This window comes from Neltuma alba, unplaced genomic scaffold (assembly GCF_004799145.2).
Source record: "Neltuma alba isolate B1F8T4 unplaced genomic scaffold, ASM479914v2 tig00012846_pilon, whole genome shotgun sequence".
Lineage (NCBI taxonomy): Eukaryota > Viridiplantae > Streptophyta > Magnoliopsida > Fabales > Fabaceae > Neltuma > Neltuma alba.
In genome coordinates, this window is record NW_021637233.1 from 263,542 (window position 1) to 335,630 (window position 72,089).

General features: G+C 34.0%; 3 protein-coding genes and 1 pseudogene across 4 annotated transcripts in view; 1 reads left to right on the forward strand and 3 right to left on the reverse strand.

Moving 5' to 3' along the window:
* The window catches only part of LOC114731797 (phospholipase A1-II 4-like), a 1,461-nt gene extending 84 nt beyond the window's left edge, over window positions 1-1,377 (reverse strand). The window contains exons 1-2 of the mRNA XM_028919053.1: window positions 745-1,377; window positions 1-537 (exon numbers count right to left, since the gene is read on the reverse strand). The exon at window positions 1-537 is cut by the window's left edge and continues 84 nt beyond it. Coding sequence (XP_028774886.1) covers window positions 1-537; window positions 745-1,377 — 1,170 coding nt within the window. The remainder of the gene's footprint in view (window positions 538-744) is intronic.
* Window positions 1,378-32,130: 30,753 nt separating this feature from the next.
* LOC114731798 (adenylate-forming reductase 03009-like) lies at window positions 32,131-33,722 on the forward strand (annotated as a pseudogene).
* A 4,678-nt stretch (window positions 33,723-38,400) lies between these two features.
* Window positions 38,401-40,051, reverse strand: LOC114731802 (adenylate-forming reductase 03009-like). Its single transcript, XM_028919055.1, has 3 exons — window positions 39,262-40,051; window positions 38,670-39,177; window positions 38,401-38,612 (listed from the first exon to the last, which is right to left on the reverse strand). The coding sequence occupies exons 1-3, from the start codon at window positions 40,049-40,051 to the stop codon at window positions 38,411-38,413; spliced, it is 1,500 nt and encodes a 499-aa protein (XP_028774888.1). The 3' UTR covers window positions 38,401-38,410.
* Window positions 40,052-48,135: 8,084 nt separating this feature from the next.
* LOC114731804 (GDSL esterase/lipase At5g45910) lies at window positions 48,136-52,479 on the reverse strand. 2 transcript variants are annotated; one of them, XM_028919059.1, is made up of 5 exons: window positions 52,143-52,479; window positions 51,640-51,810; window positions 50,829-50,977; window positions 49,909-50,182; window positions 48,136-48,657 (listed from the first exon to the last, which is right to left on the reverse strand). In XM_028919059.1, the coding sequence occupies exons 1-5, from the start codon at window positions 52,399-52,401 to the stop codon at window positions 48,422-48,424; spliced, it is 1,089 nt and encodes a 362-aa protein (XP_028774892.1). In that variant the 5' UTR covers window positions 52,402-52,479; the 3' UTR covers window positions 48,136-48,421. The 2 variants fall into 2 exon arrangements, with proteins under 2 accessions (XP_028774892.1, XP_028774891.1); XM_028919058.1 differs by having other exon boundaries at window positions 51,640-51,861.
* Between the last annotated feature and the right edge of the window lie 19,610 nt (window positions 52,480-72,089).

Sequence of the window (72,089 nt, forward strand, 5' to 3'; positions counted from 1 at the left end):
TTGGTCTATCCTCCATGCCTTGGGAATATGGTACTCATCCTTCAAAACACCCAAGTTCTTGTTCACAAGTGCGATGTCCCTATTAACCTCTAACTTGAATCCTCCTTTCTTCCCTTGTGTTCCAGCAACTCCATGCAAATAAACTTCCAAATTATGCCAAACTTTCACACCCCTTGAATGCTTTAGAAAGTTGGATTTCAGAGTATCAATTTCCAGCTCTTCTCCGACATCTGCATAATGCAAAATAGGTAGCCTAGGTACAATATCTTCTTTATTCCGAATGCGTAGTGTCCGGAGATCCTTTTGAGCAGAGAAAAACTTATGAAACTGTGAATCTCCAACCCGTGGACTGGCAAATACAACTGCTGTAACTGGGCAAGCTTTCTGAGATTCATCTTCTTGGATGTTAAAGCCATTGCTGACTATATCTACTGCATTTAGTGTTGCCAATGCAGCACCTAAACTATGACCTGTCACTGTTATGCTGATTTCTTCACCTTTGAATTTACGCAGGAGTCTTTTGATCTCAGTTAAGACCTGCACAAAATTAAGAGTCCAACAAAATGCAATAAGTTTAGGCTCTAAATAAAATGTAGTATCTGAAATTATAAAACTCAACTATGTACAGTCTAGCCTATGAAATAACAAAAAGAATAGTCTTTTATTGCATGTTTGAATTTATTTTAACTTTTTTTAACATTGCAGAATGTTAATGTAAATTAATAAATTATAATAACTGATTGCCTGGGTTTGCACGCTTGTTCTGTTGAAGAATACTGGGTTTGTTGTTGTGTAAATGGAATAAAAACCTTGATGCACTTTACACTTGGCTTCATGACCGAAAATACGCGGAGCGTCACCAAGGAAGAACTGAAAATCCTTAATCCATTCCATGATTTGGTCAGTTCCTCTCCAAGCAATCACAATGTCCCTCCTCCCTAACATAGCTTTGCCTTCGTCAGTAGCCACAGCAACATACCCAATCCAATTCGATTCTTCAACATCACCATATATAGGAACATCAATCTCTACAGTTGCATATAGGAACTTTGTTACCTCATACTTGAAGGGATTCCCATTCTCCAAACCCACCTTGGAGAAGAAATCTCTTTTCCCATAACGACACCTTCTGGCATATTTGGATGTTTTATCAGAGATAAAAGCATCGTAAGTAGCTTGAGCCATTTCTCCATAGTGTATTATATATCTTCGAAGATCAACATCAAGTGGGTCAAGCAGACCCTTCCAGTGATTTTCACCACTGAGTTCTCTCCAATTAGCAGCAATGTTGCTTCTTGGCCTGATCATCTTCTTCTCCTCTACAAGTTGATCAACCACCTTCTGAGGATGACAGCTTTTACTGCTAACGCAGCCCATCTTCTTCTTTTTCTTCTTCTTCTTCTTCTTATTTTTCTTCTTCTTCTTGTTGCTCTTGGTGTGTCTGAAATGAACTGGTCTGTGAAGTGTAGTTTGATTTATGATGGGAAGGACTGGTTTTGCATTCCTATATACTTGGAATATGGATGACGTTGCACTCCTGTTTGGAAAAGCATTTCCATTTACTGTGTCTGTGTTTGCTAATTGATTTACGAAGATGTTTCCTATTTGTAATTTCTTAATTGATTTACTAAATTATTTCCTAATTGATTCACTAAATTGTTTCCTATATTGTAGTTTCCTAATTGGTTTACTAAATTGTTTCCTAATTTGTCAGTCCCAGTCTGCTTACTGCGTTTCCCCCCCCCCCCCTAATTGGGCGTACTGATTACGGATAAGTTTTAAACAAAACATCATAAAATAAACAAAAATAAATATTAATATATTAATAATGAATTGATAACTTTTATTATCAGCATATAATTATATTTTGTCTTCCACATTTTATTTAGCAACATTGCTGTTTAATAATGAATGAGTTTTTTGTTTTGTCAATAATAATGAACGATTGTAAACTTAGTCAACGAATTCCTTGTTGAAAAATGAAACACATTTTTATTATTCTCCTTAATCGCCCAGGGCTTGAGTCAAGTGAGAATTAGCCGTTAATTTGATTATGACCGTTGGGAAATTGGGCCGGATAAGGATGTATTGGGCCCTATTCTTTGTGCCTTTATTAGGCCTGACTGCGTTAGAAGAAAATTAATACCCAATTCAATATATTGTTTTTAACTCTAAATTAATACTATTTTTTTAAACTTATAAGAAAATTTAAAAATTATATTTTTGTATAATTTTATAAATATTTTATACAGATTATATTAGATATATTAAATCTAATTCAAAATTAATTTTGCAAATGTTACTTTTCTTTTTTAATTCATTTTTAAGTACATGTGTTTGTAAATAGACGTCAACATTAACTGCCAGAAATTAATTAAAATGATAAATCCAAAAATTTAATTTTTATAAAAAATTGTCTTCAAAATGTTAAACATGATAATATTTTAACAGCCAATATATGTATAATTTTCATTTTCAAAGATTTTTCCACGACGCTTGACGATAAAAGATTTGCTTTAATAGTAACTTTGTTTGTGATAGATCGTTAAAACATTTCACTTTTAGAAATTTTGAATACGAGTAACTGACATTTTTATCAATGTTTTAAAAGTACCGAACGTAATAATTAGATAAATATTTAATAAATAACATATATATATGATAATTATATATAATAAACTTCAAATGAATCTAATTTTTAATCTAATAATATTACAATATAAGAAAATTTAAAATATAAAAATAAAGATATGCTAACAAAAATTATGAACTTTTGATCGCTTTGTCTTTATTTGGTTATGATATTACTCTCTTTTATGTTTAAAATAATAATAAAAATTTTAATATATTAATTTATAATTTAACCATAACAGAAGATTAAAAAATAAATAATTATTATTGAAGTTGTAGTAAAAAAGATACGGCTATATTTTCAAGTGATTATGTTCTAGAGAACTTAATTAAAAAAAAGTAAAAATGTGTAAACTAAATGGAAAATTTATGTTAATATTTATTTTGAATTTCGAAGCTCATTTATGTGGCTTTTGAAATTGACTCCCTATCTCTTCATATTTTTTCATATCTCAATGCAACTCTTTCATTTAGCCGTTGCATAATAGCTCTGGTATATTGCATCTTAACACTTGAACAATTGCCATCCCTAACCATTTCAGTCTCCACAACCTTCATCTTCTGATCTCCTTCCCCTTGTCCCCCCTTAATTGTATGTCTAAATCGATACTTGGAACTCATTTATTTTTATAAATATTTCTGAAGTCTTGAATGTTTTTAATTAAACTTTTGGGACTTAAATGTCATTCCTCATGGTTTTATGGGTTCAGGGTTATTTTTCCTCGGAAGTTTTAGTGAAGGAACTGTAGGTATTTGAATTTTCTTTTTCCCAATTCAATGTCTCCCCTGAGGTGTTAAAAATGATGCAATGTGGCCTTACTCTAGTAGCAACCCAAACAGATGTCTGCAACATTGAACCTTATGCCACATATGATTTTGCATAGGCATGACCATGCTTTCTTCGAGTTAAATGCCCACTTTTGTCTTAGAAGTATTTGTTAAAGGAACAACATGTAATCGAAAGTTTTTTTTTTTTTCAAACTCAGATTTATAGGGGAGAAAAAATTGTGATCCCTCACCTTCTTGGCAATGGCTCCTGGCTACTTCCTCCCATTGCTTCCACCACCTTCGCCGGTAAAACCCCTCTCCTTTTCTGACTAGAAAAGTGGTCATGGTTGTGGCTTCCCTAAGAAAACTGCATCCCCTGGTCACTGCCATTGCTCTAGAGAAGCTATTTTATATTCCTTTAAAATTTCGATTACTTCATTCATGCGGATCAGTTTTAGAATCAATAGTAACTCATGCATACACTTTTATTGTCTTTGAAGTGAGAAATATAACAGAAGTTTTAATATTGCAATCAATGAATTTAATAAATGAAATAAATGAATACAAATATTTCTCCACTGAAACATTTAGACTGTTTAAAAGAATCAAATGAATAATTCAATCAATTAATAAATTAGAAAGAATATCTCTGCTAAACATCATCATCCTCAGATTCTGATTCTGATTCTTGCATCTTCCAAGTACCATCTGGCTGTTGAGCTGTTGAGCCAATCCCTTGTTTGGATCAATCCTCCACGCCTTTGGGATATTATACTCATCCTTCAAAGCACCCATGCCTTTGTTCACAAGTGCAATGTCCCCTTTAACCTCTAAATTAAATCCTCCTTTGCTCTTTTGTGTTCCTGCAACTCCATGCAAGTAAACCTCCAAATTATGCCAACTCTTCACATTCCCTGGTTGTTTTAAGAAGTTTGACTTTTGAGTATCAATCATCAACTCTTGTCCTACTTCTGCATAACCCCAGAAGGGATGCCTCGGAATAATATCTTTTTTGTTACGGATTCGTAGTATCCGAAGATCCTTTTGGCCTGAGGAAAATTCCTGGAAGTCTGAGTCCCCAACTCTAGGGCTAGCAAATACAATGGCTGTGACAGGACAAGCTTTGAGAGGTTCATTTTCTGGGATGTTACATCCATTTGTGACTATGTCCATTGCATTTAGTGTTGCAAGTGTTGCGCTTAAGCCGTGTCTAGTTACTGTTATGCTGATTTCCTCGTCCTTATATTTATTAACCAGTCTTGTAACCTCAATTAGGACCTGCACAATGAGAGATCATGAATATTAAATATTTGCTTTCATGAATAAGATCAGATATATATAGTGATGGGTTTCTGTCACAGTTAGATACTGAAACATATGCATTTTACTTGAGTTCTTGCACTGGTTTGGTTGAAATCTAATTGTGATGAGTTAGTTGTTGTGTAAACAGAGTAAAAGCCTCGGTGTACTTTGCATTCGGAATCATCTCCAAAAGTGTATGGAGCATAATTCAAATGGAACTGAACATCTTTGATCCATTCCATGGCCTGTTCGGTTCCTCTCCAAGCCACCACAATGTCTCTCCTCCCTAACACGGCTTTGCCTTCATTGGTGGCCACCGCGACATACCCTATCCAGTTTGATCCTTTGACATCGTCTAATATGTGAAACTCTAGCTCTGTGGTTGCATAGAGGAACTTTGTCACCTTATACTTGAAAGTGAAAGAGAATGGTAAGCAGAGAGAGACGATGCGGGAAAGAGAAGAAAGAGAGAGTGATATATGTATCTGAATGATTCGATATCTTTCATTATGCTCTGCGTACAGTATTTATAATATACACATGACAGCTAAGCACCCTTTAACTTAACAGACTTAGTTACATACAGCTGGCTAACTTCTTTGACTATTCAACTAATACTCTAACATCCCCCCTCAATTTAACGTACATCTCCAACACATAAAAGTTTCTTAAACACAGGAAAAAGTCGACTGGATATAGCCTTAGTCAAACCATCAGCAATCTGACTAGATGAAGGGATATGCAGAACTTTAATTTCTCCCTGAATTGCACGCTCCCGAACAAAATGAAGATCAAGCTCCAAGTGTTTCGTCCGTGCATGAAGAATCGGATTGGTTGTCATCATTACTGCACTCAGATTATCACAAAAGATTTTAGGAACTTGAACAAGCTTAACTCGTAACTCCTTTAACAGTGACTTGATCCATAAAATTTCTGCAACAGTGGATGCCATGCTCCTATATTCAGCTTCAGTACTTGACCTTGACACTGTAGTCTGCTTTTTTGAAGACCAAGAGATAAGATTTTGACCAAAATAGACACAATATCCAGAGGTGCTTTTCCTATCATCTCGATCAGTGGCCCAGTCTGCATCACAAAAGGCAACCAAGGAACGATGAGTGGAAGGACAAATCTTTAACCCATGTGTTATAGTTCCTGCCAGATATCTTAGTATCCTTTTAACTGCCACCCAATGCTCTTGAAATGGTTCTTGCATGTACTGACATACTCAGTTAACAGCAAAGCTTATCTCAGGTCGAGTAATAGTGGCATATTGTAAGGACCCTACAATCATCCTATAGAGAGAAGCATTATCTACAGGTATTGTACCCTATTTAGTCATTATCAGATTTGAAGTCATTGGTGTCTTTTCTCCATGTGCTGAGGAAAAACCAGCTTTCTTCAACACACTTCTGATATACTTTGCTTGTGAAAGGAATAAAGAACCATCTGGGAATCGAGTCACCTCTATACCCAGAAAATAATTCAACTTTCCCAGATCTTTGAGAGCAAACTTGGTATTAAGAGCAGAGATGAGCTCAGAAATTGCAATCTCAGATGTGCCTGTTAAAATAATATCATCCACATACACTAACACATATGTAACTTCATCTTGTCTCATACGAATGAAAAGAGACTGATCACATTTACTATTAATAAAGCCAAACAGATTCAGCACTGAGCCAAGCTTTTCAAACCATGCCCGAGGAGCTTGCTTAAGACCATAAAGAGCTTTGTCTAAGCGACAAACCAAGGATTTGTTCTGATTCTCATAGCCTTGAGGCTGCACCATATAAACTTCCTCTTGAAGATTGCCATTGAGGAAGGCATTATTAACATCAATTTGACGTAAGGGCCACCCTTTTGTTACTACAATAGACAGAATAATTCGAATGGTCACAGGTTTAACAACAGGACTAAAAGTCTCTTTGAAATCAAGACCTTCTCTTTGGTGAAAGCCTTTGGCCACTAGTTTGGCCTTATATTTCCAAGAGCCATCAGGATATGTTTTCTTTTTGAATACCCACTTACAGCCAATTGCTTATCGATTAGGTGGGAGCTGAACTAAATGCCAAGTCTTATTTCGCATCAATGCCTCGTATTCATCATCCATAGCCTTCTTCCACTCAAGAGATTGAAGGGTAGCGGTAACAGACTCAGGTTCATCATTTGAAGTATCAACAATATAAGCCTTAGGCTTGAAAATTCCATTCATGCTTCGTGTGACCATTCTAGCAGAAGGAACAACTGGTGCAACTAGAGCTTCAGAAGATGAAGATGAAGCTGATGAGATAGGACTCTCAGCAATAGAAGGTGCTGTTGAGATAGGACTCTCAGCTGTAACCAGTATATTATCACCTGCAAAATTGACAGAAGCTGCAAAAGAAGACATATTAGTAGCATTGCACTGGTTAGGTGAGGTGGGTGTGATAATAGGTGGGTTAGCTGAAGGAATAGCTGAAGGAAGAGAAATAGAAGAGGGAGGTGTTGTATTGACAGTGGTTTTATGATTGAGGAGCCTGACATATGGGAATTCACTTTCATTAAACAACACATCACGTGAAACATAAGTCCTGCCATGAGGATCCCAACACCTGTATCTTTTGTGAGAAGAACTGTAGCCAATAAAGATACATTCAATAGACCTGTATTCCATTTTATTTTTATTGTAAGGTCTCGTATAGGGAAAACAGGAACAACCAAAGGTCCTTAAGTGTTGATAACTAGGCACCTTCCCATATAACTTTTGAAAAGGAGAAATTCCATCAATTGATTTATTTGGCAATCGATTACCTAGATAAATAGCAGCATGAAACACTTCAACCCACAGTGTAAAAGGCAATGAAGCATTCCACAATAATGTAAGGCCCATCTCAGTAATTGTGCGGTGCTTCCTCTCTGCAACACCATTCTGCTCATGAGTATAAGGACAACTCAACCTATGTTCAATTCCATGCTCCTTGAGATATTTACCAATCTTAAGAAATTTAGCACCAGCATCAGATTGAACAGCTAGGATTTTAGAATTTAACTGCAGCTCAACCATGGCTTTGAAGCTCAAAAACACAAAATAAGCTTCTGATTTTGCATGAAGTGGATAAAACCATGTGTACCGAGTAAAACCATCAGTGAAATGAATGTAATATCAAAAACCATCAAGAGAGGTATGTGGTGATGGCCCCTATATGTCAGTGTGAATAAGTTGTAGAGGATTAGTATATTGTGTGTGTGAATCAGCAAAAGGCAATTTATGAGTTTTTCCAAGACAACAAGAATTGCAAAAATCAAAGACAGATTTCTTATTATTGGAGACATTACAGAGTTGCATTATCTAAGAAACAATAGGTGAAGATGGATGACCTAGCCTGTTGTGCCAAATCCTAAAAGAGGAAACAACAGAAGAATTCACAAAAGCACATGAATTACAATGAACTTGAACAGCAGAATCAGAAATAGAATTGGACTTGACTTTGTCAGGGAGATAGTGATAAGAGCAGCTTGACATAATTTGTTTTGTCTGATGTTGTGGAGTTGTTGAAGGATTTCTTTGAGAGGATAGAGACCGGTTTTGGTGTAGCCTCGAAACAGTTCTTGATTAGTTTGGAGATCCTTGATAAGATAGACATTAGAAAAGAAGGCAATTAGAATGTTATTATCAATACAGAGACGATAGATACTCAAAAGATTCTTCGTCAAAGAAGGAACATGTAAAATATCTTTGAGGTGTAACGTGGATTTGTGTCGTGAACAATTAATAGTGGTGTGACCAGTGCAATGTACCGATAAGTCATATCCATCACCAACAGAAATAGAATTGTATCTGTTTCTACTTGATTTATCAGCAATATTACGATCATCATGAGTAACGTGACTGGTTACTCCTGAGTCTAAATACCAGTCTGGATCCACAATGGAATCTGTAGTTGCAATGTTTGCACTCTGTGATTTCTTATTATTTTGCTCAGAGAGATTCAGACTTTGAAAATCTTCATCAAATCGGTACCAGCAGTCAAAGGCAGTATGACCTCTTTTCTCACAAATCTGACAGAAAATAGAGGAAGAGGAAGTTTTGGAGAAGTTCGTTTGACTAGCACGACCTCCATGAGAGCCACCATTATTCCTGCCACGGCCACGACCATGGCATCCTCCACGAGAACGATCACCACGACCGCGACTACTCTGAGCTTGAGCAATATTGGCACTTGGCACTTCAGCAACTTTATGAGCTTTCTCAATTCGGGCCTCTTGTGACAAAATGAGAGCCTCAATTTGATCAACAGTATAGGGATCAGTACGAGTCGTAACAGTAGTGACAAAGGAATCATACTCTTCAGGTAGTCCTTCCAAGATTTGCTCAATATGATTCGATTCAGAGATCGGATGTCCAACAGCAGCTAAAGCATCAATAACTCCTTTGAGCTTTAAGAGATAAGCATTGGCCGACAAACCTTGTTTCTTGGTAGTCTTGAGTTGTGTTTTGAGTTGCCGAACCTTTGCCTTGGTTTGAGAAGCAAAGTGCGTCTGAAGTTTCTCCCAAATCTGGAGAGAAGTCTCGCATCCAATGACTCTTGTAAGGACGCCTTCAGACATGGAGCACGACATCCAAGACATTAGCAATTGGTCTTGACGCTGCCAGTCAAGAAATTCAGGACTCATCTTGAATCCTTCTCCATTGCTGCCTGTGGTGAGATATTTGTTCGGTGGTTTAGCTTCCTTGTCAATGAATTTTTGAAGATCATGTCCTCGAATAGCAGTGATAATTTGTTGTTTCCAGAGGAGATAGTTATGCTCCTCTAGCTTCACCGAAACAAGATGAGTGAAGGTTACAATATCCTTCCTCTGAACAATAGTGGAATCACTAGATCTAGAAGTGTGCGAGGTCTTCTCCATGGATTCAGAACCATGATGCTCTGATGCCATGAAAGAGAATGGTAAGCAGAGAGAGACGATGCGGGAAAGAGAAGAAAGAGAGAGTGATATATGTATCTGAATGATTCGATATCCTTCATTATGCTCTGCGTACAGTATTTATAATATACACATGACAGCTAAGCACCCTTTAACTTAACAGACTTAGTTACATACAACTGGCTAACTTCTTTGACTATTCAACTAATACTCTAACAGGAAGGATTTCCATTTTCTAAACCCACTTTGGAAAAGAAATCTCTTTTTCCATAACGGCTTCTTCTTGCATACTTGGATTCTATATCAGAGTTAAAAGCATCGTAAGTAGCTTTCTCCATAATGTATTATGTACATACGAAGGTTGATGTCAAATGGGTCTAGCAAACCCTTCCCACTAAGTTCTCTCCAGTTTGTCGCAATGCTTCCAGGTCTGGCCATTTTGCTATTTCTCTTCTTTAAGTTGATCGGCCACCTTTTCAGAATTCATGGTCTTGCTTGCAAAGTTACCCATCTTCTTCTTCTGCTTCTCCTTCTCCTTCTCCTTCTTCTTCTTCCTCCTTTTGTTCGCTGTTCTTTGAAATAAAGTGATTTATGAAATGCGATGAGGTTGATTTATGATGAGCCTGTTTTTGCATGCTTATATACTTGAAAACCCTGACCTCGTCCTTTTCTTGCATGATGAAAGTTTTTCGCCTCATTAAAACTTCGGTTGAAAAGCACTATAGTTGCCTTCTGAAAAAATCATGCATATTATTTCTGTTCAGACTGCCAGCTTTTGAACTTTATTATTTGATTCGTACTATTTTGGTACAAAGGGAATTAGCAGTTGACTATTAGGTACTTTGTTTGCGGCGTGCAGATATCCTGTTTTTTTAACACTTGTCTGGTTGGTTTGGGTTTGGACATCAATTGTTGTGCAAAATTTAATATATGAATATACACAATAAAAGGCATTGAGATCAGACTCACAGTATCTGTATTGTCTGGTTCATCTTAAATTCTACTAGCTCAATCTTTAATATAAGACCTAGAGAAAGGCTCATTTTAGATCTATTTCCATGAATGACTGGCCTCCCCTGGATATTTATTTTCCACCTAAAGCTGTCCCAGGCAGGAAATTTCTCTCCAAAAGCAGCGAAATGGAGCAAGACATAAAAATGGAAAAAGAAAGTCAGTCGCAGGCAGGAAATTTCTCTCCAAAAGCAGCGAAATGAAGCAAGAAATAAAAACGAAAAAAAAAAGTCTGTCCCAAGCGGGAAATTTCTCTCCAAAAGCAGCGAAATGAAGCAAGACATAAAAATGGAAAAAGAAACTCAAACAATAGGAATCTAGCAGACAAGACAAGGAAAGCTACCTGTCAAGGAGTTACATTAAGGGGGTAGTTCCAATATACTCATTTGGTCCTATTTAAAAAGCAGAGAGAAGAAAATTTTTAGTCCTATTTATAGGGTAGAGAGAAAAAATTTTATATGAATGTATATTCATTTATCATTGTGTTAATTTTGTTTTCAAGAGATATAATATATATTAAATAGGGATAAAATTAAAAAATTGTTGAATTTTAAAAAAGAGTTAATGAAGTTTAAGATTTTTTTTATTTGTGTTAAACATATTGAAAGTGACTTATAAATAGAATCAAAAGAGTACAACATGATTAGCAAAAGTATTTTGAAAAAGTCAAAGGCCATTTATTACAAATAACTTAATTAACTAATTTTCTTAATATTTTCAAATTAACTCTAACTCTTATATTATCAATCGGGCGTAATATGTCAGAGCATGCAATGAATATCATTTCTACTTTTTGAGAATTCTGGGTTTCGCATGATTGATCCGAGTATATGTGGAAATTATTAGACAACCTGATCCTGCATGATCCATTGGCGTTTTTCGAATTCGTAATTTTTTTTTGCTTTGACAATTATGCGATTTTTCTAAGAAATAGAATGTAATTGATGTGACAATTATTAGATTGCTAGGTTTTATACTTCGTGATGGTCCGTACGAGGCTACTAAACTAGTTGGACTGCTAGATTTCATTGGAGCAGTGCAGCCACCTTGGTTTCGTTTAATCATTTCCAATATCAGCTAGCATCTTGTTTTGACATGGAATATTTAACCAATAAAATTCAAAGAATATATTCTGCTTGTTCTTTTTTTTTTCCATTGATTATTTATGGGGAGGAAAGCTTAGTTCCTTTATCTAGCACAATATGGAAGATATAGGGGGCATGCTGCCCCTGCATGTTCAAAATAAGCAACTCTTGAAGTGGATAATTATGGAACGTGTCGCACAAAACGTTATATTAATGGAAGATGGTAATGTCAACTTAATTAGTTGACAATTCAAATTATTAATGGAAATATTTGTGCCCATTTTGACCATAGTTTTGATCAACAAATCATTTTGTTAGGCAGTTGCAATTGTAAATCTTCAATCCTACAATTTAATACTATCTTCGATACTTAATATAAAAGCTAGTTTAACTCTTAATTTGGTCCTAAATACAAGACTCTAATCCACTTTGTCTTTTATATTTATCCATTTTTTCTAAAGTAATCTCTGTAATAGTTGTACATATTAAAAATTTTATGAAATGATACATTATTAGTAAAGGTATTCTAGAAAAAAAACTACTTGTTTATTACAAATAATTAACTTATCAACTTTCTTAATCTATCCAAAATAGTCAACTAGCTCTTATATTAGAGACCAAAGATAGTAATTTCAAATTGCCCAGTGGGTCTAGTTGGACATCAAACCCCACCCACCAATTTCCCCAAATAATTTCCCATGGCCAAAAAAATCCGCCACAAAAAAAACCTTTGTCAATGGCCGATGCTAGTGTTGGTGACCTGCTGCCATTGTGGTCTCCGGCGAGGGGTTAAACCTTTTACCCAAAAAAAAACAAAGGGATATTTTTGTCTTTTTTTTTAATTTCAAAATTTCAATTTGGGTTTAGTTTCCTCTCCGTCATTTCCAACTCTTAGGTGCCTAAATTGAAAAATTACAATTTCAGCGTTTTTTTTGTGTTATTTTCCCAATTAATGATAGAATGTCCGGTTAATCTACCTTAACAATTGAATAATGAGTGATTAGCGCCAACGTTTTCTTGGGGAAGAATAACGGTATTTGACCCCACAACTCCGTTTGTCGTATAACGGCAACGTTTTCATGACAGCTGCGTTATGTCACTCCAGTTTCTCTCCAAGCCAAAGCTCCATGTCAGGTTGAACCAGCCACCCCTCCTCTGCCCTTCCCACATTCATTACCACTGGATCAAATCTCAATGGTTCAAATTTAATGTTTTAAAAAAAATTGTTATTTTTTTACCAAAACATATTTAATTTTACTTGAAAAGTACATAAATAAAGCTGAACTGTTTAGAACTATATATTATTAGAAAGTACTACCTTCGATCCTAATTAAAAGAGCTAGTTGACTAATTTGAAGAAATTAAAAAAATAAGTTAAGTTAGTTATTTGTAACAAATAGATATTGTCTTTACTAAAATATTCTTGCTAATCAAATGTGTTGGCTAGAACTACCATTATTAGAAAGATTACCTTAGGAACAAATGTATAAATATTAGTGACAAAGTGGATTAGGGTCTTATAATTAAGACCAAAATAAAAGTCAAATAAAGTCTTATATTAAGGATTGGAGGTAGTATATTTTTTCCTTGTGGATTGTTCCAATCAAATTTTAGCAATTTAGATTTATTTATGTATATTTTATGTAAAATTGTAATATTTTTGATAAAAATCATAATATTTCTTCAAAACATTAAATCTGGACCATTGAGATTTGATCCAATGGTGATGAAAGAACTAGGGGAGGGGAAGGGTAAAGAAGAGAAGTCATGTGCATGTCAAGCTTGCATGAGGATAAAATCGCCCTCAAAAACCTTGGTGACCCTCCTTAAACCCAACCCTCTCTTCGTCCTGTTCTTGTTATACCGGTTAGATTATGTAGTAAGTGACTTCCTTGTGTTTCATGGTTATGAAGGGAGGAAAATTCGAGGGAGGTGATGAGAGGATAAGAGGAGTGGAAGCTTGAATTGAGGGTGCTATTCGAGTGAAACAAAGGGGGAATGAGTTGGTGTTATAGCTTTAGGGTAAATTTTTTTTCCTTCTCCTTGCGCGTTATTCAGGGAGCCATTTGCTGCCATTTTCTTTGTTCATTATAGGTTACAATAAACGCAACAGATTGAAGGATTTTAGTTTTTGGTCATGATCCAGGACTTTATTGTGTTGGGCCAAGAAATTAAAGAGGCCCAAGCCATTAGAAGGCAAGAGCAATGCAGGTTCTACTAGTGAGAGTGACGGCATCGTGGGGCATATGGAACTTCTTGTCTGATGTCTCTCTCTCTCTCTCTCTCTCTCTCTGCTTCATAAGAGGTTTGGAAAGAACTTGTATTCACTATGATTGTTATAATTATAATTATGAATTTCTTATATCTACAAACTTGCTTTGATTGACGCACAAAATTTATTCAGATCCATTTATTGCAATTGATCTGATTGAATTATTTCATATATTGTAATTCAAGCACAATTATATACTTGTTTCCTTTTTTTTCCTAGGCACATTGCTTTTTGATTTTTTATGTTCATATTCTTTTTGTCAAGACTTGATTATCGTGATCCATAAATGAGTATAAAAAAATTTCAGAATGGGATAACTACAAAACGGACAACATATCTCGTCCCATCCTGAGATTTTTTTTTTTTTAACTTCACTTATTAAATTATTAATATTAGTGTTTGTTCTTTGTTCTAGTTTTTTTTTTTTTGGTCAAATGCATGATTTCTTTGCTTATAATTTGGGCTTTTTGCATAATAGGTTTTTTAAAGCATTTTTATCTTTCCAAAGCCTAATGAGAATAAAAATACAACATAAAGGGGGAAAAAACCCAAGGTTTTTGTCCAAATTACAGTTTTTTGGGGAAAAAAGGAGGACCCCGTCTCGTCCTGTCCGTGTCCTAAACAGAATACAGAACGAAAATCCCGTCCTGTCATTGTTCACCGGGATGGGTCCATCCCGTCCCATGAACATCCCTATTACAGATGATATCAAAGTGTAGTTTATCCTGTATAAATTAGTATCAGGGCTTGATTTGTCTTATATCAATGAGTATCAGAACATAGTTTGTTTGCATTAGTTAGTACAATAACATTATTCATTTTATATCAATTGGTTAGGAGCCTTCTGATCTTAATGAAGACTTGCATAAAAATAAAAATCCAAAAATGTAAATAAATTAAGCTCTAAATAAAATATAATATCTGAAATTGTGAAACTCAATTATATGTAATCTAGCCTACGAAATAACTAAAAATGGTCACCTTCCAACGATGACAACTTTTACTAGATGCGGCCCATCTTTGTCTTGGTCCTTTTATTCTTCTTCTTCTTGCTGTTTGATTTATGATGGGAGGATTGGCTTTGCGTGTCTTTATACTTTGGATATCAATATTTATGCATGTTTATTGGTTTTCAACTCACTACTTTTTTTAGAAAGTATATTTGTTTGCTGTGTTTATTACAAGTTTGCCAATTGATTTACTTAATTGTTTCCTATTATGTATCAGTCCCATATACTTAACTTTTTTTATATGTTTTAAATAGAATAAAATTAAAATAAATAAAAAAGTATCAATATATTAAATTAAACTTGGTAAGTTTTATTATCACTACATAATTGTATATTATGTTGTTCACATTTTGTTTAGCAAAATCTCCCCATTAATAACGAATGATTTTAAACTTATTCCACAAATTTCTTAATACTTATTGAAAAATTATAAATATGGTTTTCATTTTCTTGATTATTTTTTGCTTGGGTTTGATTTTTACATTATGCTTGGTACAGGGCTTTTGAAGGGGAGGGGAAGGAAGTTGCTCCCCTCCTTTTATTTGGCTGGTGCAATTTTTTAGGAACTTCCTTCTTTTGTTTGGTTAAGATATTTTTTAAATAGTGGAGGGTCTCTTCTTCTTTTCTTTTTCCTTCTAGCCTCCCCTCTAAAAGTGGAGTTTTTTGAAGAGAAGGTAAGAGATAAAATTTTAAGTTTCAAAATTAGCCTAACTAAAATATTTTAATTTCTCATATACCCTTTTGATTTGTTAACTCCTATCAGTCATAAACATTTCTATGCAAAAGAGTTCTCTTGAACATCTAGCAAGAGGCCATCGGGATGGTTGTCCCCAAAATTGGTGAGCATTGTTAGATCTTTTTTCTCTTCTTCTAATTCCAAGAGGCCGTCGATATTTTCTTTCACCTTTAAGACCCTTTCTTTGATTGAACTCCATCACTCACGACTTATCTTGATATCCTATGTGTGTGTGACTATGCCTTGTAAGTCAAAATTAGTAAACTGCATTATATATATAGTTATATCTTGATAAAATACAAAAGTGAAAAAATTCCCTGTTCAAAAAAAGTAAAAAAATTCATTTAAATTTTATATGATTAAAATAGTCAGTTTTTTATTAGAACGAAATAATGTGTTATTAAAATATCTCTCTTTTTTCTCCTTCGATCAATCCAAACAACAAATCATTAAAATTCCTCCCCTCCGCTCCCCTCCCCTCCGTAGCTACCCTCCCCTTTCCTTCTCTCCTTAGGCTCAATAGAGGGGATGGGAGGGGAGGAATTTTGATGGAGGGAAAGAAGACGAAAAGAAGGGGAGGGATTTTAATATTATCTTGTTTGAATTAATACGAGAGAAGGGGAGAGGAGGAATTTTAATGTGACCTTGTTTGGTTTAGGAAGGGAGGGGAGGCAAAATATTTTTGTATAGACAACTTTGCCCTTATATTATTTAAGTTGATTTTTACAAACTTTATAGAGTAATTAATAAAATATAATTATAAATAATATTTAATATATGAGGTCATATTTTATAATTAGCAAAATTAAATAAATATAATAATAATACATAATTAATAGCTACTATATATCCAATAACTATAATTATATTTATATCCAAAATCTGATCTAATGAAATAAATATGTTTAATTTGAGCATGTTTTTTCCAGCTTTCATTTTTCTCTGTGTCGTTGATACGAGTAGTAGTCAAATAACTTTTTTAAAAACGACATAGATGACTTATTTGTATGTTTTTATTTTGAATGCTTAATTTGGATTTGAAAATTAAAATATATTTGATAACAACCTTTTTTTTAATATTTGATAGCATATAAATGAGGGAAGAGAGGTATGTTGAAATCCATAAATATACCAAATCACATACAATTTGGCAGTGAAGGGTAACATAGGATTATTAGATAATAATATAGGCATATTAGTCAACATAAGTCATAATATTACCTTTTCCCTCCAAATTCTCCCAATTTTGGAGGGAAAGGAGGGAAAATATTAAAATTTTTTTCCTCCCCTCCTAAAATTTTATCTTGCTAAACAAGAAAAAATGATTCAAATCCCTTCTTCTTCCTCCTCTCCCTTTCAAATCCTTCATACCAAATGGACTGTAAAAGAGTGTGAGGCCCTAGAAATTGTTTTGTAATATTCGAATTTTTGTTTCGGGGTTACGAGTAGAAATTAGCCGCTAATTAGTTAATTGGGTGATGACAGTTGGGATAATGTGCTGAATGAGCGGGTGTATTGGGCCTTATTTTTTGTTTTGCCCGTATTAGGCCCAATTAAGTCATGAGAAAGTTAACACTAAATTCTATATTATAATTGTTTTCACCTCTAAATTAGTACTATTTTTAATCTTATAAGATAATTTAAAAGTTATAATTTTGTTTTACTTTTCTAGATATTTTATACAGCTTATATTTAATATATTCAATTTAATTTAAAATTAATTTGTGCAAATATTAATTTTTAATTCATTTTTAATAGGGGAAATTGCAAAAAAAGACCTTCGAATTGTAAAAACGCAGATAGGGACCCTTGACAACTTCACTTTGGGTTTTGACAAGAATAATATGCCCTGAAGTTGTCAAAACCCAAAGTGAAGTTGTCAAGGGTCCCTATCTGCGTTTTTGCAATTCCAAGGTCTTTTTTTGCAATTTTCCCTTTTTAATATATGTGTTTGTAAATAGGTGCCAACAATAAATATCAGAAATTGAATAAAAGGATATATCCAAGAATTTAATTTTTATAAAAAATTATCATAAAAATGTTAAACCATATTTTAACAATCAATATGTGCATAATTTTCATTTCTAAATGTTTTCCCACTTTTTTACTAAAAACTGTGCCTCTGATCGAGGGAAAACATTTATTTTCCTAAATATTTTTTAATATGAGCATAGGATCTTGCTCATTAATTGACTGGCGGTTTCACTTTTAGGGGTGGTAATGTCCTAAAAGATTTCCTTTTTTTTTTAAAAAAAAAAAAGTTTGGGTTTGAATTGGGAGCTTAGGAAAGAACTTATGATTTTCAACCTTCATTTGTATCATTAACATCAAAATTGATGAGTTCAGATTTTATTTGTTTTGATTTAATTTTGTAATGTTAATATTATTATATTTTAATAAACATTTAAAATAAGGTTTGATGAAATAAATTTCTTTTTAATAGATATTTGAAAATATATAAATAAAATAATATAAAAATTTGAATAGTTATTTTAATTATAACTAAAAAAATTTTCCTCATGCCATGCACGGATTAACATATTTGATTACATTTAAAATTATAATAAATTTTATTATCTATTGTAACTCAAGATTTACTTTGTATAAGAGTATGATTCTTTTATTCTTTCAAATAGAATTTGAATTAGAGATGCGAAATTTAGGATGAATAGATAAAAATTTAAAATTAATTACTTATTTCTCTATTTAAGCCTCCAATTGACATACTATTTAATTATGATGCTGCACATTTAATGCAATATATTCAAATTCCAATTAAGATATTATTTGAATTCAAAATTAATTATTAATTTCTTCATTAAACATTCAATTGAAATTTTATTTATTTATAATATTTTTCATTTAATTCAATATATGCAAATTCTAATTAATATCTTATTTAAATCTCATTAATTGAATATATTCAGACCCAATAATGTTATACCCGACCCATTTTTAAATAAATAAGGTATTATAGGTTTTCAAGAATATAATATAATTGATAGTCGATGATAGTTGATTGATTGATAGTTGATGATTGATGATAGTTTATTGATTGATGATTGATTTCACTCTCACTTCATGAGATTGTTTTTCTTGTTCCGTCCTTTGGTATAGCTTTCCAGATTTTTTTTTTGGTACATATATCATGGATGATTATTTCAACAATATATTAGAACAAATTACGTAATATTGATTTGCCTATAATAATATAAAAAATTGAATAGTTATTTTGAATATATAATTTCAAAATAAGTAATCAACAAAATATATAAATAAAATAATATAAAAATTTGAATAGTTATTTTGATTATAATTTCACTCTCACTCCATGAGATTGTTTTTCTTGTTCCGTCCCTTGGTATAACTTTCCAGAGTTTTTTTGTACATATATGGATGATTATTAGAACAAATTACGTAATATTGATATACCTTATAATATTTACCCCAGAATTGGGGATTTTGTGCCCTAGACTTCTACATAGATAAATTTTAATTCTGCTTACCATTGATCTTTATTCTTTAATTAACTTACATTTATATTAAACCCCAAATATTATGACTTAGCGAGTCAATCAATGGGATAATTTGTAAAAAAAAAAAGTTATAAATTTAAAAGAAAAAATAAATCAGAATCTTTATATTTAATATCAAAAAATTTTACCCAAAAAAAAAAAAGGGAACAAACATTTCCATCAACTCGTGTATTTAGAACTGAAAAGGGTATTATTCTCTTCATCGTCCTTCTTGGAAGAGAAACGAAGGGCTTGGTTTCTTGTTTTGAAAATAATTTTTTATTTTTAAAAACAGAAAAACTAAAAAATTTGTTTGGTAGGTTGTTTTTAGTTGATTGTTTTAAAAACCAAAAAACAGTAATATATTTTTAAAAACCAAAAAACCAAAACAATTTTTATATGTTTTCCTGTTTTTGTTTTTGTGTTTTTTATTTTTTGTTCTGAAAAGTTTTGAGAAATCTTTTTCTCTTCTCACCTATTATCCATCACTTATTATTATCAACGACAATTATCATCTAGCAAGTGTGGTTTTCTATGGGTTTTTTTTTTTCAAACATGATTTTTTAAAATTATTATCCAAACAAATTCTTTGATTTTTTATTTTCAAAATTTGTTCTAAAAAACAATTTTAATTGTTTTGAGAATAAGAAAACAAAGAACAAAAACAAACAAGTCCGAAATTTCCTTATCTGTCCAAAACCTTCGAACTGACCTTACATAATATAGAAATAGAATGCAACCGCCTTGTCATAAAAAATGAGTCTTTCTCTGGCGGAGTTTCCAGTATTGAGGGCGGCGGATTGTCGATCAGAGGAGGAAGGGGATTTATTGCAAAGAAGCACAAAGAGAATTAAGGCAAGGGAGTTCGGGGAGGAGGCTATGGGTGATCATCGCAGATCGTTTTCTGACACCCTTAAAGGAGCTCGTTCACAGAATGGGGTGGACCAAGGAATGCTAAACCAGGAGGAGAATGATCTTGATTTTGGAGCGATGAAAGCTCACATTACCATCGTGAAACATCAGCGAGGTAAATTTCTGGTGCCTGAATTTGTTCTCTCAACGGAGGCCCTGCAAAAAATTAGGAAGCCTTTCAAGCAGAGTTTAATTGTTAAATTACTGGGAAGGAAATTGGGGCTGGCTCGTATGGAGCAAAGAATTCAAAAAATGTGGGCTAAGTCTGGAACGGTATCTGTGGTAGACCTATCAAATGATTTCTTTGTAGTTAATTTCACCTCGATTGAAGACTATGAGTTGGCGCTATTAGGGGGACCATGGATGATCTTGGATTGCTACCTCACTGTTAGACAGTGGTGCCCAAATTTTGACCCTAAGGTTGAGGCGATTGAGAAGGCTATTATTTGGGTTAGATTTCCTGATCTTCCACTTGAGTACTACGATGAAGGTATATTAGAGGCTATGGGTAATGAAATCGGGCAAACAATCAAAGTAGATATGTCAACTGCTTTGCAGGCAAGAGGAGGTTATGCTAGAGTGGGAATCCAAGTGGATCTGAGGAAACCCCTAGTACCCTCCTACATTATTGATGGAAAGGAAAGGGTTATAATGTATGAGGGCTTACATCTGCTATGTTTTTGTTGTGGAATGTATGGTCATACAGAAAAGGAGTGTAAGAAGAAGGATGTGGTGGATTTAGAAGGGAATAAGGAGATGCACAAAAATGAGGAAGGGAAGGAGGAGTATGTTTTTGGGGAATGGTCTAAGGTGCAAAACAGAAGAGGAACTCGCCGTTCATATCAGGGGAAGGCTAACTCTTCTGGGCTTCAAAAAGATGAAGGGAAAGGATCTTGGTTTGCTAACTTGATGGTGGAAGAAGAGAATGGGCAAAAAGAGAATGTTGGGGTTGCTATGGTTGTATCTAAAGGTGATCTGAAGGAGAAAGTCTGGTACAAAAAAAGAATGCAAGGGACACAAGGGAGAGACTTATAGATTTCTTCTGCTATTGTTCCTATTGAACAGATCCCTAGGGAACCTATAAGTAGCTTGAAGAAAGGCGCTGTATTATCTCAGGGACATTCTAGTGCTATGAAGTGAAGTAATTTTGATGAACAGAGCAATTTTGACAATAGAGATGAGCTACTTGTTAACATAGACAGAGATTGCGTGCAGGAAATGGATGTGAATGTAGTTTATGAAACTCCTGAAATTGGAAAGGAATTGTTGCGAGTGAGAGCAGGGTCGGCAGGTAGACCTCCTGATCTAGGGAAGTCTAGTAGTAATTGTATGGAAGATAACTATGGGTTAGTTGAGGTCGGTAAGGAAGGGCCTAATGGGTGTATGAGTATTGATTGATCTGAAGCTTGTTTCTTTCTTGTTATATGATGATGATGAATATTAAAATCATGACCTGGAATTATAGGGGAGTAGGAAGTAAGAAGTTTGAGAGAGGTCTTCGCTTCTTAATTCAAGAAAGAAATCCCGATGTCATTGGCCTTCTTGAAACAAGAGTAAACTTTGCTAGAGCTGGTGAAATCTTTCAGAAGCTTGGGTTCAAAACTTGGGTGGTAGTTCCAGGAATGGGTTTCTCTGGAGGTATTTGGGTGGCTTGGAGGGATGGAGTAGGGTGTTTTGTGGAGAAGGAGAATGCCCAGTATGTTCATTTAAGATTCAGTGGTCAAGGGCAGAAAGATTGGCTGGCTACCATTGCTTATGTTTGTCCCCGAGATAAAGAGAAACAACATTTCTAGGATGATATGGCACAGTTTGCACAAATTACTCAGGAACCATGGGTTCTTCTAGGGGATTTGAATGACATAATGGAGGAAAATGAGAAGAAGGGGGGAGCTCCTTGTAATTCCCGAAGGTGTGAATTATTTGCAGAAAGAGTTAGCAACTATAACCTGTTGGATTTGGGCACTTCGGGCAACATATTTACTTGGAAAGGGCCTCTTATACCTGGTTATGAGAGGGTGTATGAGAGATTGGACAGGGGGCTATGTAATCCTAGTTGGAGATGTCTCTTTCAGAATGCTATTGTGAAAAATCTTGCTAGATTAAGCTGCTCAGATCATAATCCGCTACTTCTTTGTTCTAATGATAGCGGGTATGGTTTTGGTCCAAGACCATTTAGATTTGAAGCAATGTGGTTGATGCATTCAGAGTTTGATGCCATGTTGAAAGGTTGCTGGAAAGGGGAAGGGGGTTTGAAGAATAGATTGATGAATCTTCAACCTAATTTGCTACAATGGAATAAGGAGGTGTTTCAACATATTCAGAATAGAAAGAGGAAGTTATTGGCGAGAATAGATGGGATTCAAAGGAAGATCAGTAATTTTAATAGACCAAGTTGGGCTCTTATTAATCTTGAGGTTGACTTACAAAAAGAGCTCGAAGAGGTTCTTCATCAGGAAGAAGTCCTTTGGTACCAGAAATCTAGAGGGCAATGGGTGAATGATGGAGATAGGAATACAAAGTTTTATCATATTTGAACAGTGTCTAGGCGAAGGAGGAACAAAATAGTGATGCTGCGTGATGCAAATGGAGACTGGGTAGAAGATCAAGTGGCCCTGAGACAAATGGCAAAAGATTTCTATGTTGATCTTTACTCTGAGTTCCATGAAGAGACAGTGCAGGAGAAAAGTTTGTTTGACAATTGCACCGTTTCTTTTCCCTCCTTATAGACAGAAGAGTTGTGTAGTATGAACAGAGAAATTACTAAGGAGGAAATAAAGGATGCTATCTTTTCTATAGGAGCTTTTAAAGCACCTGGGGAAGATGGATTTCCGGCGGTCTTTTTTCAAAGAAAGTGGCACATAGTAGGAGAGGATGTGGTTAAATATGTCTTTCACCTATGGCAGGACTTACAAGACTTGAAAGAGATAAATAACACGTTATTAGTGTTAATCCCTAAAGTGGATAGACCTGATTCTTTGAAATAGATGAGACCGATTGGATTATGTAATGTGATTTATAAATGTGTGACTAAGATGATTGTGAATCGAATGAAGGGAGTGTTGAATAAGGTGGTTGCCCCTAACCAAGTTAGTTTTGTTCCTGGACGCCATATTCAAGATAATATTGTGGTTGCTCAGGAAATTATTCACTCTGTGAAACAAATGAGAGGGAGAAAGGGCTATTTTGCTATGAAAATAGACTTGGAAAAAGCCTATGATAGGCTAAGATGGAGTTTTATTGATGAGATCCTGCAGGAGTTAGGTATTATGCAGAGTTTCCGAAATCTAATCTTGAAATGCATTACAACCATGTCTATGAAAGTGGTGTGGAATGGAGAAAAGACTGAGACGTTTATGCCAACTAAAGGAATTAGGCAAGGAGACCCCCTATCCCCCTATATTTTCGTGTTAGCTATGGAGAAGTTGACCCATTTGATTCAATGGGCTACTAATAAGGGTCTGTGGAAAGCCTTTAAGGTAGGATGAAATGGGCCAGAAATCTCCCATCTAATGTTTGTGGATGATTTGATGTTATTTGGGGAAGCAACAGAAGAGCAGATTGGGGTTACGTTAAGTTGTTTGAAGAAGTTTGGTGATTTGTCAGGTCAGAAAGTAAATTTTCAGAAATCCGCTATTTTCTTCTCCAAGAATGTTTCTACAGAAACTAGGAGAACTTTGGTCGGTTTATCTGGATTTAAAGAAACTGAAGATTTGGGATTATACCTCGGTATTCCTTTGGATTATTCTGGTGGTAGAGGGGGAAAATTTAGATATGTGGTGGAAAAGGTTAAAAAGAGACTATCAGGGTGGAAGGCAAACTGCCTAAATTTTGTTGGACGAGTCACTCTAACTAAGTCTGTGTTGGGAGCTATACCGACGTACCCCATGATGATAAACCTTCTACCTAAAGGTATTACTGAAGAACTAGAAAGATTATAGAGAGACTTTATCTGGGGGCATGGAGAAACTACTAGGAAGATTCATTTGGTGAGTTGGGAACAGATTCAAAAACCAAAGCAATACGGAGGTTTGGGGGTCTTAAACCTGGAATCTTTCAACAAGGCTTGCTTTTTGAAATTAGCTTGGAAACTGAGAGATGGAAGGGGAGGTTTATGGGGAGAAGTGTTGTTGCATAAATATAATTCTGGAAAGGAGCTCTCTTCAATCCTCCAAATCCCAAAGAGTGCCTCTACCTTTTGGCGAGATATAGATGCAATTTAGGAGACCCTCAATGAGAATTCTTGGAAAGGGGTTGTAGATGGAAAAACCACTTCTTTTTGGCTCGAACCATGGATCAACGAAGATATTCTTTTGATCAATCATTGCTCTCAAGAGATAGCTGAAGATTGTCTAGAATGGACGGTGGCAGATGTGGTAGACCGTAATGGTAACTGGAATTGGGAAAGAATCAGAGGCATTTTGAGCAGAGAAGCTTTAGAGAGAATTAGGGTAGTTCATCCTCCCCAAGGAAATAGCAAAGATCTACTGTTATGGAAAGGTGGGACTGGGGAATACTCAGTTAAGGAAGGCTATAGACGAATAAGGGGAAACAAGCTTGGGGTAAAGGAGAGCTTTTGGAACCTAATTTGGAAATGGAGTGGACCAGAAAGAGTACGTTGTTTTCTCTGGCTCTTGTTCCTAGATAGATTACATACTAATGCACTTCGGTTAAGTAGATGGCGTGCTAAGGGCTCGTGTGAGAACTGTGGTAGATTGGAAACCTCCTTACATGCTATTAGGGATTGTCCATGGGCAAGGAAGGTGTGGTTAGAGATTCTTTGTAACAGCAATTACCAAAAAGGATTCTTTTCAACAACACAAACTGATTGGGTAGTAAATAATCTTAAAGTCAAGCAGAAGGTTCAGGGTATACCTTGGTGTGTGATCTTTAGAACCACCTGTTGGAGCCTTTGGAGGCAACGGAATGAAAAAATATTCAAAGCTTCGAACCCTTGTAGCTCTTCGTTGGTTCGAAAAGTCTGGTCTTTAGCATTTGAATTTGCTAACGCGAAGGGAGTAATTGATAAATTGACAGAAGCTTCTTCTTGGAGCCCTGGGAGTTGGGTGCCACCAAAGCAAGGTTGGGTCAAGCTGAACTCAGATGGCTCATGCATGGGTGATCCTGGGCCAGTGAGTTGTGGGGGAGTGTTGAGAAATGCAAAAGGAGATTGGATTTGTGGTTTTGCTCAAAGTCTTGGAATTTGTAACGCCCTTGACGCGGAGAGTTGGGGTATCCTTAAAGGATTGGAGATTGCCTGGAATAAAGGTTTTAGGCAGATATGCGTGGAGACAGATTCGGCCATTTTGGCGAGGAAACTGAAAGGGAAGGAAGTGGGTTTGTCTACTGGGATACAAAGCAGAATTTTGAATTTGTTAGACAGGAACTGGAAAATTCAGATCTGCCATATTGATAGAGGTTTGAATGTTTGTGCTGATATATTGGCAAAAATGGGGAGAAACATGACTGGAGGTTGTCGAGTTTGGGATGATATCCCACTTGAAGTGAAAAGTCAGGTTGAACAAGATAAGGTGTCAGGATGTTGCAGAGAAGATATGAGATCGGTGGCAGAGCGTGATGATATGAGGAATATGGACTCGGGTTGATTTTTATTATTTTGGTTTTCTGGGCCTGAGGCCTCTTTGTATTACCCAAAAAAAAAATGGCTGTTTATATCGAAAAATGAAAATGAAATTACAAATATTTCCTTAAAAAGAAATTACAAATATTTTACTATAAATAAAATTATGGATATGATTTATTTAAATTAAAATCAAAGAACAATAGAACATGTATATTTTGATTATTTCTATGCATTATTAAAAAAAAAAAAAAGATACGTTTTTCCCTGTCAGTTATGCTTATAATTTGTGTATATTAATTGGTTATATTGATTTTAATGTTATTATATAAGTATGTGTCTCATTTTATTTTTATTTGAATAATTTTTATTATTACATTAAATTTAATAGGAACCTGAAATATAAATTTTAAATTTCCAAGTGGTATTAAATATATATTCTCCCCCGTTTTAATTTCTTCTGGAGCAAATTGCATAATTAGAAAAATGAAAACTTGTCTTCAGCCCTATTGTGGTCAACTTGTCATTGAAGACTCAACTCTACATGTGTGTGTGTGTGTGTGGGGTATATAATTATACATAATATCTGCAGAAATAGTTGAGTGAAGTCAGATCGAAATTCATGATTTATACCGATAGGAAAATACTTTTGGTTAGGACAATAGTTATGTCAAACTCTCTGATAATAAATAGTCTTGTGTTTTATTTTTGAAACATTAGCATTTAATATTATTTAATTAGAAACCCATATGAGAAAATATAAAATATATTAACATAAAGAATATCAGTAATTTGACTGAAGTATTTTTCTTTTTGTAAAGATTCTTAGGGTTAAATGATTAAAAATATAGTTTTAAAAGTTAAGGAATTAAATTGAAATATTTTATAAAGTTAAAGGACTAAAAATACACTTTAGCCTTTATATGATTAATTATTATTTTGGCTATTATAATAAATATAAGTTAAGAAGACTTGTATATAATAATAAAATATAAAATTTGATAAGTCTGACTATCTATAAGTAAATAGCAAAAAGTGTGGTACATTTCTCAAATTCCGTAGCATAACACTTGTAAACAAATTTATTCATCATATAATATAAAATTTGCAACACCTAACTTTCTTTTATATACTCATAGGGTCATGATAATGTTTGTGAATCACAAACACTAGGCTTCCCACCCGGGAAAAGACAAAGAAGTTCTTTTTTTTTTTTCTTTTTCTTTAATATTAGAATCCGTCGATCAACCATTTCAAACCTTTACAATAACTAACGAGTGATCCATAATCAATCCTACTTTCAACTCAATCTATTATTATCTAGAATGATTTCGTATTATACAGTCTCATAATATTATATTAAAAATATAGCAACGTTTTTTATTGACAATGCATACTTGTACCCAGTAGTGCTCTCCTCTTTATAGAGGATACAAAATAATATTTCCATAAAGCAAGTAAAGTTACTTAGCCATATAACATATATAATAGTATAAATATTAACTTCTCAAAATATTCTACTACTACGTACAGAATATAGCAGGCATCCCTGCATCTTCTTAAACAACCTCCTCATCCTTCAAGCTCCTAACCTTCGCTGTTTATCATGAATGGGAGGGTGAGATTCTAAAGAATCCCCGTAGTAGTAATTTCCATCAAACACATATACAGATCACACAAAGCATGCAAAACAAGCCATATGGAACATAACCTTGCAAGTTATGCATACAAAGCATTTAAGTGCAATGACAAACAGTCAGATTGATGAACTGAATGCGCAATCAACGGCACATAAGGCTGGACATACAATGGCACGTAAGGCCACGCAAATAATGGCTCATAAGGCCCCATATTTTTCAGCTGCACGTAATCACGGCTAATAATTCATGCAAGGAATTAAGAATTACATATTCTCATGCTTTGAAATAGCAATATGGCACAAACAGACATGCAGCAATCATACATAAGTGTAAGGTAGTTAAAAACTACTACCTGGTCAGCTTCCCTCCAAACCAAACCTTACAAATTTCTTCTTCTTTTGTTTCCTTTGTGAGTTTGAGTAGATATCAAAACCTATCATATTCGTAAGGGTAGATCAATATTTGATCCAACTATAATTCATAAATTAAATAACTCTCTTTAAATCTCAAATCTTCTTTAATCTCTACCCTTATATAATAGTTGGTCATCTTGAATAATTTTTCTTATTCAAACTATTCTCTTTGGAATGTTTTCTTCCTTATGTCAACTCATAGTGTTACTTTACTTAGCAACTGGCTATCGAAATAAATCCTATATTCAATCATTTAATCTCTAAGCTTTCCATAGCCTTAGTAACATTCTCAATAACTTTATTAACACCTAAATTCCTAGTTATCATTAACTCTCAATAATGCTCAATACTTTCTCAATCTAGAACTTCCAGATTTCTATATATCTCCAATCAACACACACATGTACCAAACATATATAAATATATCAGTTATGTTTTAATCACCCCTTCCATTAAACCTCGCGGCCTATCTCCTCCTGGAAAACAATTTCAGATTCGATATTTTCCATCCCCAACTTCCACTGTCAGCACACACAACAATCAAATTTATATATATTCACTTATATAACCCCCAAAATTCTCACTTCAAACAGCCACAAATAAACTATTAAATTTGCAAATTATAATTATATAACCCAATGGCCATTCATCTATTAAGACCACATTTAAACATTCTTTAAATCATTACCCTGTTGCTTCAAACCTTTGTACCCCTTTATTTCACATCTGGAAAATTTCCAGATTTACTATAACTACATGTTCTAATTCAAGTCCAATTCCTCGTGTTCTTAGCTACCTTTATAATTCTCACTTTTAACTAACTTAATTTAGACCTTGTAATTCCTTATTAACTCCAAGCAATTTAACACCATCATTGACTTAGGGCATTCAAATTTAATTCAGTGATCTAAAATCATTACTTAACATCTCGAACATTAAAGAATGTTCTCTCCATAACACTTTGCCCTGCATATGCTTGTATCCCTCAAACTTCCAAGTTACTCAATTTCTTTCAATTTCATGAGCATCCCACGGTATCTACACACATGCATATATACATATATAATAAATTTCTTAAGACAAATCTGCGACTATATATGTGTGTGTATATATATTATATCTCATTTATTCCATTGGATTACTTCAACTTCACAAGCACCAATATAAACTCCATTAGCTTTCGGCCAAATGCAGAACAACAATACTAGAGAGCATTAGAACTCCAATCTCCAAGTGTAACCTCATCTATATGCGTGTATGCCTTCACCTTCCTCTAATGTTCCAAATTCAACCCCCTTAATCCAATGGCAAGCACTTTGCTTTGATTGTCATAAAACAGAGACAGAGAACTCATACACATCCCCCCAAAATTTGGAAAATATTTCCAGATTTTAAAAGCATTTTCTACCATCTTTACAAGCTCTTAAGAAAATTAACCACTTTAATTTCCTCCAAACTCCAACTAACCGAAACACTCTCCCAAGGATACATATATATTATACTCGTAGCTTCCCCTTTCTCCCATATTAATTAATATTTACTGCAGCAGCTTTTTCTTCTTAAATCACTGAACCAATCGGACTCTTACACACACACACACACACACACACACACACATTCTTGCATTTACTACTAAACCGCACTGCGCACAACCTATTTCCAATGTACCTCATGGCCTTCATTCCATAACAATCATTTCAATAGCATCATAATGATACTCCATCAAGCAGAAAAGGATACCTATGAACTGGGGTACTATCACACACACACACACACACACAAACCAAACTCAACTCCATTCATCAGCAGAATCATCATCTTCCGTCATTTCATTTAGAACCCGAAACACACATATATAAATATATATATATATATATATTACTTCAATCTCCCCTGCACACAAAACCCCAATCCATAATTCCTACTAAAATTTTTCCAACAATACGGTTGACTTAGGATAGAGGAGCAAGCCTTATTCAAACCGATATACATATGTATATACCTACACTCCTTCAGTTCTGAAAGACCCAACATATAACCCCATAACCAGAAAGTTAAAGCTCTGTTTCGGCTCACAAAAACAGAGCAAGAAATCCACATGCAACCACCATTATCAACATGCAACTTCATATTCATATAATACACGTTTCCTCTCTCCTAATACGTCAAACCCGATGCCTATGAACCCAGAAATGACATGCTCTGTTCGGGAATTCATGAAACAGAGATAACAGTGACATGCAAGCTTAAAAACCAGCATCATTTACTTCAGTCTTGCCATATAACATGAATGCACTGGTCTTTCTCTCCTTTCCTTAACTTTCTCTCTCCACCCCAACTCTCTCTCTCTCTTCCATTACATCCAAACCACGCACAAAACCGAAAAGAAAAGGGTAGGAGAATGATCAGGAGGCTTACCTTGTAAGGTTAATCGGTTTGCATGTGACCCAAATACATCCGATCACCGCCTCCGGCACTTCTTCGTCGAGCTCTCATTTTTCTCTGGTCTCTCTCCGTTTTAAGATTCGGGCAGTAATGAAATGGGGAAGGAAAATGAATTCTGATGGTTATAAGGATGGAGCAACACGTGCGGGCTGTGCACACGAGGCAATGGACCATTTTGCCTTTAATTATTCCTTATTTATTATTCCCCCTTCCACATAATTTCCTGACTTTGTGAATCCAATAATTAATCCATAGTATTTTATATGGATTTTCCTCATCCAATAGCTTTTGTGACCCTTAAAATAATTTTCATAAAAATTTCAGACCAAAAATCATCTCCCAACTATTTTTCCTGAATTTTCCAAGAAAACAGCCCTTAATTCTAGAAATTAATCCTTAACCCATTTTAAGGATTTTATGCCTCAAATAACTTCTTTACCTTATAGAATAATTTTCCTAAAATTTTCTGGTTGATTAGAAACCTCTAAATATTTTTCTTAGAATTTTCTAAGAAAACAACCCATTTTGCTATGAAAATAGCTTTAAAATTATTTAAGCCACTTTTTGGGGAATGAAATTTTCTAAAATATTTCTAGATCTTGAAAATCAATATTTCATAATTTTTTCTACTTATAATTGGGCTATTAAATAATTTTAATGAATTTTTTTCCTGCTCATCCCAAGTCAGAAAAATTAGCGTGTTACAAAATCCACAGCAAGTTGCGATGTTTTTTGAATTGCAAATATTACAGGTCATTGTACAAAATTCGTGCAAAGAAATTTCAAATGAGTTTCCATTCTACGGCATTGCCTCATATCACAACAAAACTAACTTCAAATGTTCATACTGCAACTTTTTCGCCCGTGCTTCAATAATGCAGAGGTAGAATATGAAATCCTATATCAGTTTTTTTTGTTGCTAACATTGATCACATACATATATACATGCATCTAATTTTCTAAAAACTAATTTTAATTCAATTATATTATTTTAGTTATGATTGAGTTGACTTCAATTCCATGATTAGATCATTGATCTTTAAATTACTGTCTCAACTTATTGTTTAATGACCGGTATGTTTTACACTATCTCCATATATTGTCTTCGATGGGATGGCGGTGCTGTAGTTTACAAACTTAATTTATTTTTAAAGAATTAAAATTCTGGCCATAAAAATTAATAGAATTGCTTTCACATATTATGATTTAGAATTAAATTCTGGATAGACATGTTAAAAGAAATAAGTATAGGCATATGAAAACGCCTTTTGATCAGTTTCGAAGCATATCTTAATTTTGACAAGCCCGAAACCTGACTCATTTACTTTACTCTATTAAAAAATAACTATAGAGATGAAATCTCTTCTTCCGCTGTGTTTTTGGAGGAAAAAAAATTGCCAGAGCATCTGAAGACAATTTCCTCTTTTATGCTCTTCCGATCCTTCGTATAGGATCTAATTAAATTAATCTTAATTCTAAATATAAGATTTATTTATCATATTTATCAATTTTTTCTAAATTACCTGTATTAGGAGAGGGAGGGAGGATATTAAAGAAGATGATTATTATGTTTTAAAAAAAGGTCATATTTTTTATAATTAAGTAATTTACCTAACTTTCTAATCTAATCAAATTAGTTAAGTAGTTGTTATATTAAGAACCAGAAGAAAAAAAAAAAAGATTTCAAACAATCTGTATTGGTTGATAGAGTCAAAGGATAGTTTGAATGTACAAACTATCAAGAGCGACAAAAGGCGGCTAAAAATTCAAAATAAAAAGAAAAAGAAGAAGAAGAAGAATAAAGTAGCTATAAACAGAACATTTCTATGGACGGAAGGGAACCAATTGCCATGCTTCCACATCTCAATTTCTGAATTCCTAGCAATCCAACTACAATTCATTCCATGGAAACCCCTGTAAAGTTCCCAAGCTTTAGAACCCAGCTAGCCATTGAGGCCAAGCTTCACACAGATTCTTTCGGCTTTTCGAGAGTTTTTCCTTCCGATTTTCAGAGATCCATTAGCATGACCAGTAGCCACTTCTGTGACATCGAAGTAGAACGCGAAGAAGAAGAAGACGACGACGATGATTCTGTCAAACATGTCCCAGAAGAAACCTACAACACTGAGAACCAGAAGCCTGCCATGATCCCACCTCCTACCACGCATGAGCAATTGCAACTATCAAAACCTGTACCAAAGAACGGATCAAGACTGTCAATCATACTGCTAGATCAAGGGCTTTTCACCATATACAAGAGGCTTTTCGTTCTTCGGTTGACCCTTAACATAGCTGGCCTGGTTCTTGGAGCAACAGGCCATTTCCCATATGCAAGAAATAGGGCAGCTCTCTTCTCTATTGGCAACATACTCGCTTTGGTTCTCTGTAGAAGCGAGGCCTTCTTTCGTGTCGTGTTTTGGCTTGCAGTGAAGCTCCTTGGGAGGCCATGGGTGCCTCTTCTTCTCAAAACTGGTGCAACCTCTCTTTGACAAAGTGTAGGAGGCATACACAGTGGCTGTGGCGTTTCTTCTATTGCTTGGCTCGTATATGCTTTGGTTCTCACTCTTAAAGACACGGACAATACTTCACCAGAGATCATAGGCATCGCGTCGGCCATTCTTGGCCTTCTTTGCCCCTCTTCTCTTGCAGCATTCCCGCTGGTTCGCCATCTCCGTCATAATGTATTTGAAAGAACTCATCGTTTTGCTGGCTGGACAGCTCTTCTTCTCCTCTGGGCCTTCATCATACTCAATCTCCTACGACCCAATATCCAAATCCTGCACGAGCCACCTCTGGTCTAGGTTGATCAAAACATAAGAGACTTGGTTCACTATAGCCATCACAGTCATTATAATCATCCCATGGTTGACAGTCCGACGAGTTTGCGTCGAGGTCTCCCCCTCTTCCGGCCACGCAGCGATCATCAAATTCAATGGATGGATCAAAGCGGGAGTACTGGGAAGAATCAGCCCTTCACCACTTTCAGAATGGCACGCCTTCGGAATAATCTCGGACGGAAAGAGAGACCACATGATGCTTGCTGGTGCAGTTGGAGACTTCACAAGATCTCTGGTCTCAAACCCACCAAGCCACTTGCGGGTTCGCCAAGTTCACTTCGCAGGCCTGCCATATCTGGTGAATCTGTACGAGAGGGTGTTGTTGGTGGCCACCGGTTCAGGAATCTGCGTGTTCCTCTCATTTCTGTTGCAGCCATGTAGAGCAGACGTGAACTTGCTGTGGGTGGCTAAGGGGATTGAACAGAACTTTGGGAAGGAAATCAAAGGAATGATGAGTGGACATCCAAAAGAGAAGGTGATAGTTTATGATACTGCTGTTCTTGGGAGGCCAAATGCGTCTGAACTCAGTGTGATCACAGCCAGGAGGTGTAATGCTCACAGTGGTCATCGTCACAAGTAATCCCGAAGGAAGTAGAGACGTTGTGAATGCCAGCAAGAAAGCTGGGATTCCAGCATTTGGACCCATATGGGATTCTTGATTTATGTTTGCAAAGAGTTGTTACTGTGTTTTGTTATTTTACTGAAGGGTACAATAGCAAGTAGATTCTGATAATTAATTATATTTATTTGAAATGATATAATTGTCATTTTGATTACTTGCTTTAATTTACATAGACATAGTCTGGTTTTCACCTCAATGTCTTCACTGTTTGGAAACTTTCATTGTACTGGGGCCTTCTGCTTCAATAGATGGTTCTAGTCGATCAAGCATTCCTGTCCACCAAGTTCTCGTGACAGAATCCTCTGCTTTATTCTAATGACTCCTAAAAGAGGATGATTTGAAGTTCTTGATTTCAACAAGGAAATGCTAGAGATTAAAGAGATATTTATCCTTGGGGAGAATGTGCCTTATCCTCTGAAGTTAGACGAAAAGAATCTCAAGAATAAAGAAAGTTTCAGGCTACATACCTTATCTTAGTCGGAGAAATTCTTTCAACATCTGCTCATATCGGAGCAGTTTAAATTTTGGCAGGTTATCTTGTGACTGAAACTGAAGTAACAACTATTTGGTGAAGAATCGGTTCGCACATCATATCGTAACTGAAATTGTATCCCCTCCTGGTGTTTCAATAAAAAAGAATTGAAATTCATAAGAAGTTGCTATGGCAAATGATGCCTTAGGCCAAATTCAAAAGCCTTGACCTCTTATTTATTAATTAATACAGAAGTTAGTTAGGAGTTGGCTTTAGTTTTAAATACAGAACCTTAATTCACCTTATCTTCCAAATTTATAATCTTTTCATTAAAATATTTCTATTAATTATACATATTAAAGAGGTTCCCATCAAAAGATGGGTCTAATACACGTGATTAAAGATAATAATTTAGGATTGACAACACACAAATATTACAAATAATTAACTTAATTCATTCCTTCAATATCCAGACATTTATTATCTAACTCTTGTACAAGCACCGGAGGTAGTAGCACTTTTAAAAGGGACCACCAAACTATGGAACATTCTTCACTTAGTCATTTAATTAGCCTATTTAAACTTCCCATGGTCTTAGGGACTTCATATATAGAGAGAATATTATATATGCTTACTTCTTACTCTCTATGGTCCAAAATATAAGAAGTCTCCTAGAAAAAAATTTTGGTCCACAAGATAAGAAGTTGACAGGGTATAATTAATTATAATTTTTTGTTATCCTCTGTTATGAGGAAGATAGAGTTTTAAATGTAGGAGAGATGAGAAAATTTCACAATCACATTATTGAGGGAGGTAAAGTAGGCAAAATTTTATCAATTTATGGTGCATTTAATGACTTAACTAACATTTCATGATCGGTGTGAATTGGTTAATAATGTTTTATATTTTAGACGGGACAGATGAACAGAGAAATGATAGTCACGTTGTGTTAACTTTGATCAACCAATACCTTTCTTAGGAGGAAGGGGGAGACAGTTGAGTGATCTGATCTTGTGTATCTTCTTTTCTATTGAATAACAGTTTGCAGCTTCCATTGAAAAGATGTTCCTACAAATATTTAGGAAATTAAAAGTCATTAAACTTACAAACAATACCAGTTCTTAATACAAGCGCTCAATTGATTTTTATTTTAGTCCTAAATATAAGACCCTAATCTATTTTGTCTCTCATATTTATCTATTTTTTCCCAATATAGTTTTTGTAATAATGATAATTCTAGCCAATACACTTGATTAGTAAGGATATTTTTAGCAAAGACAACATATATTTATTATAAATAACTAACTTAACTAATTTTCTTTATCTATTCAAATTAGTCAAGTGGCTTTTATATTGAGCACCGGAGGTAGCATAAAATCAAGAAAATGCACCTCAATAATTACCATCAAAGCACATCTGGGATAATAATTGATGTAAAGAATCTCATATTGACCAATTCTACTTCCCAACTTCAATCAGCCTTTGTCAACTGGGGATAGTAATTAAATTTTTAAAAGCTACGTGGCATCTACTAATTAGAAAAAAACATAAGCAAGCAACGATAAGCGGGTCGTGTGTTTTGGGGGGAGGGGAGGACCTTTTTCATATTTTTTTTTTATAGTAATTTTTACAGCACTACATATAATAATCAATTTTCTCGGGAAAAAATGAACCACCTAAATATACAAAAAAATCTTGTCAGACCAATACACACTCTTCTAAAATATTCATGCCCCATTTTAAGAGGGAAGAACAAAGGAAATATATCATCAACATTCAAAAATATTTAAAATTAATTTCTTTCATTGAAAGCATAACTTATTAACCATAAATTGTTTATTACAGTGATATCACGCAAATTAATACGTATTAAACAGACATGCATCATGTTATTATGTTATAATCAAATTTAATCTTTGATTAAATACTCTGCAAAATATCTTATCACTGAGTTTTAACTTTTTAACAATCAATTAATTTTCATCATATGGTTTAAAATTTTCTAGATATAGAAAAAATATTTAATTTGTCTATCTCTTACATTTTTAATTTGGATGATAATATATAAGTACAATTGTACAATGATATCACAGAATGCAATTGGATAAATATTGAAGCTGTCTATAATACACATACTGAAATAGTCTTGTTACGCTCATGCTGGGTAAGACGTCAGGATGCATGAGGTTAAGCTTCAGGACAATTTTTTTTAATTATACAAAGCGTGATATTATTGAGGCTGCTAATCATCGTTAAGCACATAATTAAAGAGACCTGACGTAACAAGGGTGTATAAATATAATTAAGTTACGTACAAGAATTGGTACTACGTATTATTAGGGTTCTTTGTATATACATATAATTTCAGTTTCTTCCCAGCGACGTCACAGAAGCTATAGGACCCCAAGAAAAGAAAATGCAGAGTCACTATGTACAGTGCCACTGACGCAACATCAATTTTTTTCCTTATCAACTTATAATAGGAAGTGTTCAAAGGTTCGGTTTCGGATAAAAACAAAATCGAACCAAATTAATCAGTTCTAAAAATCTTGGGAACTACTCATTTTTAAAAAAAAATCGGTTTGGTTTGGTTTTTTTATCGGCTTAGATTGGTTTGTATCCCATTAAATGATTTTTTTAAAAGAAAGTACAAATTTTCTTTTCTAAAATTTCATTTTTACAGATGTACATACAGTTATGTTGTGTTTTCTCTATGTTATAATTTTGAATCAATATGTTCCAAATTTCCAATAACGTATATAACATTTAAATTAATAGATTTAATATTATTAAAATCACATATTTAATAAATTACTTTTACTAGTCTAATATTGTATTTTGTGTGCTAATTGATCTTATAGGGTCAGAGCGAAAAACTTTGGCTGGCTTTTAAAATAGGATTTGAAATAATATTCAAATATTTGAAATAGTATTTAATTTTTTTCAGAAAAAAGCCTAATTAAATCCAATCAAGTTTGGTTTGATTTGGTTTAGGTCTAAAGAGATGGATTGAAAACCGAAACCCGAACCAAATCAATCCATTTGACAAAGTTAAATGCTAAAACAAGATTTATTTCAGGTCAGTTTTGAAGGTTTCATCATTCATGTTGGTTTGGTTCAATTCGATTCGGTTCAAAATAGATTTGGTTGAGCTTAAAAGTAGGGTAGTGACTTATAGGGATAAAAGACGAAAAATAAATAATAAATAATTATACCGGGATAATTGAAATTGACCGTTGGAACAAGTCCAGCACTAAATTTCTCAACACAAAGGGCAAGTCATCAAGTGCTGAAAATTTAATAATTGTAGCCGCAATAATGTCTTAATTAGTTTTAATATTTCCGTTTTTGTGCAGTCAGTAAGCAAAGATTATTTACAACCTTTTCTACTTGACAGAACGTCTTGGAATTAAGGAAAAATAGTTTAGAAAAGAAAGAGTCATACCTTCCGTTATTACATATAATAATAAAAATTATTTTGCAGGTATTTATACTTTTTTTTTAATTTTAATTTGGCATTTATATATTTTTCCTCTCTTGACCATATCTTTAAACTTTGTTCTGTGTTAGTCCATATAACTTTGCTCTGTTAACCTCTATTCGAATGTTAATAATGCTAACAAAGCAAAATTAAGAGATTTAATCCAGAAAAAAATATAATTTACCAAATTATATATAATAAAAAAATAGGATAAGGTGCTTAAATACCTCAAAGTATTCATGAAGTAACACCCAACAGCTGAATTTTTTTTTTTGGCTATTATAAGTCATGAAAATTTATTTTCGTAACAAAAATACCTGGTGGTTATTGTTAAATTTGACTGTTAAGTTATGCAGTTTGACTAGTATCTTTAATGGTCAAACTTGACTGTAGATAATAACTCAGAGCGGAAATATTACAAAACAAAACTTTGAGGATATATAAGAGTAAAAAAAAATTTCAAGTGCTGGATACTCATTTGTGTATACTTCCGGAGTAGTTAAACACTTTGTCCCTGGAAAAAAAAATATAGATAACTACAAAATGGTTTTCCCTATATAACACAAATGAAAAATAAGAAAAGCCAATATTGGTGATTTAGCCATCGGATATATACAGATTGTAAAGTCTGGTGCAAATCATCAGAGCTGGCAAACTCGATGCGAAAGCTAACATGTATGAATACGAACATCTAAAGAGGAAAGGAACATTATTAATGGACAGTACGTACCAAAGGACATTAATTACTTGATAAGAAGAAAATGAAATTAAACTAAGAATCCCATATCGGTCCAAATGCTGCAATCCCAGCTTTCTTGCAGGCATTCACAACGTCTCTGCTTCCTTCAGGATTGCTGGTGACGATGACCACCTGAGCATTACACCTCTTGGCTGTGATCACACTGAGTTCAGACACATTTGGCCTCCCAAGAACAGCAGTATCATGAACTATCACCTTCTCTTTTGGATGCCCACTCATCATTCCTTTGATTTCCTTACCAAAGTTCTGTTCAATCCCCTTAGCCACCCACAACAAATTCACGTCTGCTCTACATGGCTGCAAGAGAAAGGAGAGGAACACGCAGATTCCTGAACCAGTGGCCACCAACAACACTCTCTCGTACAGGTTCGCCAGATATGGCAGGCCTGCGAAGTGAATTTGCCGAACCCACAAGTGGCTTGGTGGGTTCGAGACAAGAGATCTTGTGAAGTCTCCAACTGCACCAGCAAGCATCATGTGGTCTTTCTTTCCGTCTGAGATTATGCCAAAGGCGTGCCACTCTGAGAGTGGTGAAGGACTGATTCTTCCCAGTATTCCCGCTTTGATTCCTCCATTGAATTTGATGATCGATGCGTGGCCGGAAGCGGTGGAGATATTGACACGAACACGTTGAACTGTGAGCCATGGGATGATTATAATGATTGTGATGGCTACAGTAAACCAAAATTCTTGTGTTTTGATCAACCTAGAGCCAAGTTGGCTTGTGTAGGATTTGGATTTCTGGTCATAGGAGATTGTGAGAATGATGAACGCCCAGAGAAGCAGAAGAGCGGTCCAGCCAGCAAAACGGTGAGTTCTTTCGAATACATTGTGATGGAGATGGCGAACCAGTGGGAATGCTGCCAGAGAAGAGAGGCAAAGAAGGCCAAGAATGGCCGACGCGACGCCTATGATCTCCGGTGAAGTTTTGTCTCTGTCTTTAAGAGTGAGAACCAAAGCATATACGAGCCAAGCAATAGAGGAAACACCACAGCCACTGTGTATGCCTCCTACGCTTTGCAAAATAGCAGTTGTGCTAGTTTTGAGAAGAAGAGGCACCCATGGCCTACCAAGGAGCTTCACTGAAAGCCAAAACACAACACGAAAGAAGGCCTCGCTTCGACATAGAACCAAAGCGAGGATGTTGCCGATAGAGAAAAGAGCAGCCCTATTTCTTGCATATGGGAAATGGCCTGTTGCTGCAAGAACCAGGCCAGTTATATTCAGGATCAAGCTAAGCACGAAAAGCCTCTTGTATACAGTGAAAAGCCCTTGATCTAGCAGTATGATGGACAGTCTCGATCCGCTCTTTCGTGCAGGCTTTGATGGTTGCACTTGTTCACGCTTGCTAGGAAGTAGGACCATGACAGGCTTCTGGTTCTCAACGTCGTGGGTTTCTTCTGGGACATCTTCAAGAACAGTATCATCGTCGTCTTCTTCTTCTTCTGGTTCAAGGTCACAGAAATGGCTGCTGGGTTTGCTGACAGATCTTTGTATGGAGGAAGGGAACACTTTGGAAGAAGAAAAAGGCCAAAAGCGATTGCTTTTTTGTGGTTCTGGTTGAGCAGCTTTGGCTATGGCGAAAGGATCTGCATGAGGCTTGACCTCAAAGGCCACGCCTCTGCAGCTTGAGAACCTTACAGGATTTTCCATGGATAGCAAAGAGGGAAAGCTATGAACTTGTAAGTTGAAATATGCAAACAAAGGTAGTACTGATCAGCTTTCAAGTTTGTGTTCTGTTCATGCAAATAAATGATTTATTTATAGGCGCACTGGCTCTTTTATCTTCCATATTTTAATTGCGTTGACTTGGTCAGCCTATATATTCTTCTTAGCACCTTTGGTATAACTAGTTGGCTATGGGAACTTGAAGACCATTTCAAAGTTTTTCTTTCTTTCTAATAAGACAAACTTATCTTGATCTGGATAGAATATTCAATATTCCTCGTGAACCAGACTTTCTTCCAAATCATTTTCAGGGCGCATATATATATATATATATATATCTCTGTGCGCGCGCGCTTCTTCCTTCATCATCTGGTAATCTAATTCTTCATTTCATACTAAAATAATTTATTTTGATGTTATACTAAAGTTCATCTTGAACTCTCAATATAAAGATATGGGTAAAATATTATATATCTTCTTAATTTTGGTACACAACACAGAAAAGTTTATGATAATTATCAATACATTTAATTAGAAGTTTAAGGATATTATTTTACAAAAAAAAAAAGTGTGAGAGGTGATATTTGTTGTCTTTAACCATGAATGCCTTATTAGTAAAATAATAAACTAATAACCTAGAGGATTTTATATAAAAATTGAAACTTTCTAGGGGTTTCACTATCATATTCTAAACATTTATTTATTTCAGGAGAATTTGTGTTCAATTTAAGCTTGAATGTATAGATAAAATTACTATCAACATAAATATAATTAATATAAATGGTAAAAATTCATATGGATCCATACTGTTCACAAACCATGACAAGTGTAATTAACTCCAGGTGGGCCTGGCATATTAGTTGGTCGGATTCCATGTAACTATAGACCAAACTAAGTTTTTTCTTCCTAAATTTCATATTAGTCGAGTCATAAATTCCATCAATTCATTTTTTTAAATTAAATTAATCTTTTTAAATGATGGTGCTAAAAGAAGGTTGGACAACCAAGTGGAAAATCAAAAAAGGAGGAAGTGAACAGTTTAGAAGAAACGGCATTCAACAATCACAATATATATATTTACTAACTTGAAAAACATAACTTAGTAACTAAACAACTGTTATAAATTATTCGAACTTTTATACACGTCACAAAAATTATCAAAAATAATAAGATATATCATGCATGACCGTAAGCAAATTACGGTGTTGAGAAACATCAATAAAGTTTTGGCAAGAATAAACCTCTTTATGTGTATAAAACAAAAGAATAAATTAAACCTGTTTATAACATGCGGCTAAGGCCGGAAGATGAACATTATGAGATACTGCACTTTGATATGAATTACTCCATTTTAAATGTAAAAGTTAATTGTCCATCTCCTTACAGCTCAGTAGCATAAAAGCTCTATGTAGGAAGACGCAATTTCAATCCTACTTGTAATCTCATTCGCCTCTTTAATTAAAAGAAAACAAGCTAGTTGAGTAGTTTGTTTTGGTCCTATATACAAGACTTGAATATATTTTTTTCTCCAAATTATCTCGATTAATTCACCATATCAAAGGGGTTCTGTTAATAAAACGATTTCCAGTACAGATAATTAAAGGGGTACTTTAACCCTATGTTTTGTGTGAGAAAAATGGAGGGGAGGAAAAATTTTAATGGGTTTTATTTAAAAAAATAGAAAAATAAGGTTATAAAATTTTAATAAAGAGAATATATAAAATAAAATAATTAAAAAAACGTTAATTTATCCAACTCATTAAACAATAAGCTAAGATAAAGACGAAGTCAATACGGTGAGTCAGGCTTGAATTGCAATCCCTGTTACTTTCTGAATAGAGAGACTTGGGAGACACCCAGACACTTTTACTGATGGAATAAAAATATTCTTTCCATGTAGTAAATAATCTCTAGAGACATAATTTCTTTTTCGTGAGTAGAATTTATTACCACTGTGATGATTCGTGGACGTCATTGAATTTGTCGTCTCATGGAGAAATAACATTATAAATATATATATGAGGAAATGTTCAAATCTCAAAGTCAACACATCTATATAGTTGATAACGAAATTAAAAATTATTTGTTTTGATTTTTGGCTGAGTCTTTGGCCAAAAGAATGTATAGTCGTTCGTCATCACTCCGTTTACCACGTAAATACAGATAAAGAATACACCAGTCATGCGTAACAATAAGTGGAAACTACTCCCATAAAATCATATTTCAGGTTTTATTTATTTATTTTAGACAAAATACAGTAATTTAACAGGTAGCTGGGCAATTAGTTAGCGTTTATCGTTATTGTGAAGCGTTAACATAATTAAGTTTTAAACTTGAGGGTCTGTTCAAATGGTATACCATGAGTGACTATTAAAGTAGTATTATTAAGCCGGCTCATTAATAATATGCATTTAAATTGGACTACAAATGTTGGCCAAAAAAAAAATTGGACTATAAATATTTAAATCTCGATATAATTATTACTACTAGAAAACACCTTTTTACACTACCCAATCTATCCCGATTATTGTGCCAATGATGTAATAAATGATGCGGTGGTATTTTTGTGAAAAAATGATACAATTGTTAATTCAGTTATTCTTACACCTGGAGTCATTATTACTTTTTACATCAAACGTTAACACAACCGGCATAAACATACTTAAATGACAATAGTAATTATGAAAAATTGGTTTAATTTTACTAATATTTACATTAGCCTATCTCTTACATTTTCGTTCTCTTGAAATAATCTAAACTCAAATAGTCACTATGTCCCGTCACTGTCTATTTAAGGTCAGAAGCCAACTCTCCTTATCCATTGTCTTTGTTTACTTCTGCGGGCAGCCCCACAATGGTGAAACTGCAAAAAACCATCCACATGCATCCTTCATCATTCCCTCTTCCCCCTCCCTACCATTCTCCCCTGCCTCCCCTGTCTTTGCCTCCTTTCAACCAACTACTTACAAGAGTAGCGGTGATTAATCACTACCTTTGTCGTGTAGTGTCTCACTTTCTACGACCTCGACAGCAAAGTCAACCTGCTATTCAATGATAGGCAAATCGAGTATGATGACATGGATGACCCCTCTACTGCTTCCTCCTCGTTGTCCGATGAAGAAGCCTCCTCCTCCTTTGGCTACTAGTTTTTTTCAATTTAAAAATGCAGTTTTTTCCAAACATTTTGTAAAGGAAGCCTCCATATGCCCCATTGATTATATATAAATATATATGATATTTTGTGATGAGCTACCATTTTATTTATTCCTTTTAATGCATTTTTCTCTTCTTGGTCAATAACAACAAACCACCCTAAAACTAGGGTGGAAAACATTCCTAGTTTTAAAAAAGGAAAAAAAAAAACTAGTAACTGGTTATTTTTTGGGAGTGTTTGTGCCGGGTGTTGTCAAGTTTGATGTAACATTTAAAATTAACATCGATTATCTTGTGTTCGATGTAAAATGAGTTTTCAACACCAAGTTCCATGTCAATCAATGTTCAGCTTTTGCCCTAGCTATGAATAAGGCTCACCCGCCCTTAATTCTGTGGTCTCAAAACATGGAGAGGCGCGTTCTCACCTCTAGAGCTGTGTGGAGATGGCGTCGAGCGCTTAAGTCATCTTTGATTGCCATCCATTGCCTCCACTATTCTATTCTCATTGTAGTTAACATCGTTACCGTTTCATTTCTCCCCTAAGCTATTTGCCTAAACCCTGATACTGATCTCTTTTTGTTTGAGATTAGCTTTGAATGTCTATCCATTAATCTGTGAAATAGGATGAAGAACTCTACCAAGTATCTGGTCATTCAAGTATGATAAGATTCAAGTTGTAGTACATTGAATGACCAAGTATTTGTCAGAGATCTAGCTCATCCTTACAAAAGGAACTGGCCTTCGTTTCCTTTCTCCCCATTGACCACCGATAACTCATCTTCCTACATTTATTTCCTCCTTCATGAGCTATTTTTCTAAGCCCTAATACTAGTTAGTTGCTAACTACTAAACTTTTTGTTTTTGAGTTTTTTTTTATTTGGCAAAAAAAATATTCACTCATCAAAAAAACTAACTAGTATAAGAAAATTAAATTAAAAAAGGTCCACTTCTTAGATCGATGGTATAAGTAGTAGACCTTTTCTTATTTAAACTTTCCAAGGTTACACCAATTGGTACAATAACCAGTATTAAAATCATATTTTTTTAACATCGATTTCCGGATTGGTGTAAAATATGTACACTTTTAACATCACCTGTTTCTGTACCGGTTGTCTTTCTGATGTCAATACCCATTCTAACTGGTGTAAAATACCCTTTTTTTTAAGTAGTTGATGTTCTGTTTCTATTTTATTATTCAAATTATTTTAATTACTCAAATAGTTGTAATAATATTTCTCATAGTTAATATTTATATTTTAAAATTACTACCAAATTATCTTGATGTTATCAAGACGTTTCGATACATGTTATTAATTAATTCTCAAATATGATTCAAATATGGAAAAGCAAATTATAATTCAACGGAAGAAAATGATTTTTCCTCTATAATTTTGCACTTTTCTATTGTAGAATACAAGTCATTTTTAACAAATTCGCACTAATCTAGGACCAAGAGGTCAACAGCAAGCTACCCCAATAACAACGCCCCCGTTACTCTTAAATGAGATTTCAAGCTCTAGTCTGGCGGTAACATGCTTGTTTGTGCAACTAGATTTAATTGTATAAAATCAAGGACCAACAAAAACATAAGATGTCGTTAAATGTGAATACCTCTCTCGCAGAAATGCAAATTTGGGTTTATCATATTATGAGGGACTAATCTTTTTTATTAAATCCAATCCCGTTAGTTGTCATTCTCAATCTTGTCTAGTCACTAACGAATGTTCTTTTCTGGAGGCCTAAATTACTGTGAATATTGTTTTGAATAAAACCAAAAGGCGTATATTTCTTGAATACTATAGTCTATATGGTTGAGACCGCTATTTAATTTGTATTATATATATAATATTAAGGCCAAAGCCCGAAAGTACTTTACTCATTTTTTTTCAGCGCGTTTGACAAAATTATATAGACTAAATATACAAGCTGAGACCAGTATGTCTGCTTTCAAAGCTGAAGCCAAATTATGGTCAGTAATTTTGTGCTAAAATCTAATGACAACTTGTCCAATTATATCTGCAAAAAAAAAAATTGTCCAATTATATATATATCTGTATGCATGAAACCCTTAATTTCTGGCCAACTTGTCCTATAAAGGCCCTTCAGACAGATGACTTTGATTGTGTCGATTGAATATAGAGTGGGTAGGATTTTGATTTAATGCTGTCGGTGATATTTTGTGCAATTTAATTGGCAAATAATAAAGATAATAATGTTGATGGTGATGATAAGTTATTATTAGTGTTTTAATACTCGAAATTACTGTCTAGTTTTTAATATAAAAACTAATTGAAAAGTTGAATTTAATTTTAAGTATAGTACAACAAATTACTTTGTTCCTCAAATTTATAATTTTTAACGGCAAAATATCATTATTGATTGTGAAAAATTCCCACGAAGGAGTAGTTACAACACTTGATTAAATGAGATGATTTAGAAAAGCCAACACGTTCACATCAATCAACTTAATTAATTTTCTTAATATCTCTAAATTAGTTAGTAACTTTTATATCAAGAACCGAAGTTAGTATTTCAGTTGTTTTTATTTCTTTGTGGCATCATATTTAATAAAATTTGCTATATTGTCAATGTTTATATACTAGTTAAATAACTAATTAAAAAATTATTAAGTTAGTTATTTGTAATAAATAAGTGTTATCTTTCTTGAAATATTTTTGTAAGACAAAATGAGTTAGAGTTTGATATTTAAAACTAAATTAAATCTCTGGGAGTGGGTGTGGAGGTAGTATTTCAAAACATATTAAGTAGTATTATCAATGTTTGTGTATTTCAAAACATATTGCAAATAGCATAAAGTCAAATCATATTAACAAAATTCGTCATCCTAGTGTGGGCATGAAGTCATATTTATTTGTGTTATGACTTTGAGCCGGGTCAAACTATTGCTGCTGATCATGATGAGGACAGCAATTATCATCCGAGATTTTGAGTGATGGGGCCGATTTTCGTAACGGTAGTATAAAAGACGAGGTCTTTTGGATCCAGTGATGGCTCCGTTATTGTATAAGAGTATCTTGGCATCGTTTTACAAATTCATATAATTAATAATTTAAGAAAATGAGATAAAATAAATTATTTGATCAGAATATAGAGGAAATATGAAAAAAGTGCAAGCAAAATGAGATAAAATAAATTATTCGTCTCTTTCCTTTCATTTTAAAATTTTCCCTGCAAGGTAGAAAAATATATGAGTAGGTTTGTTGCGAAATTATATTTTATCCTAACAATTAGATTTATGGAGAAAATTATATAAAATGAGCTAAATAATTATGAGATATTTATAATTTTAATCCAATATGCTCCAAATGTCTATTTAATTGTAAAATATGCCCTTATCATCTAGTCCTTCCTATTTCTAGAGATATACCCAAATAATATATGTATTTTATCCTAACCTCAATGAATATGTTTTTTTAAGAAATGTTCTTTTAATATGGTGCACTCAAAAAAGAAAAAATAAAAATAATTACAATCCCATCAAAACAACTCATGTTCAAACTTCTTTAATATAGTGTACCTTTTATGTGAATGTCTGTTTTCAATATTGACAAAGATTTTGGCTCAATTTATTGTGTGTCTGTATAGTTTATGTGCTCTGCAAGAATTACATATTCAAATTCTTCCATCAATGTTTGTTAAACCAAATTCTGCTATCAATGTTAAGACTTTATTAATGAGTTCTAAAATTATGATTTAAGCATTCCTTAAGTTGTGAAAGTTATATGATTTTGATAAATTTAGAACTCAAACATTTAATGTTTGTAATAAAAACAATGTTTGCCATAATCTACTACTCATCTAATCCTAAATAGAAGGCTCATTTTGTAGTATAATTTATATTATAAAAAATGTCTTATATTTAAAACTGAAAGAATATTTTGATATCTCATTTTGTTTGTTATTCAGTCAAATCAAAACTAATTCTTTTAAATGAACCAATGGGGGCGCGGCCATGCCGTGTGTTGTCAATAGATCAAAAACCATATGGGAGAATGAATAAAGTTTTCAAAATCTTTTTTTTTTTTTGGGGTCTTTCGGTATGAGGGAAATTGGGGGGAGAGTAGGAAATTTTTTTTAACAAGTTTAATTTAAAAAAATTTAAAACTAGGGTTATAAAATTTTAATGAAAAAAATATATAAGATACTTCTTCAATCCTAAAGAGAAAACTCATTTTGTAGTATAAATTATATTACAAAATGGGTTGTATATTTAAGACTGGAGGAATAAAAGAGTAAGAAAAATTAATTAAAAATTTGTGCCCAAGTTCAATTTTTTAAATTTGGATTCATTAAAATTTCTCCCCTCCATTTCAAGTAAGCACTTAGCTTTTAGATAAGATATAGCCAAAATTGATGATAAACTAATCCTAGCACTACCAATAATCATCATTCATGTGCTTGCTTTTAGAGCATTTCTAGGTTCTTCATTATTTAAAAAGTTTATTCGTTACCAGCCTTTTGCTTCTGTTTTCCTCCCCGAAATTAACTTAATATTATTTTGTTTAGAATTTATTCATCAGGGGAATTGGTTTAACAATAATAGAAAAGTTTCAGAATAATGAATCGTCTGCATCTGTTGGAGATTTTTTTTGGGGTTACTTTTATATAGTTGGGCAAATTATTGATCAATTAAGAACAGTGCTACGCAATAGGGAAAATGATTGAGTATGGGCTATCATTGACAGAACTAATGACGCTATGGTATCATCTTGTTTTGAGGAAAAGGCAAGCGGGAAGAGATTTAAATATAGTTTGAAATTTGATCCTTTTTGGCTTTTGAGTATTTAGAAGTACTTTATGTATCCTTAATTGTGAGTTTACATGATTATATATGAGATTGGTTCAACCCAGGATATTATAACATAAGGAAACAAAATGGAACCAGGCCATGTTAATTTCACAACTTGAGATCATGAATATGAAAATCCAATATTTCCACTAATTACTACTCAAATACCCATATAATTATCTTAGGGCATACATAAGAATGAGCGGATCGATGTCCGATCTTTACACATTCATTTCTCAAGAACGAAAAAGTCTTTGATTTACTATTCTTACTTTGATCATCGTCATCACCCAACCATCATCACAAGAAAATCAAACCGAATTTATTCAAAACACTATTTTAATTTGTTTAAAATATTTAAGAATATAATAATCTGCCTTTAAAATAATATTCTAGGCTATATTGAAAGGGGAGGATCTGAGAGGAGGGTGTGAGAAAGGTCCCTCAATGAGAGCTGTGGCAATGTGGCGATAAGCAGCTTCAGTTAAGTGAATGCCATCCCAATTAGCATATATGGAAGGGTCTGTGCATGCCTTTGAGCCTATGTGACCACACCTCGCTGAGTTGTTGAAATTGAATGGCCCTCCTCCTCCACAACATGCTCTTAATAAAGTCTCACCAGTGAAACCTAATCCATTATTAATCAATATATGAATATATTGTAGTCATTAGGTGACATTTCGATATTTAATTAACTCTTCTAGCAATGTGGCTGTGATCTCATAGAAAGCTGTATATTATTTACTCCCTTCATTCCCTAATATACTACTACCTCTGTCCTTAATATAAAGCTAATTGATTAATCTGAGTAAATTAAAAAAATTAATTAAGTTAATTATTTTGCAATAAATAGGTGTTATCTTTCCTAAAATACTCTTGCTAATCAAGTGTATTGATTGTAACTATTATTATTACAAGGACCAACTTAGAAAAAAATGAATGAATATGAGAGCAAAGTGGATAGCAGTCTTATATTTAGGATCAAAATAAATAAAAGTCGAACAAGCTCTTATATTAAGGATTAGAGTTAGTATTTAGTAGCTAAACTCAAGGAGATCATGGAAGTTGTTTGTGTCTAATTTTTTTTTCTTTTCTTCAAATCTACCCTTTATATAATTGTCCTAATGGTTATATTACTTTTTAGAGGTTCGGAAAAATTAGGGAAAAAAAAAGCTGAAAAGTACCTATTTGGTTTTTTTTTTTGGCTTCAAAGAATTTGAATTTAGCAGATGCAACTCATCTTTAGCAGGCGCAATGTATATTTAGCTATGCGTAAATGTTTTCTGCTTTGCAAATAATTGTAGATAAATTGCTACTGAAAAAGGGTTATATACTCCGAACATGAATTGCACCTGGGTGTTTAAGTAAAATTCAAGTACTCTTTGGCAATAAATAGTTTAAATAGGTGTTTTCAGCCATTTAAATGCATGTAAAAAGGGTAACATAAAAAGCGATGGCTACACAAAAAAAAAAAAAAAAACCAATTGCATACTATAATCAAAAAGGGTCCGATGGAATATGAGTAATCATGAACTATAGTACAGTTTATTCTTCAGCCTTTGTGCTATACGGAAAAGCCTATGTCAAGTTTAACATAAATGCAAAAGAGGTTGCGTATCAAATAAATGTTTTTCGTGCATTGCAAGTAGTCTAAAGAATCAGTCATATTTTTTATAACTTACGAATAATAATTCATGATATTAAAAATTTTATCTCTTTTTACATTGGTTATGATTAGGGGACATTTGAAGTACACACAGAGATATAATGGCATGCTAAACTTTTTTTCGTGGGTATTTTTAATATTGTATAGGAATTATCAAGATATATATTGTGCTTTATAGAATTCTAGAAAGAACTATTGGAATTTATTACGTACCGAAATGTTGTGGCTTATGAATGAAACGTTTGGCTGCACCATAGTAGTCAGCATAAATGATCCTAACTTGAGGATTCTTCTTCCTGAGAGTGTCCAAGGCAAGATTGAGCTGCTTGTTATGGAACTGAGCAAAAGCATTAAAGTTTTTCAAGCATCCATTTTTATCGAAGTCCTCTTTGTTTTGGCTCATAAACAATGTCATGTACAAAGGAGAGCAACCAACTGGTAAATTCCCTGGCACTACGAGCTCCACTGCTCCTTCGGCTATCAATTCCTATGAAACATATAAAAACAAAATCAAATTAATGTACGTTTGCAAGTTCTAATAAAGCACACATATTTAGATCTCTTTTTATTATACTTTTAATTCTTCCAATTTTATTAAAATTTTAGTTGGTCGTTCTAGTTCAAAATCAAGTCATGCTAGTTAATCTTTCTTATTAATATATACATATAAATCTTAGCATGAAGGGTGCACATGTTTTTGAAATCATTCATATGAAGATGTGATGATCTCTAGATCCATTTTTCCCCTTATTTTGATAATGTTATTCTAAAACAAAAAACATGTAGAATAAATATCATTGTCAGCTAATACTCTTTTTCACTTTGAAAGAATGATTTCAATAAAAAAATAATAATAAGATCTTCATATTTATTGTGGATTGTCCAAAAACAATTTTACCTATGCATATCTTTAGCGATATGAGTCATCAAAAACATAAAAATTGGATCAATTTGACGAAGAAAAATTTAAGGGAAAACAAGTGGACATTATATATTATACGTAAATTAAATTTCAGTGTTTAGTATTATATTGGAAATTAATGTATCTTCAAACTAACAACGCTTGTAGACGATATATGAAACGTTTTATGATTTGCACGATAGATTGAAACTTAAATGTATAATATACATACACTGGTGACATTAGTTATTGCTCCAACAACTGCAGGAACGGTTGCTAGAAGCTGATTAATGTTGCCACCAGCAAAAGCGGCGTAGTTATAATCATTTCCACCAATCTCCCCGACCAGAAACAGTGATCTTTTCAAGTACCTATCACAATCTGTCACATGCATCTTCAAATACACAGAAAAATTGCTATCATGGAAATTATACAGTATGTGCTATTGCTATTATAAGGCACTTTTGTTTTTTAAAAAAAGGGTGGTATAAATCACCAAAATGGGTTATTAATTACATTTTCCAAGTAAATTAAAGTTGCTTCGGCCAAAAAAAAAAAAGTAAATTAAAGTTGCCACTTTTTCTTTTTCACTTCTCAAGATATAATTCGTGATTTTAAATGTGGATAAATTTGGGGAAAAAACATTCATTTAAAAAAAAAATTACTGCCTCTGGTCTTTAATATAAGAGTGATATAATTAATCTGGAAAAATTAAGAAAATTAGTTAAGTTGGTTATTTGTGACAAATACGTGTTGACTTCTCTAAATTACCCTATTCAATCATGTATATTGGAATTACCCCTTGATGGAAACTCCTTACAAATAATAGGGATATTTTGGAGAAAATATTATAAATTTAGGATTAAATCTAACCCCCAACTAACTCTTATATTTAAAACCGGAAGTAATAATAATTTAGCCATCTCTTGTTAATTTTGATGAGATGGTCCGATGTGCCTTATAATAGGGATATGAGGTATTTATGTTATATGAAAGTGTAAAAAAGTAAAATTAGATATAATCAGTCAATTAATGTCGATCACCTTGTCTTGTGGTGCATAGTGAGCGTTTGAACTTCTTGAACCAGTCAAGCTGAACACTTAAAGAATCATGTGTCCACAGTATCTTTCCAAGTCCTCTTTTGTAGAAGAAATCTGCATCAAGTGCAGTGGCCCCTGCCACGGCGAAATTCACCCCATGATGCCCATCTTGGCCTTTCCTTAGTTTGAGATATGGTGTCAAATATGGCAATCCATATGCCTCAGCTACAATAATAAAATTCATCCCAAATTATGTTTAATTAATTATTAATTTATTGAAGAGAGAGACAGAGAGAGCTAACCTACCTCATAATCTTTACTGGAGATTAACTAATTATTGGTAACAATATAAAACTTTAAATTTTAATTTTTTAATCAATGCTGAGTAATTGGAGGTTTTCTAATCATTATGATAATTAAAGAAGAAAACTAATGACAGGGAAGCTTTCCAATGAACTGGAGATTTTTTTTATCAATGTTGAGATCAACTCATGGAGAAAGCGTACCTATGAAATCAACAATGAGACGTCCATCAGAGCAACGACCAGTGGCATGTCGGAAGAAGGTTTCACCATAAGGAAGCTTTCCAATGACAGGGAAAGCAAGAGCACCTGAGGATAAGAAATTCCCAGTGTCACTTAAAGAGTCTCCAAAGTTGAAGATTGCCTCATATGGATGATCGCTATCACTGGGATTTGATCCAACTTCCTCAGAAAACCCCAATACGATGAAGAACATGATCATTAAGGGGACAAGGATCTTCATGGTACACTGCTAGAAAGATGAGGGTGGGAGAGCAAGAATATGCAGACACAATAAAGATTTGATACCAAGAATGGGAAAATTCATGTATTATATGTATGATGCAATGGTCTGGTTATTATAAGCAAAATTAGACTCACCACATATACCCATCCATATAGTTGAGCATTAAATGTTATAGCCTTTTGAAGATTACCTTTTTCCTCTTCGTGTGCAGTTTCATGTGTAGGACTGTTTTAATTATTTGTCAGACGATTTAATAGCTTTAGTAATATATGCATGCAATTAATTATAGTGTAGGGGGTTGGTTCTGGGGTGTGCCACAACATTGAGGGATTTTAATTTGAGACAAAGGTGCAGTTAGAAGGTTGAGAACGTTGATTATGGAGTATAATTTTAAACCGGATTAGTCTAAAACTACTCGTTGAGTACGGCATTTAATGCATTTTGTCAAATGATTAGTTGAATGTTAGGAGTTATTTAACTGGTTGTAGTTACCATTGAAATTTTTCATTGTCTTTTAAGCTTATCAGTTGACTGAAAAAGGTTTATTACTCGACTATTTCTTTTTATCACCTGGCTTTGTAAAAAGAATTTTGAAACCAGTCAAGGGAAGTTGGTTTAAGTATGGTAAAACATCTTTTCGCATCACATCAAAAAAAAAAAAAGAGAGAACTGCCTCCTAGAATTACTTTTCAATAGCTTTACAATCTTTACAACCGTAATTTATGAAATATGAGGTAAGATCAGAGATTATTTTTTTTAGACTTATATGAAACACGCTTATAAGTGCTTTTAAACACTTCCCAGACAGGCCATAAATCTTCAAGCTTTTCTCATACTTTCTTTTGTTTTGCTTCAATTCATTGATTGATCAATACTCGTACCCTAGATAGATCCCAAGTAGCTTTCATGGTTTATAGCTGAAATTATAATTGATAAGCCTAAATTTTACCTAATAATTTACCCGCATCTATAATTTGTGTGAAAGTATGACAATTATAGTTTTTAAATGATTGATTTCACACAAAGCATTATTTTGGTGCATTTTGGGGTTTCACGGAGAAGAAATAACGGCATTTGGAGCTAAAAACAATAAAAATCGATTGTCCTTAGTAATTCTTACATCTGTTCGGTATTTTGAGCATGATTTTCCCATATGATATCCCACAGAGGGGGTCTGAGATGCGTAGCAAATGTGAGATATAATAGAACTACAGGCCTGGAGAGTTTGAGAAACTTCATGAATGCTTTAAAAAGTGCTTTGAAAACTTCATAGGTTGAAAAATAGCTTCTGGAGAATAGATTTTGTGAAAAAATAATTCTAATAAAGAAAGAATGTTTAGATAATTGTTGTCAGAAACACTTTTTTAGGTTCAAATTACTAAAAAGGACATAAGTTAATATAATATTACATAAAAAATATATATTTTAATTTATATTTTTATTTGAAGTTCTTCTACTATCCTTAATGTAAGATCTAATTAATTAATTTGAGTAGATTGAGAATGTAAATTAAATTAGTTAACATGATATTTTTTTAAGACACCCTAAGCATCTTTTTTAATTTCCTTCTTCTCTCTTCTACTTGATTATTGTTGAGGGAATACTAATTAGGTCCTATATTAAAGACTGGAATAATAAATTTGTTAATAGTTCCATTTGCCAACATAATAAATAATATATAAAAATATATTAATTAATTGCTAATATGTGTGTATATATTTATAAAATATAAGATCAAATATGTTTTTAGAAAATGAAAAAAAATTTTAACCGAAAAATATTATTTTAAGTGGGGGAGGATAACCGGTCAAAAAAAAAAAAAAAGAACCAGGGAGAGAAAGAAGGAGAAATGTGAAGGCGTGAAGATGACAGTGATAGGGCAAAATATTTCGCTGACAATGATATCCAAATTCGTTCAAAAAGCAACAAAATTTTGCTCATGACAAAACATGGTTTTGATGGGCAAACCATAAAGCACTTTTGAACCAAACCAAGGTATAGTCAAAATTGGGCTTGAAGTCGCAACATGAGAACTATTGTTGCTTAACCCGTGGTTGCTAGAAATATTGTACATGATATTTAGGGGCGTTTGGATACCCCTAAAAATATTTTTCATAAATCAGACAAATTTTTTTACATATTTATTTTGTACATCGTAAAATTACTTTTAAAATTATGATTTGATTTCTATTCAAATATTCAAAGATGATGAGCACATCTGGCACTAGTCATGGGCTTAAGCCCAAAGTTGCCAAAAACACATTTTTCTAAACCCAGAGTAGCGTGAAACCTCGGTAACACACTCATGACCTAAATTTATAATAATAAATATGGTATGCCCAAACCTAACCTCAAATTTTTTTTAATAAAAAAATAAACTTATAATAAAAAAGGATTTATATTCCTAGCGCTGTGTTTCTAAATGATAACTCCCAATAATTTTTTTTTCTGATTTTGATTGAACAAAGGGGCAACATATTACATTGTTGAAAATATTTGATATATTGCCAATGGCCCTGTCACCTATTGACATGAAAACTCTTTTATAAGTGTCAAGCTGTGAATATGATTCCACTTATAACATCAAGCTGTTACTGTCTATCACTCCAATTAAACAAAATATCTGATATAATGCCAAAATTTTCTGGATTATTATGGATTACCAATAGGTCACTTCTATAATAAAAAGAGGAGTGTGTATGTAAATGGTAAAGGCGGCCACCCATATACGACATACGAACACACTCATCATGTGGGCAAAATTAACTAGTTCTTGCCAATAAGGAGTAGTATAAGACGTGGATGAGGATCAACGACAAGCACTTTAATCTTAATTGATCCAAAATCTCCCTTTTCAATTTAAGAGTCCAAATAGATAAAGCATTAATCTATCAATACGGTTATCTAAGTTCTTGGCGCCTTGCTTCAAAGTGCTCAAAAAAGCACAACAGGACAGACACAGACCAAAAAAGTTGACGTCCTAATTTTTAGTCCCCACTCGAATTATTTTATAAAACTCGAAAAGTTGAGCACCTTTATGACCTATATATACATGTGTGTGTGTGTGACCATATCCTACTTTATTTTCTTGGATAAAACAATCCTAGCATTTTTCAAACCCCTAAAGAGAAATAATGGCGAAGCTGGGTTTTTGTTCCTTCACTTTCCTCGTACTGCTTTCTAGGTTCATGTCGTTGTCCCTGTCGGAGACTCGACTGTTGAAAAATGATGAGCATGCATCTTCATTGCATCTTCACGTCAGATTTCACTTTATCAGTACTAGTACAAAGCAATACTTTGATCTGGAACGTGGAAGCTTAATGAGTTCATCAGATGATAATGGTATTGATGGAAAGCCCAGAACACACCGTGTGAGTCCAGGAGGTCCCGGCGAACATCATCACAAGCTTAAATAACTGGGTAGGTCCTTATATATGCTGCATAGAATATAAAGAATGAGCTGTACACTATTTAAAAATAATGACTTTCAGATTTTAAATATCATGTCAGAATCCAGTCTCGTTTTAGTGTCCGAAGGTTTAGATTGTTACCTCGTCCCATCTTTTTCAGCTTTTATCTTTGCATGCATGAAGTCAGAAAAATTGTTGCTTCCCTCCGATTTTGTATAACCGCAACTACTAAGTACCAATTTCAATTCCTAATTATTTGCATTTTAAACAATCTATCTCATTCAAATTTCGAGCTGAAAACTTTTGATATATGCCACACGCACACACATCTCTCTGAGAAGTACAACTACAATGTATATGGAAGAGCTGATGACTACAGTACTCTTTAATACTTTTAATGGACTCGTAAAGTTTGAGCGTACCGGATCATTCTTTCAATTATAAATGTTTGCGGTCTTTTTTTAATTGGATTGTTAATTCTCCATTATTCTCTTTTGGTAATCAATTGCTACAGATTTCGGCTTCCATCAAACAACTGGCGCATACCGGTAACTCAGTAGAAGGAGCAACTGTAATCATTATCTAGGCTATGAATGTTTTCTGCAAATTGTTTTCTAATTGAGATGCCGTTGTTGTTCATCCTTTGTCTTATGTTTTTTATAATTTATCTTTTTGCAGCTCTTCTTCAGCTATTTACATAGAATGTTACATCTTGCTTATTAATATCATCATTTGATCTTTTATTTAAGAAAGACAACTACGACTAAAAAATAGTAAGATGCTGCATTCTTTAGTGCTTGTTTTCAAAATTCACGTACATTTATGTTTTTATAAAAAAGAGCATCGAGTAGTCAGTAGTGTCTATGGTTTATCCTAAATATCATGCAAATACAAGGAAGTGAAGGAACCAGGCAACCAGCTCTAGTTATAGCGCAATATCATTTAAATGTGAAAAAACACATAAAAATGCAAGAGCAGACATATTAAGTTAAGCTCTTTGAAATTCTATAAATATCCTTACATTTTACAAAAATAAATTATTCCTGTGAAAAATAAGATGAAGAAGGTTATTCAACAATTATTTCATGTTTATCATTTATATATTTTAACAAATCTTGAATATATATTTGAATCGTATAATAACTTTTAATTTAAAATATAAATTAAATTTATAATTTTTATTGCAATAAAAATAATAATTTTATAAATTAGTTTTAATAACTTAAATCTCTAAGAAAAACAACATTATTGTCACAAAAAACATAAATTGAGTAAGATAAATAGAATCGAATCTATGATCAATCTCTTGTAAAAGAGCTTTCATGTGATTAGACTACCATGCCATTCATAGTTCTAGGTTCTTCGTAAAATTCTTTCTATGACATTGTTTGTCATTGACCGAGAAATGAGGATAGAGTGAGGATGATAAATATTAAATGAGAATAATCCTGGTTTAATTTAACGGTCTAAATTTTATTAAAAAAAATCTTAAATTAAAATATTTTTTATTTTTAAATTGTGCCTTTTATGCAAAATAATACTTCTGTACCTAGCAAGCATTGTATAAATACTTTATGACGGCAAATTAAAATCCATCCCTTTGAAAATTACCTGAAAAGTATCATACTCCATCTGCCCCTTTTATGAAAAACAATCATTTTCATAATGGTATTCTTAAATATAAGGAAAAAAATTCCGGCCTCTTTATCTGAAATTTTAAACTAATCTTTTTAATTTTACCCTCATTAAATATGCGAAACTTATTATCTTTTTGCAAAAGATTTTTACTTATTAATTATCTCTCATGTACTTTTTTGACAAATAAGAATATAATTAATAAATATGTACATATCTTACACATTTATTATTTTTAATTAAATTTGACTAATATCTTGAATCTCATTGTTTTGATTTTTGATAGTTGTTTGTTATAATAAGGCACACACAGGGTAATACTTTTGGATTCCTGTTAGATTCCACACTGAGGGCAGCCAATCCCACTAGTTGTGATTTATCATTTTTATTTTGATTCGAATTTGAGCGCCGCCAATCCTACTTGTTTAGATTTAGCACTGTGTTTTTTTGTGGGACTGAGATTTAGCACTGTTTTTTAATTGTTAGTTATTGCTTTTAATTGTTAGTTACTGAAGTAGCGCTCATATTAAATAAATTGACATATAAACATGCAGTTATTGAAATTTATCTTGTTTTAAAATGGCTAAACTTGTTAAAAGTCGTGATATAGATTATTATTCAATAATTACTTAATTACTCTCTCTGTCTCTCTACAACACACGCGCACAAAGAGATAATTACTTTCTTGGTGCTAAATAACGGAATTTAAAAATCCTTGTGAGCGTCTCCAATCAAGAGAAATTCTTAGATACTCCGAGAGTATGAACTCATAACAACTCTATCCAATAAGAACCCTCCACCTCAAATAATTTCAACCCATAAGTTTTCTGACTCATGCCCATTAATCTGTTGTTTTAAAATGCCTTTTCCTTTGTTGCCCCTCTATCCTCTTTCTCACACCCTCTCTCTTCTCTCTTCAAGAGACTCAAACTCTCTCTTCTCATTTGTTTTCCTTCGCCTCTCGCACCATATCCAGATTTGCAGCACAACATCAAGCATGGAGGAAAAGGCACAATGAAGATCGAACCATTAGTCACTTTAGGTCCGCTTTAAAAATTAACCGAATTAATGCAATTCCGAGTCGTATTTACTTTAGGGAGCCTCTAAAAAGATTCTAAGTAATTAAGTATACAAAAGATAAAGAATTGACTTGGAAAGAGATTGATTTTCTTTCTAACTAATTAAATGGTGAAATTTAAAAAGATACAAAATGAGTAAGTAATTTTGCATTTTTTTATAAAATGGATATGAATGAAATAAATAAAGAGAATTAACAAGTGATAACAAATGCAATAGCAATCTTTTAGCACAATGATTTAGGCTATTATCATTACTTTAATTAATTTGAGAGTTAGCTAAATTCATAAGACTCTAAGGGCACCCCTTGGACTCAGTTTAATTGGAATAACTAATACCAAGTCACCTTGCATATTAATTACTCACGATTAAACTGTTTTAGCATAGTGAGCTAAAGAGAAGAATCAAAGAAAAACAATTAACATTTTTAGTCTAATAATCAAGCTACATTTCAAAACATAGTCTAACCAAGTACAATATAAAGAAATTAAGGTTAATCACAGCATAATGTCAAATGCTAATCAAAGATTCCAACAACTACAACCAATCTCAATACAAATATAAATCACCACAGCACATTCAAACATTGTAAAATTTATTCTAAAATATAGAAATCACAATTACAATGAAAGAAGTAAAGATTGGAAGAGCTGAAACTCCCATTTGAAGCTCCAAGTTCAAGCCATAAATACTGTGCTATGAGAATTGAAAGATTTAGCTAAGCCTCTGCATCACTGAAGCTCCACCGCATGCCTCAATAATCACAGCCATAGCAGAACAGTGAAGGAGCCAATGGGAAAATCAGAGAAGTGCCAAAGACGGTGACAATGGTGGACTTGAACGAAGGTGGAAGAGAACGATGATGATGCTGGATGGAATTGGACCGATGGAGGATGAAATCTGGAGGTGTGATTTTGCTGTTCAAGCTCTCTGTTCTCTGGTTCTGTTTACGCTGTCGCCGGCACGCACACTCCTCTGGTCCCGGATTCTGTCGCGCCGAGAAAGGAAGAAGACGAAGTCGATGATGATGATGATGGATTTCCGTAAATGGAAGAAGAGGTGGATGATTTCGTCGAGCTTCCTCTGGTTCCTCACTCTCGGTCTCTGTCTGGTTCTGTCAAGCTCCTCTGATCCCAGAAAGAGGACAAGAAGAAGATGAAGGCGATAGTGATGATAGAAGATTCTGCCATGCCGTCGCAATCCCCTGTACCTTCGTTCCCCACACCATCGACCTTTGGTCCTCACTGATCCTCCGTCGCCTCCCTCTCTGTTTGCTCTCCCCCCACGCTGAATGAAGATGATGATTTTGAATTTTTAGGGCCAGCAGTAAAACGTACCGTTTTACTACTTGCCCTCTTTTATTTTTTATTTTTTTAATATTTCTTTCTCCTTTTTTTTTTAATTCTTCAAAAAACCTACAATTAAAAAGTGAAAGACAAGTAGTATTAATTGCCTTTAAAGATCAGTTAATCATGATTATGACAATTTTGTCCTTACTATGCACCAATTCAAATTAAAGCACTCTAGTGTGAATTATACTTAAATAATACAATTAAGGATCAATAATAATGACAAAAACCTACCAAAAATACATGAAAATGTATGTAAAACATAAGTTTGTCACACAACATCTTAGACAAATTATTAGAATACTCTCAGACTGCATTATTCGCTTCTTCCTTAATCATGATAACAAGAACATCATAATTTTTGTTGTCAAAATAGTCTCCTTCATCTCCATTCTCAAAATCCTCATCGCCCTATTCATCCTCTTCAGAATCGGCATTGCTACTACCTGCTAACTCACGAGCACAACGCGGCGGGGCGGAGGGGGTAAAAATTCCAATCAGCCAACTTGATTTCTGGGTGACTCAAAGAATTTCGTAAGGGCTCAGCGGCCATGGAGATACGCACATTGTCGGTGGCCAAAAAATAAGAAGAGATTTGAAGCAGATGAGGAAAGAAGGGAGAAGTTGAGAAAGAGGGAAGTGGGGCAAAACAGGAAAAGTAATTTTTATTATTTTATAACGACAAACTAATGAGTATGAGTAGATGACATGTGGGTTAAAATTATATGAGGTGGGGGTTTTTTATTGGACAGAGTTCATATGAGTTGTATCCAAGAATTTCTTGTCCTATTCATATAAGAGCTGGATTTGGATCTCGTCAGAATCCATCCCTTTCCTTTTCTTCTGAAAATCCTGTTTCTATCCTTGGATTAAAACATAAATCGTTGAGATTTGATATTTTATAAAATTATTATTATAATATTACGTTAAAAAAAGGAGAGAAATGGTCAACATCCATTTTTTTAAGATGTTAAATTTAAATTATCTATTTGTTATTCAAGTGTGAAGATGACGGAGGGACATCCTGAGAGAATCTAGACCTGAGATTTTTTTTTTCCGTTTTTGTTTTTGCCTGAGCAGTTTAAGCCACATAATCCGTTGTGGAATCCATTAAACAAGTGCAATAATCAAGTGCCATATCAATTGGATTAGGACTTACGTGTGTCCTTTTTACTATCCGACAAAAACCAACGTTAGCCCTGCTCACTCAATTAAAATAAGCGTTTTAAATAGCAAACCGTTGGCTTTTTCTGCCGACACAAGATTATGAATAAAAGTTTGAAAGTTCCTCTATTGGAGTGGTGACAAGAAAGATTCAAAAGGTTTGCAGCTTTTCTGGAAGGTACTCCATGAACTTGATATAAAAAATTGATGAATGGCCTGGAACAATGAGATTATGCTCATATATGAAGCTTCAATTAACTACGTCCAAAGTATAGGAATAGCAAATACTCTGGGCCTTATACTAGGGATCGAGAGCATTCAATATATTTCTAAGGTAAAAGACAAACCTAAAATTAATGTGATTGAGTGTAAGCGTTATGAAGGGAAAATCAGGAGCTGCAAATAGGAAAGCCTTTAAGTGGATTATCTACATTAGCAAGTTGAGTGTTGATCTTGCATAGAAAGAAACTCAGATCTTTTAAATATTCTAACCCTCAAGCTCAAATATATTCATGGCCTATATATATCAGAAAATTTTGCAGTTCTGATGAGCATCTACGCCTAGTGTCCTTACACAGGAAGAATATTAATATCTACATATAGAGTTAACTCTGTCTGAGAATACATGTGTTTTTGCTTTGGATGTGTTTTACACTGGCGTTTCTGTCATTTTCAGTGTCTTTTTTGTCGTCCTCTGGCTGCACCAACTTTGGTGAAGAATGATGCAGCAGAAGATTCAGCTTCAGGATATTCCACCAACGTAGAAAGTCTCAACTTAGTTGTTAGAGCATAATACCTTGTATCATTTTGTATTATCAGTATATTATTGTAACAGCTGTAATAGGTCTAGATCCTTCCACCACTTTCCACTTGTATGGATCTGATAGGACTTGAATTATTCTTTACTGATTCTCTTTGTAACGCTCTTGTCCTCTAGCGTCTGTATTCCTGATTATATATACAATAAGAAAGGCAGGGCATTGTGCATCGATTCTGAATATTCATTTTACCCTAGTATTTTATCTTGGCATCAGAGCCATGGTGGCGTCAGATTCTACCTCCTCTGCTACAAAAACCTACAGCCTATTTAGCTCATCGAGCCAAACATTTGCCATTAAGTTGGATCGCAACAACTTTCTGGCTTGGGAATCGGTCGTGTTGCCGCTGATTGAAGGAAACCGATTAGAAGGTCATCTTGATGCTGGAGCAAAGATCCCGCCTCGATTACTCCCTGAAGCTAAAGGGACTAAAGTTAATCCAGAATTTGAGGAATGGTTTGCGGTGGATTGCATGTTGGTTGGATGGCTTCGAAACACTATGTCTCAAGATGTTGGAGCACAACTTCTGCACTGCAGAACAGCTTATGAACTGTGGAATGGAGCTCGAGAGCTCACTTGTGCATCAACCAAGGCGAGAATCATGGTGTACAAAACTGAGCTGCATCATACCGGGAAAAATGGTCTGAAGATGGAGGAGTATTTGAGCAAAATGAAACCCACTGCTGATCAACTCGCTCTTGTCAAAGCACTTGTAAGTGATGAAGATTTACTTCTGCACACCTTGAATGGTCTCGACGCAGAGTGCAATGCGATTGTTGTTAAGCTGGCTAATCAAGTTGGACTCACCTGGGTCAAAGTGCAAGCCTCTCTCCTTTCCTTCGAGATTCGTTTAGAGCAACTCAATCAATTTGCCTCTCTCACTATTCAGCCAACTGCTAATATCACTCAACACCAAGATGATCACTCACACAGCTCTGTTGATAGGCAGTCCTCTGACTCTGGACGAAGTGGCTGGCGTGGGAGTCATGGCCCAAGAGGCAGGTCGCGTGGTCGCCAAGAAAGGGGAAGCAATGGTCGCATATATTGCTTTTATTTTCAGCGACCAGGACACATCATGGCGCACTGTTATTACAGGAATGACAGAAATTTCATGCGCACTATGGTCATCCTGCTGATAATTTTTCACCTCAAGCTTTCTATGCTTCTCCACACTCTATTTCAGATCCGACTTGGTACATGGATAGTGGAGTAAACTACCATGTAACTCCTCACCCCAACAATCTTGATCAAATTGCTCCAACTAGTAAGTCTCATCTTTCTACCTGTACTGGTGAGAAGAATCAGATCATGGGTATTGGTTCAAAGCTCTTTTCCTGTCCTGCTTCTAATACTAAATTGCTTCTCAAGGATGTGTTATTAGTTCCTGTTGCTACTAAAAACCTTATGAGTGTGATAAAGCTTATTAAGGATAACTATGTTGATATTAGCTTCACTGATTTTGGTTGTAATGTGAAGGACAAAGCGACAGGGCAATTGTTGATGCAAGGAACACCCAGGCAAGGAATGTATCCAATGAGCAGTGAGATCAAGTTTCAACCCCAGGCATATGTTGTGCAGTTTAATGGCAAAGAAGACGAACTCAAGAGTTGGCATCACAAGTTAGGACATCCTAGTTTTAGAATTTTGAAAGAAATTTTGAACAAGTGTAATATGAAAGTTTCTATGAATGAAAAATGCTTCTGTGAAGCTTGTCAATTTGGCAAATCAAAGCTTTTACCATTTTCACAGTCAGTTTCTCATGCCTCTGAACCTTTAGAATTGATTCATTCTGATCTGCGGGGACCATCTCCAGTGCAATCTGTTGGTGGACATAGATATTATATACACTTTGTAGATGATCGCAGTCGATACACTTGGATATATCCATTGAAACATAAAGGAGAAGCTATACATGCCTTCAATCATTTTAAAGCCTTTGTTGAGAATCAGTTCAACTGGAAAATTAAAGCACTTCAATGTGATAATGAATCAGAATTTAAGCCTTTTATTCCTATAGCACAGTCTTCCGGTATCAATCTAAGATTCACTTGTCCTTATACCTCATCTCAGAATGGAAGAGCGAAGAGGAAACATCAACACATAGTAGAAATGGGTTTGACCTTGTTAGCTCAAGCACAAATGCCACTTACGTACTGGGTTAATGCTTTCCAGGTGGCTGTTTATTTAATAAATCAGTTACCAACACCAGTGTTAAAAGGCGATACTCCTCTGTTTAAGCTGTTTAAAACAGAGCCGGATTATAACTCTCTTCAACCTTTTGGGTGTGCTTGTTACCCTTGCCTGAAACCATATAATGAACACAAATTCCAATTCCACAGCCAACGATGTGTTTATTTGGGGTTAGCCAATTAGCAAAAGGGATACAAATGCTTGAGCTCAACTAGGAAAATCTTTGTATCTAGACATGTGATTTTTGATCCATCTTCTTTTCCTTTTGCTTCAGGATTTCTAAAGAGAAGATCAGGCACTAGAGAATCTAATGACACGGTGGTGATGATGCCTCCACCAGTATCGGTCACGAATTTGTCAGCAACAAACCAGCAACAGCTCGAGTTTAACACTGAAGTCTCCTCCTCTTCAAGTCACTTGTTTTCTAGTACCGATGGCCCTTCTCTCTCAGATCCTAGAAATGGTCCTGGCTTGCAAATTCTTTCTCTATCACAGAGCCCGTCTTTTGAAGTATTATCTTTATCTCAACCTGTTGAAGCCCAATCCATGAATGACAGATCCATATCTGAGGCCCATGATCCACCCCAACAAGTCCAGCAAGCGGTAAACAAACATCCGATGGTAACCAGGGCTAAGGATGATATTTTTAAGCCCAAACACCCCTTTGTTGGACTCATGCAAGCTGAAGATTCTGAGTCTCTGTCTGAAGTGTCAGAACCCTCCTCCACCACGATAGCTCTGTCTCTCCCACAGTGGCGACGTGTAATGAATGAGGAGTTCAGTGCTCTACAAAAGAATAAAACCTGGATTTTGGTACCCTATGATGGAAAGCAAAAGCTCGTTGATAGCAAATGGGTCTTCAAGACCAAGTTTCAAGCAGATGGATCTATTCTAAAACATAAAGTGAGGCTCGTTGCGAAGGGGTTTTAACAAGCTGCCGGAATTGATTATAGCGAAACGTTCAGTCCAGTTGTTAAACCTACAATAGTCTGAGTGGTTCTAACTATTGCAGTTACTTTCAATTGGGAAATCAAACAGCTGGACGTGAACAATGCTTTCTTAAATGGTTTCCTTCAAGAAGATGTGTATATGAGGCAGCCAGAAGGTTTTGTTGATCCAAAACACCGAAATCATATATGTCGGTTGGTTAAAGCCATATATGGCTTGAAGCAAGCACCAAGAGCTTGGTATGATCGCTTGAGGCTTACACTACAATAATGGGGATTTTATAATGCCAAGAGTGACATGTCCCTGTTCTTGCTTCGAACAAGTAATCTTACTACCTTCGTATTAATTTATGTGGATGATATACTGATCACTGGAAACAATCCTGCTTTTCTAAAGAATTTTGTGCAGCAGTTGAATTCCATGTTTTCCTTGAAAGATCTTGGACCATTATACTACTTTCTGGGTCTTGAGGTTTACAGAGACAAATTTGGAATCTTTTTGAATCAGGGTAAATATGTGCTGGACTTATTGAAGAAATTTAACATGCTAGACTGTGCTCCCGTTCCAACCCCTATGGTTACTGGCAAACATTTTTCACAGAATGATGGAGAATTGATGAAAGACCCTACTGTATATAGAAGAGCTATAGGATCATTACAGTATTTGACAACCACTAGGCCAAATATTGCCTTCTCTGTGAATAAGTTGAGTCAGTTCTTGTCAAACCCAACTATGAATCATTTTCAGGCTATTAAGCGTTTATTGCATTATCTGAAAGGAACATATAGTTACAGCTTACATATCAAGCCTTGTCCATCTCTTCAAATTATGGCATATACTGATGCTGACTGGGCCACCAACCTTGATGATCGCAAGTCCATGGGAGGTTTTTATGTATATCTGGGTCACACATTGGTCTCTTGGTCTTCTCGCAAACAAAGAGTTGTGTCAAGATCTAGCACTAAGTCCGAGTACCGAGCTTTAGCTGATGGTGCTGCTGAAGTGAAATGGTTAACATCCTTGTTGTTTGAATTAGGACTATTCTTGAGAAAACCATCTGTGTTGTGGTGTGACAATATGAGTGCTCGTGCCTTGGCAGCTAATCCCGTTCAACACAGTCGAAGCAAGCACATTGAGATTGACATTCACTTCACCAGAGATATGTTAGCTTCACGATGCATTGACATCAAATGCATTCCTTCCAATCATCAAATAACCGACTGTCTAACCAAGTCTCTCTCTCACTCTCAATTTTCCTTTTTCAGGAGCAAACTCGGGCTGTCTATTACACCCTCTCGTTTAAGGGGGAATGTTAGAGCATAATACCTTGTATCATTTTGTATTATCAATATATTATTGTAACAGCTGTAATAGGTCTAGATCCTTCCACCACTTTCCACATGTATGGATCTGATAGGACTTGAATTATTCTTTACTGATTCTCTTTGTAATGCTCTTGTCCTCTAGTGTCTGTATTCCTGATTATATATACAATAAGAAAGGTAGGGCACTGTGCATCGATTCTAAATATTCATTTTACCCTAGTATTTTATCTGTCCAGAGGGACCAGATCCGGGGCATCATTGAATCCTAAAATTAAAGATTGTTGTCAGTGATATACACCTCTAATCCTAAATGTAAGACTTACTTTTTGGGGTAATTTATATTACAAAATGAGTTTTACATTTAGAACCGGAGGAGTACTATTTCTGGTCTTAAATTTAAGAGCTAGTTTGTATTATAAAACTAGCTATTATATTTAAGATCGAAAGTAGTGTATGAGATATAAATAGGTCATTCTCATGTGTGTCCTTTTTGAGTAGTATTGGGGCTTGTTCTTAACGTTATTATCTGTGACCCCCTCGATGAAGGTTCAATAGTTTATTATTCGTGGAAGGGTTAATAGTTCTCATTGTAATGCTACTTTGAGCTTGTCATCAATGAATAATCCACATATTTTCCTTTCATATTATGTCCGTGACCCATTGAGTTCATCTTATCAATGTTATGTGGTAATATAAGTTGTATGCACTTTGATTAAGTTCTGCTGCTTTATGATTTACCCATCGACAGAGATGGGTGTGTGTGTTGTCATTAATTCTTCATTTATTATCCAAACAACAAAGATGTCACTACAATCTACAGATAATAAGTGAGCTTTACGTAATTTGATGTATAAAAGAAGCACATTAATTTTAATCTCTCTCTCTCTCTCTCTCTCTCTCACACACACACACACACTATAAAGAACTAGAGAACTGCATTATCCACAAAGCATAGCTCTTTTCTTGAGCTGCATGCCATATATCGTTTTCTTTTTAATTTTTCTTACAATACTACTGGAGGCCTTCAAATTAATTATATATTAAGGGGACAAATGCTAAACTTAAATTAGATGTTATATGGATATTCAAAATTTTTATGTTGGATGTTGATATAATAAAAAATCACCATTCCTTTCCAGAATAACAAATTGAAAATGGGAGTATTTCTTCGCGGTGAAGCATATGCCTCAAGCTCAAGAGTATGGATCATTACAAGTAGTTTAATGATGATAAAAGGTCGTTTTGACCAGGATTAATGTAAAAGGTGGTTAAAAGTTGCAAATATCGTGCAAAATCAATTGAGATGTTTTCAGACCAAAATGAAATAAAATGACAGAGTTAAAGTGCTTCAAGCGCAATTAATAAAACCTAATGAGACTTTGATATGAACATTATAAATTAATGAAAGCTACGAATATTCTCCCCATTTTGTTTCATAACACGTAATTAGACCCTTCACAATCAAATTCATAATTCTTAATGATGATATATGAGCTAGCCAAAAGTTTAAAAAGTTTTGGAAGAGCTTTCTTAAGTCAAAATTTAAGTGTTTAATTTCATCTATTGCACAATCTCTTACTACAATTGATAGAACCCAATAGCAAGCATATATTTATGTTACTAATAAAATTAGGATTCTTTTTTAAGAGTGCTGGCCACTCCAAAGTCCTTTTGTGTTGTAATTTTGTCCTGAAAGTTTACGTTTAAAGAAAAAAAATTTCCAAATAAAGATTGTCAGAAAGTAATTAAAATGAAAAATAAATTCCATATTGTGTGTGTTATTTTATCTTTTAGTTGTTCTGTGCGCATGAATCCCTTTAATCCATGGTGGAGCCCATTAACAAGTGCAATAACGTTAATTAAGAACCATATCAATTGGACAAGCATTCAAATATAAATGTTTTCTTTGTCCTTTACTGTCCGACATAAACAAAGGTTAGACATGCTAATAAATCAATTAAATATAATAATTGGGTTAACAAACAACTAACCCTTGGCTTTTTCTGTTGACCTAAAATTATATTTGAAAAGTCCTGAAAATTCTCATACTGGGCCTTAAAAAGTAAAGACAAAAACCAAATTTTCAAAAAGTTTGCCGCTTTCGAGAGAGTACGGCATGAAGCTGATATGAAAAAACAAATTGAGTGAACCAAGGGAATTGTACATATGATTCAGTTTCCTCAACAAAAAGTATACCATAAGCTTTGCTTGATTTACAAAGCAGCTAATAGGATTTCCCTTAAGAGGATGATCTACGCTGATGAGCTGTGAGCATGCAAGCATATGCTTTGGCATTATTCGCTCATTAATTGCATCCACGGGAAGAACTGCAAAGTCATTTTAATAATTTCAATTCTTAATCTCACATGCATGCTTATATGGCCTATATATAAATATCGGCAGTCAGTTCTGCAATTCTCACAAGCATCTGTGCCAAGTATCATCACAAAGGAAACAACAGCTTAGAATAATTAACTCTACTTACGTGAACTTGTTGCAGAAGAGTCAATGGCGAAAGCAAAAATGGTGTTTTCACTGTGGATGTTCTTCATATTTTTGTTTCTGTGTTTTTCAGGGTTCCTATGTCGTCCTTTAGGCACGCCAACTTTGGTGCAGAACGATGAAGCAGAAGGTTCAAGTTTAGGGTTCCAACATATAATCTCTCGACTTAGTCCTGGTGGACCAGATCCGAGGCATCATTGAATCCTATAAAAGGGATTCGGTGTTTGGAATTTGCATCTACGGGATGGACTTTTGAAGTGTTGTTATGGCATCTTTGCTCACAAATAAGTATATACTTAGTGGCTTTTCGATCAGATTGTATCATCACTAAGTTGTATGCATTTGAATAAGTCAATAAGAGACTACGCTCTATGATTCCCCTCTACTTTTCATTATTCCTTTAGTTATATTACCCAATATTTCATGACGACAGACAAAAAGTAGCTTTGCTCAATTTCAACTGTCAAAATAAGAGACAATGCTCTATGCACTATGTATTGAAGTGATCGCTAAACTAGCTAGTTGTCACATGGATATGCGCAATTTTCATTTGTAACCAAAAACTAGAAAGGAGCATTAGCGTCAAGAAAACAAGTCATTTCAATGTACAATGTCATCATGACTATTAAAAAGCATGTATAATATAGGATGGGTTATGGTTCAATCGGTTCAAAATTTTCTTTTCTTTTCCACTGCTATAAAATAGCATCATTTTAGATCCATCTATCTTGCATAGTTTCATGGGAAGTACCATTATTCCCGTACAAATCGCATATAAATAGCGTTTTTGTTTGTTAATACACAAATATCCTCCTATTAAACACAGTACTATTTGAAGTACTAAATGTGTGGGTACATCTTCTCACAAAGATGCACACTTTAACTTGTATTATAAGAGACTAATCATTTTTGCTTAACCCAATAGCGATTTATGAAAAATTTATATAGCAAATGCAAATATTACTGATTTAAGCATTATTGGGCTTAGCCTATTAATATTGGGCTGTCTCATTTTCCAACTCTAATGGCAAGCAATGAACAACAAAAGCCCAAGTGAGCCAGTAAAAGAAAATAAATTTTAAACGTGAGTCTCTGCAGTCTAGATATTATTTTGTCTTTCGGTTCTTCCACATAGGAAGCCAATTAATCCCCAGAGGAATGCGTTGAACACGCGCAAATCGCAATAACTGTGTCAGAATCAACTAAGAAACCACTATTCGTAACCTTTTATAATTATATCCGAAAAAAACTCGCATGCAGAATCAATTAATTAAAATAAGTGTTTCAAACCACCGCATTTTAGCCTTTTTCTGTTGACCGGAAATATAATTATACTATAATAAAGCTTTTAAAATTCTCATCTCAAAACTTGAAGAATCAGGAGGGATAAAATATAGTTTCATAAAGATTTGCGGCTTTCCCTTTTAAAATGTTCGCAGCCTCTGCACGAGCTTGCCATAAAAATTATGTTCAGTTATATCAGTAAAAGCATTTAATATTGCAATCATTCTGAGCATGAGACGTTAAGGGAACATAGATTAAGCACAAGAGCAGCTAATGGCAGTGCCCTTTGACGGATGATCTACGTTGATAAGTTGAATAGTGACTATGCACATGAACGCTTTTAGCTTTAATTAGTTCAATGCATGCACAGAGAAAGCTCAAATCTTTAAAGTAAATATTCTCAAATCTCTAGCTCACTTGTTTATATTTCCTCTCTGTATATGTCAGCAAATTTTGCAGTTCTGATCATCATCTGCATATGCCAAGTGTCATTACATAGAATTAAACTCCAAGTGAGATATATCGTTGTTGCAGAAGAACTAATGGCAAAGAGGAAAATGGTGTTTTCAATGTGGACGTGCTTTCTGTTAGTGTTTATGTGTTTTTCAGGGTTTCTATGTCGTCCTCTTGTTACGCCAGCTTTGGTGAAGAAAAATGCAGCAACAGGATCAGAGTTCCAACCTCAAATCTCTCGACTTGGTCCTGGGGGACCAAATCCGAGGCATCATTGAATCCTATAATGAAGGTTTGGTTTCATTGTAAGGGTGCTGGAAACTGAGATACGATCACATACTTATTGCTTTATCTTCTGTTTTTCAGCAAGTTTTATGTATTTGAATAAGTCAATAAGAAACTAAGCTTCGTCCTCCACTTCTTCATCATTTCTTTTGGTTTAAAAAAGGAATGAGAGTTCAAAATTTCAATTTAATAACAATTAAGTTTCAAAAAAATTACAAAAAAATGATAAATATGGATACAAAAATTTTTAAATTTAGAATTCTTAATTATATCCCTAAAAATAATCTATTAAACTTAAATGCCTAGTTTACAGTTGGCACTATCTTATTTGTAATAATAGTTTGAACTGATATTAACAACTCATCTTATTATAACAAAAAGTTTTGGGACCTAATTTAAAGTCTTGGGTATTATCATTAAATCACTGCTCACCACAAATCTTTTGCATTGGTCTACGTATGCGCTTAATTCTGGACTCAAGTCAAATAAAACATTTAGTGTGGCCCTAAATCTCTTCTGCTTTATATTAAAGTCAGCTCGCCAAAAATCTTCAGGTTTGAACCCTGCTTCAAAGCTTAGGTGTTTTGCCCAATCCATTTTGGATCCAACAACACGTAGGGTTTATGGTGCTTTTTCAGGTTTTATGTCATCCTCTGGTTGCGCCAACTTTTTGGTGATCGAAGAGCAATACAGCAGAAAATTGAAAAAATTATAAAAATAAAATACCTTTAAAATTTTAAAATCCCAAATCAAAAATACCACAAAAATATGTTGTTGTTTGCTTATAGTCAACAAAAAGATTGATTCGAAATTTTAAAATTTAAAGGTATTTTTTTGGATTCTTTCTAGAAGATCCATGTTTAGGATTCCAACATGCATAGAACCTCTCGATTTAGTCAAGATCAAGCAGACCTGAGGCATCATTGAAATCAAGACATGGCAACGGATCTTTTAGGACTGTTATCTTCTAAGAATATAGCCAATAAAAAAATCCGCTTTCTGTTCCCCTTTACTTGGTTTTTTTTAAAAAAAATTACATACTGTATCTAATTCTTAATATAAGACCAAGTTGACTAATTTAGGGAGATTAAAAAAGCTAAATAAATTATTTAATTATAGCATATGTTATATGATTTCTCTGAAATATTTACGTGTATTATTATGTTATATATCAATTTATAAGTTAGGCAAGTCAATTTAGAGAAAAATAATAAATATAAATATTTTATAGTAATTTATTTAGCT

Excerpts from the sequence above, each read along its gene's own strand:
- LOC114731802 (XM_028919055.1), bottom strand. The coding sequence starts at position 40,051 with ATGGAAAATCCTGTAAGGTTCTCAAGCTGCAGAGGCGTGGCCTTTGAG. Across the intron at positions 39,178-39,261 it reads TCTTTGCCTCTCTTCTCTGG|TCTGGGCGTTCATCATTCTC; the intron begins CAGCATTCCCAC and ends CTCTTCTGCTTC. Across the intron at positions 38,613-38,669 it reads AGAGCAGACGTGAATTTGTT|TGGGCATCCAAAAGAGAAGG; the intron begins GTGGGTGGCTAA and ends AGGAATGATGAG.
- LOC114731804 (XM_028919058.1), bottom strand. The coding sequence starts at position 52,401 with ATGAAGATCCTTGTCCCCTTAATGATCATGTTCTTCATCGTATTGGGG. Across the intron at positions 51,862-52,142 it reads TCTCATTGTTGATTTCATAG|CTGAGGCATATGGATTGCCA; the intron begins GTACGCTTTCTC and ends TTATTATTGTAG. Across the intron at positions 48,658-49,908 it reads TCATAAGCCACAACATTTCG|GTTTCACTGGTGAGACTTTA; the intron begins GTACGTAATAAA and ends ATAATGGATTAG.